The 72089-nt window shown below is 33.5% G+C and overlaps 1 protein-coding gene and 1 long non-coding RNA gene across 2 annotated transcripts; both read right to left on the bottom strand.

Annotated features, from left to right (window-relative positions):
- Window positions 1-1318: 1318 nt before the first annotated feature.
- LOC140449544 (uncharacterized) lies at window positions 1319-1742 on the bottom strand. Its single transcript, XR_011951823.1, has 2 exons — window positions 1527-1742; window positions 1319-1446 (listed from the first exon to the last, which is right to left on the bottom strand). It is a non-coding gene; the product is annotated as an uncharacterized lncRNA (long non-coding RNA).
- Window positions 1743-33181: 31439 nt separating this feature from the next.
- LOC140450734 (uncharacterized) lies at window positions 33182-44361 on the bottom strand. Its single transcript, XM_072544405.1, is given in 6 exon segments — window positions 33182-33453; window positions 33649-34446; window positions 34449-35076; window positions 35229-35473; window positions 38899-39016; window positions 44068-44361. Coding segments are annotated over 6 exon segments (2355 nt in total).
- Between the last annotated feature and the right edge of the window lie 27728 nt (window positions 44362-72089).

The following is a 72089-nucleotide window of genomic DNA, read 5'->3' as shown; positions in this document are numbered from 1 at the left end:
TGTACGAATATTAGATTCTACAAAGTGCGTTGGTCCGGTTGAAATTTCATGTTCATCAAGTTTTTGAACCTGAATAGGATCTAATAATTTTATCGGATAAGGGAGTGTCAAGTTATTAATGAAACCGTTTTTTGCTGTGTGTATGGATTCCGGTAATGTAAAATTTTGTAAGTCTACACGGGGTACTAGAATTTCACCGTCTAGGACGTTAACTGGAATTTTGTAATATAATGTCTCAAAATGAATAGTAATTCTGTAATTTGTTAAGGTCAATGTTTTAGTTTGATAATTAAGTATGGAGTTAAAACGTTCTAAATCATAGTTTCCAATTTATCCAATCATAGATTCGTGCGTCAATGAGATCATTAATCCCATATTAAGATAATAAAGGGGTTTTAATATTTTGGAAAAATTTTGTTGTACGATTCATAGAGGTTAATGTGAAAGGTTTTTTGTATATGTGGGATTGGTTAAAATATTTTACAGCTTTCGGAGAGATTACAGTATCTGATCCTCCAGAATATATAAGAACTTTAAGACGAGTCATAGGCGTAACAAAATAAGGTAGCCGGGGAGATGTTTGTAAATTATTCAGAATTATACAGGAGGTGGTTGTTCTTTGGGAGATACTAGGGGAAAATCCTGATAGTTTTGGTCGAAATATTCTTCCGTGACTTGTTCGGAATCGCAATTTTCACTGTTAACTTCGGAATTATGAATTTGATTTGCAGCAATATTGAAATGATTACCATTAGTGGTAACGCTCATGGGTTGGTGATTTCTTATGGAGGATGTTAGAACGCCACTCATAGGAGAAGGTGTGTTTTTAGTTCAGTTAAATTGTATTTTTGCTAGGAGAGTTTTGGGGTAGTTCTGATTTTTTCATTCCATATGTTTTTTGGGGTGTTTAATCCGAATCTGGGGTTTGCGGACAAAATTTCGTGACACAACATTAAAAAAAAAACAGAATAAACCGTTTTTTTTTTCTTTTTTCGGGTTTTTTGCTTAAAACTCGAAAACTATCAACTTTTGGTAAATGGTCTGTTTACAAAAATTAAAGTTCTTGAAATTTTCTACAAATACCAGTATTTAGTTTTTTTTTCAGACGAATCGTTCGGTTTCTAGTGCGAGTTGAAAATTGTAAATTTTTAGCAGTTTATGCAAAACCCACTTTTTACATTTCAATATTTAATTTGTATGGATGCTGTCATTTGATAAATGTCACCTGGTTTTCCACACAAGTAATTAAAAAGAAAAAAGGCAAAAATTATGCAAATTCAGTAGGTAGGTAGAACTCGTAACAATATAAAACTTAAAATCTCGTTACTTATGATCATATATTATTATGATTATAAATTATAATATGCAAAATTTATATGAGCCGTTGTCTTTTGGAAGGCCCTGGCTGAGGTTCTTCGATAACGATGAGTCCTGGTTCTGCTTGTTCTGGAAAATAAAAGTTTAAAGTTAAGTCATTTATCAAGAAGAGATGAGAATTGCAAAATAGATTGTGAGATTAAACATACCTTCCGCATCGTACTGAGGTTCTTCGATGGCATCGGGTCCTGGCTCAGGGTCTGATTGCTCCATCGTCAGTGTCGGGAGTCGTTCTCCTGGAAAATAAAAAGAGGAGAGACACATATCATATATCAAGGAGAGATGAATGACTACAAAATAACTTGTCAGATCCAATATACCTCTCTCTCTTTCTTCAGTTTCTTCTACGTCTATGTCAGAGCTGTCTTCTGGAGGCTCAACATTATTACACAGTCCTTCGCATGGTGCGCATATTGGGGAACAATGGAGTCCCGCCTTCCTGCATCCACAATTGCGTTGACATCCCTTTTTACATTTACATGAAATGTACCGGAGTATTGAGTTTGGTGCAGGGTTCAAAGTAGTTGGTACTGACACAAGACCACTACTAGTTTTTTGCCATCCCCACTCGCTTGGGTCTTTTTGTTGCTCGTTAGGTGTGGCTTGACCGGATAACCACTGCTGCACCTGATAGTAAACTCTCAGTGAATGTTCTCGTGCAGCAGCTTCAGTTGGGGGCAATGAGGAAATATTGGTCTTATTTTTGAATGATCAAGGTACGTATTGTTTATATTTTAAATCGTTTAGTTTTGTCTCTTTTTTTCTATATAGAGCCGTTAGAAACATGTTTCCTGCTGTGGCAATCTCATCTTGACTTGAATTAGGGTCTTTGAAAGCTTCAATTACCGATTGCAAAACTTTGTTCTTCTGCAACACTATAAGAAATTTCAGTTTCCCTTGATTAAACAATGCAGAAGTAGTATCACAACCACTCATCGCATGCAGGAATAAAATATGATCCAATAGGATTTTCTCAGGAGCCAGATGAGGGTTGTAGAGGCTTTGCGAAACCTTTCCTTTTCCTGGCTTCAAAAAAAAATACATTTTTTATATCAGGGCTACAAAGGCCAATCAAAATGACCAGTAGGTCGATATCTTTCCCAACCACTGTCACATGTTCATTTGACGGGGCCATCTCAAGAGCTGTTGTGATAATTAGGATATCAGCATCTTCCACTGCTTGGAATGAATTTTTGCATCATGAAGTTTCTCCATTAACATAGATATAAACCGGTTCTTGTTTTTTGGGTTTGCAAGAAAACTATCCTGCGACACAGTGGACACCATCATTTCTGTAAATGATATTGCAGCAGATTTTTTTTTGTGCTGTTCTCAATCGTTCTAAACGCTTGGTGCTACCACAAGCCTTGTCAGGGTAGCCATCAAAAACGACAATAGCACTTGATTTGTAGTTTGATTTGACATATGATACATAACTGCTGCATATGTCTGACCTTGGCGCCATTTTACCCGGTGTAACAAAAAACCCCCGTCGGTGACATATTTTGTATTGTTAAAGTCAGTCTGTTCACTAGGTGTAAAAGCCTTGTACAAACTGGATTTTGTTCCTTTCCTCATCCCATGCTCATCAAAAAGAGCAAGAAGATAGGGGCTAAGTTCGTAACGTAAAAATTCTTGCAGTTCTTTATCTGAATGTTTCGCGATGGTCATTCGTTGAAAAAGTGTGATGGGATTGATAACTACAGCCCTATCTTGTATTTGAATGGAGCTGTTCATGATCGCAAGAGGCAGCACTCTTTCGCTTCTTTTAAATTTTACAGCTTGAAAATCACAATTAACAATGCGCTGTATACCTTTCATGCCCACCTCCTTGGACAAAGGGCATGTAATCCTCTCATCTGCGACAATACCAGTACTTAAAGATATTAGTTCACTGGTCTCTGGAAAACTAGGATGCTCAAGGAACCAATTTAAAAACTTGTCTTCAATACAAATCTAAAAAGTGGGTTTTGCAGTCACACCGGTACAAATTGCCAATTTTCAACTTGCACTTGAGACCGAACGGTTCGTCTGTACCTTAACCAAAATAGTGACATTTGTACAGAGCTTTAAGTACTTTAATTTCTGTACAGACCATTTACTAAAAGTTAACAGTTTTCGAGTTTTAAGCAAAAAACCGGAAAAAAGCAAAAAAAAAACCGATTTCTTCTGGTTTTTTAAATGTTGCGTCACGAAATTTTGTCCGCAAACCTCAGATTCAGATTTAGCACCCCAAAACACATATGGAATGAAAAAATCAGAACTTCCCCAAAACTTTCCTAATAGTCTCACTTTACAGTACAAATTTACTGAATTATTTGTTGAGTTTGTGGGTTCCTATATTTATTTATTCTATGTTGTACATTTTGTCGAAAATTTGGGGGTTGGTTATTTCTAAATGAACTATTATTATACGATTAAGAAGCAAAATTAAAATTTGGTTGTGAAGTATTATTAAAATTTGTTTGATTATTTTGAAATGGTGGTCTCAAGTAATTTGACTGCATGGTCGAGAAGTTTTTGGGCCTATTATTATTATGATTATTACGTGGAAACTGGTTTGGATTATGTGGCCTCTGTTTGAGAAAAGGTGTTCTAGTTTGTTGGCTTTTTAAAAAGTTCATATATTGTTGTTGGTTTTTATGATTATCATAAGCAATACACTTTTGAAGTGCTGCTTCAAGTGATTCTGTTTCAAAATGGGACAAATATTCGCAGTACGGTTCATTTATACCGGAACAAAAAGTTTTTAAGGCAATGTTCTTAGAATATGGCGTTTTAAAATTTACAGTAGCAGGATTATCATTTAAATTAATATGTTGAAGCAGATCATTTAAATTGGTGGAAATCCTTTGATGATACTGATCATAGGATTCGTTATGTTTTAGAACTGTTGTCGATAACTGAGTTACCAAAATGTCTTCTGACCTATCTCCATATTTAGTTAGTAAAGCAGGACGAATATCTGTCCAGCTTAATTTATCAGAATAATTTAAAAAATTTATCTAAAAAAAAATAATCTCCTTTTATACGAGATACAATCTGAGTATTAAGAATAAATAACTGAGGTTCTGTAAGTTTTTGGGTACCTAGGAATGTTAACAAGTTATCTACAGATTTGATAAACGTAGAAAGATCTTCTTTAGACGAAAATTCTGGTAATTTGGAACACAGACTAGCAATATCGCTATTAGTGACAGGCATTTTGGAATTTTTCTTAGAAGATACGGATTTTTTATTACAAGAAATGGAATTTCTTAGATTAGAAGTTGACGAGTTATTAATAATATTTAAATTCAAATTGTCAAATAATAAATTTAAATTTTCAACACTGTTTTGAGAAATATTGTTAAAAGTGCTCATAAAAATTAAGGAAAGAAAGGAAAACACTTACATAAGAATGATCACAGTTGGTTTCCAATGCATAATTTGTTTCTTCTCTAAGGTTCGATTGGTCTCGTTAAACAACTAAAGTTGACCAGGAAACTGATGTATGTTTCTGTACGATGTTGATCCTGTTCGCAGCGCCAAATATGTCACAAGCACTTGAACTTCTCAAAAAAAATATATTATTTTAGTTACAATTTACAGAGATATTTACTACAACTAAATAAGAACTAATAAATAATTATCGTGGGCTTCTTCCTTCCTTCTTTATAACTTCTGATCTTCGGAATTTGCTGACTCTAGATAGTCGGGGAGCTTCTTTTACATTTCTATATATATATATATATATATATATATATATATATATATATATATTGTACCCTCTGGATGATCGATTGAAGGTTACACAAAGAACGGTACTAGGCTCGGGCTTCAGTCTGGTAGAGGTATCTTGGTCGGGGTTCTTGTTACAGCTCAAATATCTCGGATCAATTAAAGAAGTACTTACGACACAAAGACAAGAAGTTAGAAGAGAAGATAAGAGAAGAAAAGTTATTTGGGCACCACCCTATTTTTAGAGGAACAGGGAAACCTTAAGGCATAGAGAATACGATAATGAGAAAGATAAGATACAGTTAAGATACGCGAGAATAAAATAAACCGTGAGAGAAAAGGTATCTTGATCGTGCGGTACACACTCAATATTTCGACACAGATACACTAATTATACGATAAAACAAATAACATAAATCAGTAAAAATGCCTGAAAGAGATACACCATGCACAATAATATATATTCATATCATAACAATAAAAATAAAAAGCAAAAAGTTCGTCAACAAAATTATATTGAGGTATATAAAAAAAATACACTATAACAATCTTTACGGCACAGTTAGATGACACGAGATAAGTGATTGATTAATTTATAATCGAATAAAAACAAAAAATATCTTTTTTGGGAAAATAATTCTGCATAATGTAGTATTCTCAAGAATAGACGAAAGCAAGGGACATTATAATAGTCAATATTCGTCAAACAAATTATTATTATGCCTTGAGAACACTTAAACGTTTACCAAAAAATTTTTTTATTGAATGTGATCACCTCAAATCTATATATGAAATTTAACATAAATATACCCTACATTAATATAAAAGAAATGGTCCGTAATTTATACATATATTATATCGTAGGTTCAAACTCATAATAGTTCGTTCCGTTTAACCATAAACAGCAAGGTCACTAAACTAAACGTTATAAATCAAATTCTTACGGTTTAGGTATCAAAGTTGAGCTTTAGTCAATAAAATTTACTACTCACAATTAATATGCCACAGGTGGATACAGATAGTGGCGTTAGGCCTTCAATAAAGTCACTTGACACTTGGTCCTCGGCAACAGGTAGCTACAGCAACGAATTACGGTTTTCAATCCGTAATTCCTCGGTTTGATTTCGGCAGACGAGAAGATAAACAGCCAAACAGGAATAGCACAGGTAATAATCGGTAGTAGAGATGAATGATGAATAATGCACAATGAATAGTGAATATTAAATAATGGCTAATGGCTAATGGCTAATGGCTAATGGTTAATCGGCAAACAGAAGTGACCTCGTTCCTTCGAAGTGGAACACGTCTGTTGGACAAAAGAGAAAATATTTAATATAGGACTCACTGTGTAAAGATAAATAAGGGTGAATTGAAAATCCACTTACCGCCGATTGTCGAAGATAAGACCGCTTGCCACAGGAACCAACTTGGAAATGAATATCGGATTGTGAATTTAGAAGGGCTTAGACAAGCGAAGGTTGAAAATAGGGAGGGGATATTGGCTGAAGGATGCCACGCGAAATTGACATTAAATATCCGGGATATTGGGGTTCATTTTCGTAGCGTTTACCAATAGAAAGTAAAGTTTCTACGAAAAACAACTCTTCTGATTTTCTGAGAAGGTAGCTCGGAGATTTCACAATAGGTCCTTTTTCCTTTGTTATTAGGAAAGATTTTTATGTAGCAAAACAAGATAAAAAGAAGAAGAAATATTTGGCGAAGTTATTTCTTTGTTAAAAAAAGGCGTAACAAAACGAAGGTATGCAGGCATGGGCGGCGTGAAAATAGTTTATTAAAGGGAATAATTTAAAGAAATTATGAACATGCTTCACAGCCCTTTCCACGATGTAAACTGGGTGTACTGAGTTTGCATCGGAACTGTGAAACAAGGAAGCATGGGAGAACTATCGTAAAGACAAGTTGAGAAAAACAAGGAAAGTTTACGTTACTACGATAACACATACGTACAATATGACCAAGTAACATTATAACATAACATAAACGATACACTAAATAGTATCTATCTAACACAATAGACAAAACATAAAAGTAATTCTACAAGTTTTACAAAAGTTATAAAGGTATATGCTTAATAATTATAATTTTTACAAAAGGTATGAAAGTACAAGCTTAATGAATTTATTTAACCTATATAATATTTTTATACAACTATGTTAATATATACACTTATGTGTCAAAAGGTATAAGAGGGTATCCGCTCGATATTGTTACAGCAAAATAGGACACGTAAGGCAAACAAGGCAATATGGAGATCGTTAAACAATGAGCGAGAGAGTGAGTTCGTCGCGAGATTGTTAACGTGAGGCACCTTGGTTTAAATAACACTGTATCAATAGATAGTCCGAGTATTTTGCTTAGATATCATCACTAGAAAGATAGACTTAACCTAGTTTCAGTGGTGTAAGAAGATAGCTAAAAATCCATATAACGGTACTTATTGAAATATAAGCGGTAATAATAGACGATTAATATGCCAACGTTTTTCGTAACCCGGCATAAAGGTAATAAGACTAATGTTAAGTTTTGGTTAGGTAGGTAGGGAGATTGTAACTAACAAGGAGAATTGTAATGAGGATTTGCGTACTTAGTATCTCTTAATGATTATCAAAAGTCTATGCAGTATTAACAAGAGATTGAGATTTAATAGAGTTAAAAATTATATTTCAGTAATGTGGTTGCAAAAACCCGAGGTTTAGGAGCAGGGGGTACATATGGTACATAATTTTTCAGGTGCACATAGGGTATTTATTCTGGTATTGATGGGACTAACCTCTTAGGCACCAAAATTAACACTAAGAGAGTCATTTAATTGGCCTCATTCCGGTTGAAGAACGACTGAATTCTTACCACAGATGGTCAATAGAAACTAGGATCCAGATACTATTTTCGGCGAGTCAACTGGCGAACGTCCGCTAACATCAGTCCTAGCCTTCCTCAGTGCCTAGTATCTCTGGCAGATGCTGATCTCTATGACGAAAAGGGGTAGAGAAGATGTTATTTCTATGTTGGGTCTCACATCAAAAGTTAAACCAAGTAGGAAAGAGAGTACTACACGATTTGGGAATTCTAAACACGACAGAGATGTCACAGCCGGACAGTGTGTTTAGGGATTTAGGGGAAGTCTTGTTAGAAACACTGTATCAGTAAAGATAAGGTATAAGGCAATTGTACTTTTTAGAAGGTAAAGGCAAGAAAATCTTAGGTTTTCTTAAATAAGGTAGTCCTTAATTATTCCATTTGGAGTCAAGGTAGTTTTATTCAAGATACGATATGTTTCCAATTTTCTTTGGAAGGTAAGGTGTGTTTCTAACAGATAAGGTACCCTTCAATTTTCATTTGAAGGTAAGGTAAATCTTTTCCAATTTTTGTTGGAAGATAAGGTATATTTTCAACAGATAAGGTACCCTTCAATTTTCATTTGAAGGTAAGGTAAATTTTTCGTTGGAAGGTAAGGTATATTTCCAACAGGTAAGATATCCTTACATTTTTATTTGAAGATAAGGTAAAAATTTTTAAATAAAGGTAACACGATAAGATTTCTTCGCTTGTAAGGACTACAGCACAGCCTATATAACGATTATTTTATCAACGCAATGAGGTAAGGTGTGTTATAAGATAGGACGAAAAATTTAAGGTAAATCGCATGACGTCGAAAGTAAAAATAAAGACATAGATAAGTAGAAATCAAAGCAATTAAGACTAACCATGAATTATAGGGGTCTCAACAAACATCAATTTACATGGACAGGTAAGATACATCGGTAGAAAGACATGAGAGGTGTTTTCACGAATCTTGTTACAACAATGTATGTATGAGTGTCAGATAAGAAATAGTAGGAAATAGTAAAATAACCGTTTTTACTACAGACGTATTATAACATATATAGATATGGGAGGTAAAAGTTCCTAGTCAATAAAGTTAGATGTGGGCGTTAGACGACAGTTACAAAAGGTATAATATATATATTTCTAGCATGGTAAATAGTTATTCTTGCTCATTTTCTGAGACTTCGGAATCAAAAGAGTCACTATAACACGGCTTTAAATCTTTTATATGCCAGCGTCCAGCATTAGTACCATCTTCGTTTTTTATTTGATACACCAGACGAGAGAATTTTTTAGATATTGTACCCTTGACATACTTGGGAGCAAGCTTAGACATGAAACGTTTTGGAGCACTACTAAGAACAATATTTTTGCGCCACACGGTATCACCAACAGAAAATTGAACATCTCGTTTGCGGAGATTATAGTATTTGGCATTTCTTTCATAGGCTTTAGATAGGTGGGTTTGGACTTCCTTGAAGACAGTTGACAATCCAGTTATTTCAGAGGCATATTCGTCTCTGTTACCGGGAGAGAATTCGATATTTTGGAGCTGGTCATAGGGACGATTATAATAATCTCCTAATAAGGGAACGTTGCGGGCAAAATTCAGAAAAGCTGGGGAGTGTTGAGTAACTTCATGGCGGGCGGTATTAATAGCTTGTTGAATTTTAAAAATTTCTCTATCCCATTCGGAATGTTCGGTAATATAGCTGCGAATAGCGGTACAAATGGTACGATTACTTCTTTCTACGAAGTTGCATTGGGGGGAATAAACGGCAGTGAACCAGATTTTTTGAACTCTGTATTCACGACAAAGATTCTTAAGAATTTTGCTATTAAAATTAGAGGCATTGTCGCATATGATGTGTTGGGGAACACCGAAAGTTAAGAAAACATTATTTTCTAGGAAGTTAGCGACATTCTGAGCGGTAGCTTTGCGTAGGGGTTGTATTAACGTATATTTAGAGAACCAGTCAGTCACGACGAGTAACCAAGAGAAACCTTTTTTACTGCGCGTGAGGGGACCGATAAAATCAATAGCAATTATTTGCCACGGGAACTCGGCTTTCTTCTGATTTCCCATTAAACCCATTTGAGGAACATTTGGAGCTTTCTGTGCTCCACAGACTTGGCAAGAACGAACGTATTTGAGGACGTCTCTCCTCATCTTCGGCCAGTAAAATCTCTCTTTGACCCGGGATAAAGTTTTAAAATAGCCTAAATGGCTACAAGTAGGAGGTTCATGACAGGATTTGAGAACGTCGTGTTTCTGGGGAGAAGGTACTAAAATTTTCCATTCTATTTCGTTAGATTTAAAAGGTAGACAGGTAGGTACATACTTATAAACATATTCATTTTCTACTTTCCATTGGGGGAAGTTATCTGGATTAGCGATAATTTTTGACCGTAAGTTATCATACCAGGGCTCGATTCTATTTAGATCAACATCGAGAGAAGCTAATTCGGGACTTACAGGAGTTTCGTCCAGAGGGACTTGTTCGTGCATTCTACTGAGTGCATCCGGTACTTTATGGCAGGATCCCTTTCGGTGAACAAGAGTAAAGTTATGTTGTTTGAGGCGCATGGCCCAACGACAAAGACGACCAGAGGGATTTTTGAGGGTAGTCAACCAGAGAAGGGAATAGTGGTCAGTGATGACGGTGAACTTGGTTCCTTCAACGTACGGACGAAATTTTTCAATGGCGAAAAGGACGGCAAGGCACTCACGTTCTGTGACAGAGAAATTTCGCTCGGCTTTAGTCAGAGATCGACTAGCGTAACATATAACTTGTTCGCTATCATCTAATTTTTGCGTCAAAACAGCTCCAACTCCAGTATCACTGGCGTCGGCTTGAACGACGAAGGGTTTCGAAAAATCTGGTTGAACCAGTACGGGGGCAGATACTAAGGCTTGCTTGATTAAGATAAAAGACTTTTCAGCTTCAGGATTCCAAGTAATGGTTTGTTTCTTTTCTTTTCCTTTACCCTTTAGGAGATCGTTTATTGGAGAGACAAGGGTAGAGAAATTTTTAATAAAACGGCGGTACCAAGAGCAAAGTCCAATGAAGCGTTTAATTTCGGTAGTGTTTGTAGGTCTGGGATAGGTTATCATAGCAGATATTTTTTCGGGGTCCGACCGAAGAGAATTATCACCAACGATATAACCGAGAAACTTAAGGGAAGTTTTGAAGAACTCGCATTTATCTACGTTAATGGTGAGATTTGCGTCCTTTAGCTTTTCTTTAACTTTAGAAAGAAGAGAGATATGTTCTTCAAAGGTAGGGGAACATACTATTATATCGTCAAGATAACAAAAAATAAAGGGTTCGAATTCAGGTCCGAAAATTGCATCTACTAGACGTTGTTGTGTTTGTGCTGAATTACACAAACCGAAAGGCATAACGGTAAATTGGAATAACCCTCGACCTACTACGGCGAAAGCAGTTTTTTCACGAGATGATTTTTCCAAGGGGATTTGCCAGAAAGCTTTCTTAAGATCAATAGACGAGATAAATTTTGCACCTCGTAAAAGAGAGAGGATCCTATCGATATTTGGAAGCGGGTAGGTGTCATGTTTAGTGACATCGTTTAAAGTACGACCATCAAAACAAAAACGAAATTCGTCATTTTTCTTCCTAACCAACAAAACGGGTGAACACCAAGAACTACAACTGGGTACTATCACACCTAGCTGGAGCATTGAATTTAGTTCCTTATTTAAGATATTCGACATATATGGAGACATAGGGAAAGGACGTCGCTTGAATGGTTTTGAGTCGCCTGTATCTATTGTCATTTGAATTTTATTTGTGCGGCCTATACCTTCAGCGCTACTAACTTCGTTAAAGTTATTAATAATTTTGTTCGCTAAGGTACGGTCGGTTGGACTAAGAGATTCTAACGAACAAAGATGCGGGAAGATAGCTTCTGGATTGGCCATAGGAAAAGGATGATTTGGTTTGTCGGACTTAGTATTCCATTGGTTGGTATTAAAATCAATTGAGAGACAAAATTGTTCAGCAAAATTACTTCCAAGGATAAAAGAACACGGTAAAGAAGGCACTACAAGGCATTGAATTACTCTAAAGACATTATCGGCAAGAATAGGTAAATCTATGAGACCAGTTACTTTTTTATTGGAACCGTCTGCTAGAGAAACTGTCGAGTTAACGGATTTATTTATTGGAATTTTATTTTGATTAAGAAAAGCGAGACCTTGTTGTCCGGCACACGTAATGGAACAACCGGTATCCAATAGTACAGTAAAATCTTGATTGTAGATATTTACAGATATGTAGGGTCTTTTATCAGTCTTTTTAGAGATCACAAGGGGACAGACTTTATTATGAGAAGGAAGACGATAGAAGTTTCTAACTTCCGTAAGGTAATTTTTCCACTCATTTTCGGTCAAGCGGTAGGAGTTTCTATGCGAAAAGTCTCGGTTCTTATTCCATTGTTTTCGCTGACGGGAGTTAAAGGTACTTCGGTGAGATGTAGGAGAACGGTAATCTCGAGGTAAATTATTCTGAATTCTATTTGAAGAATAACTGGAGGATCGGGAGATATCGGACTTTTTGGGATGTCTGGGAATAGAATAGCCGATAGTATTTATTCCGTACGTTAGTTTTTTGGAGGATTACAATTTGTACATTGTGGGAAGGTAACTTGAGATTTTCCACATCGATAACAAAATATTTTCCTCGGACGACGACATTCACGGTGACTGTGTCCTTTGCCTTGGCAATTCCAACACGCAGTGGAAGAGTTTGGCTTAGAAGTTAAGGGAGGTACGTAATTCTTGCCTAAAGAACGGTTCGTGGGAAAGGTATTACTAGAAAAATTGTTTCTAGACTGAAAATGTCTCGGAGGGTTTCTCTGGGCATCCCTTTGGTTTTCTACGCTAGAAATAGAAGGAGAGTCACGTTTGAAAACTGAGGCAGCATTTATTTCGACGGTATTAATGAGAGAAGATAATTGGTCTACGGTATCCACCGTACTAGTGGCTATCATAGTAGAATATTCCGGTAGGAGATTTGAACGAATATAAGAGATTATGGTTTTTTCGGAGGGCTGTCTCGGTAATCTCTTTATTGGATCTGGGGTTAGACGTTGTAGTCTTAGGGAAAGATGCAATAAATGGGCCTTTGTTCTTTTGTAGACAGAATCACTAGGGTTTCCTTCAAATTCAGAAATAAGATTTTCGACTTCGGAAAAGATAGTTTCGATCTGGCTTGATTCATCTTCAAAGATAAGGGGATTTTCCGTTAGATCGATAATCGGAGTGGCTTTCTGAAGGGCTTTCTTAAGGATAGATTTTTTTTCGGAAAGAGTTCTATTTGACTTAATACCTCTGATTTTCAGTTCGTAATCGATCTGATTTACCTTGAGATAAGAGATAACAGAAGAATCCATTTTTAAACTCGTTTAGATAAAAAATAGTCGAGAGAAGAGAAGATACTTATATTTGAAGACTGCGTTGCGGTGCTATTTTTTACCATTTAGCTACCACATTGGACGATATTTTCTTGCTGTTAGCTACCACATTGGGCGCCATTCTTTTCTGTGTACCCTCTGGATGATCGATTGAAGGTTACACAAAGAACGGTACTAGGCTCGGGCTTCAGTCTGGTAGAGGTATCTTGGTCGGGGTTCTTGTTACAGCTCAAATATCTCGGATCAATTAAAGAAGTACTTACGACACAAAGACAAGAAGTTAGAAGAGAAGATAAGAGATAAGAGAAGAAAAGTTATTTGGGCACCACCCTATTTTTAGAGGAACAGGGAAACCTTAAGGCATAGAGAATACGATAATGAGAAAGATAAGATACAGTTAAGATACGCGAGAATAAAATAAACCGTGAGAGAAAAGGTATCTTGATCGTGCGGTACACACTCAATATTTCGACACAGATACACTAATTATACGATAAAACAAATAACATAAATCAGTAAAAATGCCTGAAAGAGATACACCATGCACAATAATATATATTCATATCATAACAATAAAAATAAAAAGCAAAAAGTTCGTCAACAAAATTATATTGAGGTATATAAAAAAAATACACTATAACAATCTTTACGGCACAGTTAGATGACACGAGATAAGTGATTGATTAATTTATAATCGAATAAAAACAAAAAATATCTTTTTTGGGAAAATAATTCTGCATAATGTAGTATTCTCAAGAATAGAAGAAAGCAAGGGACATTATAATAGTCAATATTCGTCAAACAAATTATTATTATGCCTTGAGAACACTTAAACGTTTACCAAAAAATTTTTTTATTGAATGTGATCACCTCAAATCTATATATGAAATTTAACATAAATATACCCTACATTAATATAAAAGAAATGGTCCGTAATTTATACATATATTATATCGTAGGTTCAAACTCATAATAGTTCGTTCCGTTTAACCATAAACAGCAAGGTCACTAAACTAAACGTTATAAATCAAATTCTTACGGTTTAGGTATCAAAGTTGAGCTTTAGTCAATAAAATTTACTACTCACAATTAATATGCCACAGGTGGATACAGATAGTGGCGTTAGGCCTTCAATAAAGTCACTTGACACTTGGTCCTCGGCAACAGGTAGCTACAGCAACGAATTACGGTTTTCAATCCGTAATTCCTCGGTTTGATTTCGGCAGACGAGAAGATAAACAGCCAAACAGGAATAGCACAGGTAATAATCGGTAGTAGAGATGAATGATGAATAATGCACAATGAATAGTGAATATTAAATAATGGCTAATGGCTAATGGCTAATGGCTAATGGTTAATCGGCAAACAGAAGTGACCTCGTTCCTTCGAAGTGGAACACGTCTGTTGGACAAAAGAGAAAATATTTAATATAGGACTCACTGTGTAAAGATAAATAAGGGTGAATTGAAAATCCACTTACCGCCGATTGTCGAAGATAAGACCGCTTGCCACAGGAACCAACTTGGAAATGAATATCGGATTGTGAATTTAGAAGGGCTTAGACAAGCGAAGGTTGAAAATAGGGAGGGGATATTGGCTGAAGGATGCCACGCGAAATTGACATTAAATATCCGGGATATTGGGGTTCATTTTCGTAGCGTTTACCAATAGAAAGTAAAGTTTCTACGAAAAACAACTCTTCTGATTTTCTGAGAAGGTAGCTCGGAGATTTCACAATAGGTCCTTTTTCCTTTGTTATTAGGAAAGATTTTTATGTAGCAAAACAAGATAAAAAGAAGAAGAAATATTTGGCGAAGTTATTTCTTTGTTAAAAAAAGGCGTAACAAAACGAAGGTATGCAGGCATGGGCGGCGTGAAAATAGTTTATTAAAGGGAATAATTTAAAGAAATTATGAACATGCTTCAATATATATATATATATATATATATATATATATATATATATATATATATATTATATGCTGACGAACAATAGCTGGTTGTGATATTCCAGCCAAATATAACGCAATCACACTATTACGTTTAAATTCCATTGCGAATAACTTTTGTTGTATGTATAAAACTTAAATGCAAATGCTTTTGACGGCTTATAAACATACTGAAGTGTTATCAGGCCAACTTTGACGTAGCTGTCATTATCGATTTGCCAGATATATCAATGTGAAGTTAATAATATAGTTTTGTGTCCTCTGGGCTATGCGAAATGTGTAAAAGATTAAATCTTCTAGCAAAAGCTGCTATCGCTTTGTTGAATTAAATGGCCAAATATATGGCCAATTAGGACATATGTGAGAAAATTATAATCTTAATACAATTCTATGCTACAGTAGAAGGGGCACTGAAGAGGAAACAATAGAATTCTACAGATACCTACAAAATATGCTGAAGGACGAAAGAAAAGTAGCCAAAAATATCCTAATCATCGGATATTGGAACACCAGAGTAGGCAGGGATGCTACTCAGGATGAAGGGTGCACGGGAAAGTATGGAGAGGCAATATAAAACAGAAACACATTTATGTATTTTAGACACGTAATACATATGTAAATACACATTTTTAGCGACGAAAAAAAATGCAAGTGTCCATACAGAAGAACATTGGGTAAAATTATTCGCTCCAAACCTTTTAAACCATTGATGTGCTGTGTTCACTCTTGATAGAATACTAAGGCCAAAAAACGGTTTCATTTCTTACAGGTTATATGGTACAAATTCCTCAATTTCAGTTTGCAAAGTATACATATTCGTGTATAGAACGGAAATTTTCAAATAAACTTTCGGGGAAGTATCTCAGAAAATATGTAACTGGATATACCTCAGAACAGTTTTCATTAAACACCCGGGTTATTGTTGTTATCAAGTGCTTCAGTCTATCGACCAATAGAGCACACTTCATGCGCATCGCTCCACCTACCTTAATTTTCCATTGGTCACTTGGATTGACATTTGTATATAAATATTTGCACGATTTAAAGTCAATTGACAGTCAATCTTTGACCTTGGCCTTTTCTAGAGCATAGAACGCTCTAAGGGACCTCCTGTCGGGGCTTGTACCATTTCTTCACCTGAGACTGTATAGCTGGTTTTTGTCTCTACAAATGGTTATTTTAACAATATTTTATTCATTTAAGTAATTTCTATCAATTACGGCTTGGTACAATTCACACAATATCCTGATCTACAAATGGATAAGTGTCTGGGGTACTTCACTAACTACACGTTACGCTCCTAAACAGAGCGTACAGGGCGAGAAGACGATGTTAGAAGTCTAACTCCCTTGGGACAACATTGTATTAGGTAATTATTGTGTTACATATTGAACATTCTGTAGCCTTTTTACATATTTTTTTAGAGTGATGAAGTTATCATAGTTACAATCGTTTTCGTTCTGTTCACCATTATCCTTCTTTTCTTCCTCACTATCCTCTTCCTCATCCTTCCTCCCCTTCGTTTTGGTTTTCTGCGATTTCATCTATCATATGGCTAATTCTCTGTCTTACTTGTATTTCTTCTTCGCAGTCACTGTCACTAGATCTTTCTAAGTCGGACAGCTTTTCTAGCTGTTTTAGCACCTCCTTCGCAGTTAAATATTTCATTGGAAGCATTTTACTCTGAAAATAAAATAACACTTAATCATTTTGGATACAATTATTGTGCCCATCGAATTTGAGGTACAGTTCTATATTTAAAAAAAGTCAAATTTCAATATTCACAGTTACTAAGAAGTAACACTACTTTTAACATTGCACTGAAATATAAACCGCGATTGACTTTTATTCAAACTGATATTTAAAAAAACAAGCATATATTGCTTTTGACGTTAATTTTCTTTTTGAATAAAACAATCCATACGCCATGTGGGTACAAAACGTAGAAGTATAATACTTATATAATGTAAACTTCTTTAAACTGGTTTAAGTTACACATTACTGTAGAATTATATATACATTTAAATTAATGGGTACAATTATATCCAACATGACTGAAAGAGTTAAAGAAAGTGGTCACATGGATGGAGGTTTCTTTGTGGCACGTAAATTTTTGTTATGTTCATAGGGAATTATAACTGCGGCACAAAGAAACATTCGTGCATGGTTTACAAAGAAAAATTATGATAGCAAATTAATAAAATTAAAAAAACATTTTACTTTCCATAAAAGCTGAAAAATATGGGTACCTGAATAAAGAATTATTACGAAACTTTACAAAATCCCTAGGGCTATTCAATGATAGCTATCATTTAAATCTTGAATGTCAAAAAAATCTCGCTTTCCACGTTGCATTGGAGCCTTTATGGGCATAATAATTTCGTCATCTCCGTAAAATATTAATCCTTTTTCAAAACTATTTCCGTTCTTTCCCAACACGTTCTTTCTTAAAAAACTAAACCTAAAGTATTTCGTAAACCTCAACAATTCTATTTTATGCTTCACATCCTGCAGACAGGGTAAAAAATAAATCCTGGTCTCTTCTCTCTTAGATTCTGGGTTCACAGTATAGCTATGCAACGTATTAACTACGGATTCTAAAGTTACGCAATTCCATTTGCCTTTCTGCTGGTATCAAGAGTGAATGGCTTCGTTTATATTTGTACTCAAATGGTTTATAAGATTTGGATTGAATAATTTTACCCAATTTTTGTCACATTTTCTCAACTATTGTGTATGGACAATGTAACCAACCAGTCTCTACATTCCCTTTTGTCGCTACAAATGTCTATTTGTCTTTTATATCTGGCTTCCATAAAGTGTTTTCTATTAGTTGTCTATTTTTTTCTACAAAAAGCTATCATTTTGGTTCCGTTTCTGTTTTCTAGCACTTCTCCGTATACCCCTTACCTTCATTATCATACCTGCCTACTCTGACGTTGTAATCTCCGATGATGAGGATATTTTTGGTCACTGTTCTTTCGTTGTTCAGTATATTCTCAAGGCATCTATAGAATTTTATATAATATATTATATATATATATATATATATATATATATATATATATATATATATATGTATATATTATAACCTTCAATTTAGGTTTATTAAGTTTCGGTTGTCCCAGATGTCAACCGTTGTAGCTCCGGTTCACTCAAGTGGAGACGGGAGTGAGTATATCTCAAATCTGGGATGTTAAAAATTTAAAATTTAATTGTCAGGCGCCAGTCAGATTTATCTGAGCCATAAAGTTTCTTTCCGTAACCTAAATCTGACAAAAGTAGGAAATAAAGAGACAACCTTAACTTACATTTGTTTATTTAAAAAAAAATGTGCGAAGAACCACACTTGGTTTCAACATGAAAAGTAAATGTCAAAAACATATGTTTACACGTCGGATAAAATTTAGACCGCAGTACTAATTTTAAAATTATAATCAAGTTACAAATTACAACCTTAATCCCCTTTACTATTCGAAACAACTTTTGTACTATTTCTCCCCCAGACTATTTAAAATTTTAAGTAATGTTATTAATTATTTAATCACATAAAAATAGTAAAAAATGAAAGTATACCTATGTATAACAATCTGCCATTTTAGCAGATGAATAAAACTTTACTTCAGGGAAATACCTCAAGTTATAGGCATTGGATCCAAGGCGAACAACAGATGGGTAAATTAAGTTACAACACTACAGCATAGCTGCTTTAAGTTTAAAAGTATGCCCAAATATTGTACATAGGCATTTACAAAATGTTTAATCAACTTTAAAGTGAAAAATTATTACTTAGTTAATAGATTTAAATGAAAATTTGCATCAAGAATTTTATTAATTAATATTTCAAAGCCGCAAAAGTTAAATGTAAGTTAAAAAGTCAGTTAAATAAAACTAAAAACTTATTAAGTCTCCTCCGCTTCCTTCTACCATCCTAACACTGGATGTGTAACTCCAAGGGAAAAGATACATGGAAAAGTGCTTTCATAAACTTCACCAAAATCATTTTTGAATAAAGCAAAATCAAACTGCTACAGACTTCTACATACGAACCCAAGCTGTACAGTCTCAAATCCATACAAAACCAGGAATTGGTGGTCTGGATTGTAAGATAAAACCCCAAATACTAAAGTTCCAGACGCAGAAATCTCCAGATACTGAAAACTGCCCTAAAAATACCATCAAGTATTAGTACATGAAGTGAACCTTCAGATCCCTTCCCAATACTTTCCAAAAACTAGTTAGAACTGATATTCTTAGGTACAAAAAAAATGATTAACTAAAAAGACACAAAGTTTCTGAACTGTGAAAATGAACAAAATATTATGTTACAGTGAAGCTGAATTACTGAAAATTACAGATCTAAACCTCCCTTACCCCTTTTCTGTAATAGAAAGTTAATATACAAAAATAAATAGATCTAGAAATGCTTTACAACAGAAATGTAAAATAATCTCATTTACCTCAATTTGAGAGCGTTTCCAAAATTAATCGACGTTTCAATAATATTCCAACAAGCTAAGCAGCCTGTATACTTCCTCCAAAATGCTGTGACCACAGGGTTAAAACTCCCTTAACAGGTTAAAAAGCATTATACATCACAAATACCAAATTTCCATCAAAATCTTGCGAAACTCCAAAAATACAACTATCAGAGGCTTCTTAAATAATAATAGACGAACTTCTTAATCTCCACAATCCGTGATGGTTTCAAATTACCATATATTAAATTAGAATTCGTCACTCACACCTGTTAATCATGCAGACATTTTAACGTCAAAATCAGAAGTGAGGAGTCCAAACGACGGACCCCGGAAACTGTCAAATCCTTGGGACACAATAGAACTACCAAAACACATCGACCATTGAAGTGATAGCCCCGAACGGCCGGATGACCTCAGAAATCAAATCACCAAATAGACTTTGAGTACAGTGTCTTTCACATGCTCTAACAATTCCTCATGCTAATCGGAGCGACAAAACTAAGTTGTCATTCGTACTCGTACGACGAGTAAAGAGCAAAACACACCACTCGCCATTCAACTGTTCCAACTATTCTGTACACTTGACAGAGCGACAAAACTAAGTTGTCATCCGTACTTATAAAACGAGTAGAAAGCAAAACATAACATCCTTGATGCCACCAACCACGGCATTAGAAACAATAGTTATGGTAGAAACATCTACCTAACCATGAAACACATAAGTTCCAACCTATCCCATAGTGACATCACAGAACACACCGCTCGTGAAACGACACAGCGGACTTCTCCTGAACTACAGTCTAATAGCCCAATACCTGAGATATACGAAAAATCAAAACAGAAGAAAGGAGAACTGATAACCAAACATATTTTATTATTTATTATGAATGATGAAACGACTTTAATCAATTACAAAAGTGATAGAAAATAGTGTTTAATCGTAATTCTACTGATGAGAATGGGTAAACTCGACATTCTCAGTCCTGTGTAATACCTTACAAGAAAAGTTCTATTGCAAACCACCAGATGTTAACAACCAAAATAAAAGATTACTACTTAGCAAAACAAGATAAATGAATGTTAAATACATTTCTACTAAACACTCTAAACAGGTATGAATCAAACAACTACATACAGTCTGTTCTAATTATTATTAATATGTTTTAGAGAATATTATCTCAAGGAATCAAACTTCCTAATAAATTATAGCATTTATCAAGCTGAAATATTTTAGAGGATTTCTCTAAGAGGTTTTATGCTTTCCATACAAACACCCTAACAAGTTATAGTACCAGTCAGACTGAAGCGGGCTGATTTTGGACTATCAAGAGACACACAGGTATGTACACACAATAGCCCCACGGTTACTTAAAACTAGAGTAAAAACCACATAGAGAACCCCAATTATACCCAAAATAAGAAACAAAAATAGCTAATAATAAATAACCTTTTTAGCAAAGTTTTCAACAAGTGGACGCTAACACAACAACTTTGTCATGATCGTCGATAGAAATATAGTTACAGCCAGTACCCTTAACCGAATGAGGTAGCAAAGTGGACAAAACCTTTGGGCTGACAGTTAAAGTGAAAATGAAAAAAAAAACTCTCAGAAAGACATTTCACTACCTATAAGGAACTATACAATATCTACACTTAGAAATTTCATATACTTTATTATGTAACAATGTTAAATAAATGACATAACAGGTACAAATTTACTTAATATATATCCAAATTACACTAACAATCCTAGGGTCAAAATAAATCTGTTACAATATATATATATATATATATATATATATATATATATATATATATATATATATATATATATATATATATATATATATATATATATATATATATATACTTATAGGAAATTCTTTCCTTCTCGAGTAGCGTTCACACCTGAAAAATATGATAACGTACTTATTTGTCTATTTGTCAAATTGATCTTCCCATGAGGTTTATTCTTGATTTCACTAATGCCCAATATTTATATTTGCATTTTTCCATCTCTTCACATACCTTTACCACTTTTTTTTTTGTTCCGTTGGAATTCCAGGTACCTCTTGTGAGTTGTTGTCTTAAAAGGATAGCAGGAGCTGAAGAAAAAGATCTTGAGTTTTTCGCTAAAAGTAACCTATTATTAAAGTAAAACTTACAATTGTACCCATAATTAAGGCTATACGTGCAATAATGGAATGACCCCAATATTAGTGTTAGAAAATAGACTTGAAGAAATAGTGAAAATGCAGTTAACCTGTTAAACAAGGTTATAGTGTACTTCCTAATTTTAACTATTTCTTCAAGTCTATTTTCTAACACTTACTAATATTGGGGTGAGTCCGTTATTGCACTTATAACCTTAAGGCGCGTCCACACTGGAGCAACATTTGGCAACTTGTAGCAATTTTATGTTGCAACAAGTTGCTAAATGTTTAATTTATTAAACTTTTGACATAAAACAAACTGTCCTCACTAGTGCAACAATGTTAATGAATGTTTGAACTTGTTGAATCACAAATTCAGTTGAGTACAACATTCTGTCCATACTGCTGTAGTTTTGTGACATGATGGAGGAAGACTTATTAACTGCTACCGCGTGCTTTCTAATTTTGTGTGGTGATTCACGAAAACGGAAGCGTAAATGTTGGGTCCGTCCAAGTTTGAAGAAAAGGGAAAAATATGGTGGAAAGGAAATATTATCGGATTTAGAGAAAGATGACGTTTTATTAGAACTTCGAACCGATGGGTGCTTCAAAAATTTTTTGCGCAAGTTACAGTACAATGACCGCTACCATCCAGTAAGTTCCACCACGTGGATTCCAACACGAGGCTACCGCTTGAACATTCTGGACTAAATTGCGACGTATTGAACAGCAAGATCAGCAATTAATAAATTATAAAAACACCATGTAAAAATCAATATTTTTCAGTCTGATTTAAATTATTATTGTTGTTACTAAAATCTTTGTAAGTCGAAATAAAAGTTTTAATTGTGAAGTTCAGTTTTTAAAAAAGTGTTTTTCCCAAGAACATTCATAATTGGCGCAGAGTCAGTACGGAAGTGGAAGAGTCTTTATAGATCCTCGTCACTTTTAAGTGTTTGTCCACTGTTCCAAGAACCAGCCCCAGGGAAACCGTCTGCAGAGTTCACCCGAGGGAATTAGAGAATTAGAATTTAGAAGAAGCCTTCAGGAGCAAAGGAATGCACATCGGCATCGTCTTTATCCTGTAAGCGATTTTATTATTACTTAGAATTAAGAAGATTAGATTTTGAAAGAATTTTTAATAAATCAGACTCCTCTGAGTCCCTAGATTGAATCAGAGCTAAATTAGAAGATAAATAAAACAAAGATTTGAATAGATTAACACAAAGATTAAAGTAATTTAAAAATATCTCCTCTAAGTCCTTAGATTGACTTTAGAGTCAGATTTAGACAAAATTGAATAGCTTAATAAATACTATATATTAATAAACATAGAGATTAATAGATAGAAAATAAGTAGATTAAGATTTATATATTTATATATTGATTATTGAAAATTACTATACCGATATTTGACTATTGACTATATATTATATTGAAAATTTTTAAAATATGGCAGTTCCACAATTTGACGTTAAAAATTTATGCATTCTTCCAAATTTTGACGGAAATCCAAATGAATTACATGAATTTATTAAAGTTTCTACAATACTTCTAAACCATTATTATGACAGACTTAATGCAGCTAATATACAAAACAAATTTTTGCTTCATGGTATTATCAGTAAATTAACAGGTAGAGCCAAGGAAGTTATATCTGTATATGGATGCGAAAGTTGGGACGAAATAAAAAACGCATTAATTCAAAATTTTGGAGACCAGAGAGACGAAAATTCGCTTACAAGGGATCTAGTAAATTTAAGACAAGGCTCAACAGAATCTATTATGCATTTTTACGAAAAAATCATGGGACTTTTAAGCTGTATTAATAATTACCTAGAATTACATACCATAAATGCCGATATTAAAAGGAGCAAACAAGAATTTTTCCGTCAACAAGCTCTTACAACATTCTTAGCAGGCCTACGAGAACCAATGGGCTCTGTTATCAGAGCAATGAGACCAGGAAGTTTAGCCACGGCAATACAGTACGTACAGGAAGAAAATAATGTTCGATATCTTCAAAAAAATCAAATAAGTCAACCTTCAACATCAGGAAGAAGCGAAAATTATCAAGAACGCCGACCTCAGAGACAGCAGATGCCTGTACAGATCCAAAAACCATTGTACCAACAGACAAATTTTGCACCTCCACGATGGCAGCAACCAACGAGACAATTCTATCCGCAGAATCAGTTTCAGCAACCACATCGGCAACAAAACTTCGATCAATTTAGACAAAATTCAAACCCTCCAGCATTCAGGACCCAGAACCAGTCAAATGTATGGGCACCCAAACCCGGACAGCCAAAACAGTCTAGACCAACACCTATGAGTGGAATATCAGAAACCACAACCAGAGGCCGTCAAAATTTTACACCAAATTACCGGGCGCAGTCAAAATTCACCGTAGAAGAACTTTACAATATACAATGCCACGGAGATGAGCAAGAAGAGAATGCCAACTACAATGATTACTACGAACCTGATTACGACAATTTTCTACAAGATACATATGAAAATCAACCAACCGAGTACGAAGAAAACGTAAATTTTCGAGAGGACCCACCAGAAGCAATCGGAACGTAATTGAACTTCATTCATTTCCCGACAAGAAGGAGCTACCCTACATCGAAATTTCTAAGCCTTCTTTACGACTTTTAATCGATACAGGATCTACAAAGTCATTTCTTAATCCAGAAATAGCTTCTTCATATTTTCCAAGTTACATAAAACATGAACCCTTTGTCGTCACATCAATTTTTCAAAACTATTCCCAAAAATATTGTGCCGAAATTCCTTCATTTTCAGAATTTAATTCTGACAGCAAAATGAAATTTTATCTCTTTAAGTTTCACAAAACTTTCGATGGTCTTATTGGCCTCGACAATCTAAAACTCTTCGAAGTCCAATTAAACTTCCCTAAATCGCTTCTAGTTACAAAAGATTCTACAATCCCCATTAAATATTACGAAACAAATAAAACACAATTTTATTCCATTCATTTAGAAGCAAATTCTATTAGCCAAGTGAAAATTCCTGTCAAAGAAGAAAAAGGAACCATCATTATTCCTACCCAAAAAGTACAAGGCGTCGTAGTACGAGAAGCCCTTACTAACGCCGAGAACCACCTCGCCTGGACCGAAATTGCCAACTTCACGTCAGAACCCATTCATCTTTCTCTTATGGAACCACTCGAAAGCAATAAAATAGACATTCAAGATTTCCATATATATTCCATGGAAACAACCTCCGGACCAGACTACAGACAAGATATCGACGACTTAATTAAAACCGAACATCTTAACGAAGAAGAAGAGGAACAAGTTCGCCACCTATGTCGAAAATTCTCCGATATATTTCACCAACCAGACACTCCTCTCAGCTTTACTAACGAAGTTAAACACCACATCAGAACCAAGGATGAAGAGCCTGTATATACGAAATCATACCGGTATCCGTATGTGCACAAGGAAGAAGTAAAGAAACAAATCTCTTCAATGTTAGAGCAAGGGATCATTCGACCAAGTCAATCGCCATGGTCCTCGCCTATTTGGGTCGTGGCAAAGAAACCAGATTCATCCGGTAAAATAAAGTGGAGAATAGTAGTAGATTATAGAAAGGTCAACGAGAAGACAATTGACGACCGATACAGAATTCCTCACATTAGCGATATTTTGGACAAATTGGGAAGATGTCAATATTTTACGACCCTCGACTTAGCAAGCGGATTTCATCAAATCGAGATGGCTGAAGAAGACATTCCCAAAACAGCATTTAATGTGGAAAATGGACACTATGAATATTTAAGAATGCCTTTTGGACTTAAGAACGCTCCGTCCACGTTCCAACGTATGATGGACAACGTATTGAAGGGACTTCAAGGAGAAATATGCCTTGTCTATATGGACGACGTAATAGTATATTCAACATCACTACAGGAACACATAGTAAATCTCACAAAAGTATTTCAACGACTAAGAGAAGCCCGACTAAAAATCCAAGTCGACAAATGCGAATTCTTAAAAAAACAAGTTAATTTTCTAGGACACGTAGTCACACAAGAAGGCATAAAACCGAATCCAGCGAAAATTGAAGCAATAGAAAAATACCCAATACCGAAAACAGCAAAAGAAATAAGAGGATTTCTTGGACTACTGGGATATTACAGAAAGTTTATTCGAGACTTCGCAAAAATCACGAAACCTCTAACAAGATGCCTGAAAAAAGATGCAAAGATCGAACATACACCCGAATTCGTAGAATGCTTTGAAACATGCAGGAAACTATTAATGAATGAGCCATTATTGCAATATCCAGATTTTTCCAAACCGTTTAACCTCATAACAGATGCCAGTAACTTCGCTATCGGTGCAGTACTTTCTCAAGGACCAGTTGGCAGTGATAAACCAATTGCCTTTGCTTCCAGGACACTAAATGAGACCGAAACCAAGTACTCCACAATAGAAAAGGAAATGTTAGCAATGGTGTGGGCAACTAAGTATTTTCGACCTTACCTATTTGGAAGAAAATTTAAAATACTTTCAGACCACCGTCCTTTGCAATATCTATTCTCCCTAAAGGAACCCAACTCCAAACTAGTACGTTGGAGATTAAAATTAGAAGAATTTGACTACGAAGTAATTTACAAAAAAGGCAAAGCTAATACAAATGCGGACGCACTCTCTCGAATCGAAATACACACAAAGGAAACTAAGGACATCGATTCACAAATTAAGGAAGTCTTTGATGATTTAGTAGACATGGAAGACGATGGATGGTCAACGACTAATAATCCAGATGCAGATCGAATAATCGACGAGATTGTAGAAGAAAAAGCAACAGAATTAATTCCAGAAAACATCCCAGAAGATACTGTTGAAAACGAAGATCAAAACATGGACGAAGACGGAAATGAAACAATACATACAGCAGTAGAAAACCCAATTCTTGGTATACCTATTTCGGAAAAACCACTCAACTTCTACAATAACCAAATTATAGTCAAAATCGTCAACTACAATCCACGACCTCCAGCAATTATACAAACCTTTCCGAATAAAAGACGTTATCATATCCAGCTGTCGAAAGATCAGTTAAAAGCTGATACCATAAAAATTTTTAAGGAACACCTCAACCCGAAAAAGAAATATGCAATTTTATTTGAAGCAGAAGAAGAAATTTTTGCAGAAATTTGCGAAATTATCAGGAAAACTTTTAAAAACAACGCATATGACTTAGTAAAGTGCAATCTTTTATTAGAAGATGTTAACCTAGAAGAACAACAAAAAGAGATTATAAAAAACTATCATGAAGGAAAAACGAACCATAGAGGAATAGCTGAAACAGAAAGTCAAATAAGGAAACGATATTACTGGCCTAATATGAAGAAGGACATAGAAGATATCATAAACTTTTGCGATATATGTCAAGAAAATAAATACGACAGACTTCCTCCCAAACCAAAATTTATGGTTACACCAACTCCCACTAAACCACTGGAAATAGTTCACATTGATTTATTCCAGGCTGATGGACAGAAGTTTCTAACCATAATAGACGCATTTTCGAAGTATGGGCAAGCCTACCCAATAAATGGAGGAAATGCAATCAATGTACTCAACGCCCTATTGATTTTTATAACACATCATGGACTCCCAACAATGATAGTAGCCGATAATGGTACGGAATTTAAAAATGGAGTAATACAAGAATTTGTAGACTCTCATAAAATCTCAATCCACTATACAACACCAGAGAATCCGCAATCCAACGGGATGATTGAGAGATTTCATTCTACGTTAATCGAACATCTTCGAATCCTAAGGAACACCAAAGCAAAGCTCTCGATTAAAGAACAAATGCTATACGCTATAATTGGGTACAATAATTCCATACATTCAGCAACGAAGTTAAGACCCATCGACATATTAAACGGACATATCGACGCAAAAGATCCCTTTGACGTTGACATACAGAAAGTAATACTGAACAATTATATCCAAAATCATAGAGAGATAACAAAGGAATTATACAAGGAAGTAAACCAGCAAATACAAGAGAATAAAAATAAAGTCATTGAAAATAGAAATAAATCGAGACAAGACCCTATTACGTATAAACCAAGTACAAAAATCTACACACGGAAAACAGTTACCAGAAATAAATTACTTCCGCGATATTCCGCAAAACATATAAAAAGAAATAACGAAGTGACTGTAAAAACATCAAAAACTACAGTTCACAAGAAAAACATAAAACACCAACCTAAATCAAAAACTAATTCTGAACCTTCCCCACAGGATCACCCTGGCGACGGGAGAGGAAGTGAAGATCAAGGACCTGAAAGACAACCCAGGAATAATTCCCATCAACCTGGGACAAGCAAAGATTCATACTAGTACACACGATTTTATACACCTTTTCAAACTACTACCAATAAAGGAAGAATTAGACAGAATTGAAACCCAGTACGTTGCAGTGACCACAGCAATTCAAAATGGACTTAGCCATCCGTATTTTAGCAGTTTACAAAATTTCGACCAAGCTCTTAGATATCAATTAAAATCAGCTCAAGAAAAATTCTCAACAATTTACCCCTATAGCAGAACAGAAAGAGGGTTAATTAATGGAATAGGAAGCATTATCAAAGCAATTTCTGGAAATCTAGATCAAGATGACGCAGAAAAATACAACAATGCTATAGAAACCTTACAGACGAATCAGGAAAATCTTATAAATCATCTTAATCGTCACATTAGCTTGAACAAGAAGATTATAAAAGAGTTCAACGAAACTATCACATTACTAACACATAACCAAGAAATAATAGCAGAAGAAGTAAATAATATCAGCACGAATCTCAATACATTCATTTTTGACTTCAATCATTATTTGCAAGCAAGGAATGTTCTGGACCAATTAAATTTGACCCTTCAAATTATACTTCAGTTACTTAATGACTTAGAAGAAGCCATTACCTTTTCTCGTGTAAACACTCTCCATAACAGTGTGATCAAGAAAGACGAAATAAAATGGATCATCAATAAAATGCTGGAACACCACAAGGCAGACCAACTTGTGTACATCGAAGAAGAGGACATCCTAAAGTACTACGACATCATCAAAGTAGATGCCTATTATTCAAACCGTACTATTATATTTATCCTTCATTTTCCTGTCCTACACCCTGATTCCTTTACTTATTATCATTTATTTCCTATACCTACCGCAAATTCTACTACAATCATTCCTCCGGAACCATATCTCCTCATAAACGAAAAAAACGAAAACGCCTTTCAATATTTGGAAGAACCATGTGCCCGAATCGACACAAGATATCTTTGCCAAGAGGAAACAATACTAGAAGCAACGAAAACTGATGATTGTATCAAACAAATCCTGCAGTTGAGCACCCAAGAAGCTTCTTGCCAATACACCCCCGTCCAAACTCGAGATGTCATCATTCAAAGATTATCAGACGCCCACTATATAGGAATATTCCCCGAATCAACCAAAATTACAACTCGATGTTCTACAACAAAAATTTTGGGCCTAAAAGGAACTTATCTCATCAATCTTCCGCCAAGATGCGAATTCAAAACCCCAATCCAGAGTTACATAAATTCAAGGACAACCATCCCAGAGCAACCGCTAATGCTTCCCAAAATAAGGACCATAGATATTCAAACAGCGATTAAATTCAAACCATTAAGGATAGATCACATCCCCTTAGACAAACTGCATGAACTCTCTAAGGAAGAGGAACATCTAGAGACAATTAACCCGAAATTATGGAACCATAGCCATAACCATTTTTGGATGACTCCTTTATATATCTTTATTACAATAATCTGCCTCTATATATGTTACAGGTATAAAACAAACAACAAAAAACCCAACTCTAGCGACGAAACTCCAGAAGAGGCCAACTCAACAGTTCTGTTCGTCCCTCACAAAACTTCTTCAGGGGATGGAGTAGTTACAGTACAATGACCGCTACCATCCAGTAAGTTCCACCACGTGGATTCCAACACGAGGCTACCGCTTGAACATTCTGGACTAAATTGCGACGTATTGAACAGCAAGATCAGCAATTAATAAATTATAAAAACACCATGTAAAAATCAATATTTTTCAGTCTGATTTAAATTATTATTGTTGTTACTAAAATCTTTGTAAGTCGAAATAAAAGTTTTAATTGTGAAGTTCAGTTTTTAAAAAAGTGTTTTTCCCAAGAACATTCATAATTCGCATGAGTAGTTCAGATATGTAATTTTTGCTGCAAAAAATTGCACCAGTGATAAGAAAAGCAGATACTAACTGTAGAAAGGCTATACCTCCACAAGAACGATTAACTGTAACATTGCGCTTTCTGGCAACTGGAGATTCCTACAGCAGCTTGATGTATTTATTTAAGATTTCGAAACAAAGGTACTATCTCAAAGATAGTACCAGAAGTATGTGCTGCGCTAGTAAATGCAATTAAAGACCAAGTTAAGGTAAGTAAACTTTATTGTACTTTTTTATTGATAACTTTAGAAGTTTTACATGTTACTTAATTGAAATGCCTCTGCGAGAATGTTTGAGGAACCAAAAGCAGTAGAGGAGTCTGAAGAGTTTTGTATGTATGTCTCCGCTGGTGATATAGCTGGTGTGCTGCAATACGATGAATGTGATTTTTGTCTCGTGGAAGGTTGCATTGATAAAATTGGTTCATATGTGTTAGTTGATTGTGGCATTCCATAATCATATTTACCCATACTTGCATCGAACAAAATATTACCTATAAGATGTTCTACAATATTTTGTGCGCAGGTGGTATTCAAATCCCTAATTTTACACGCCACATGTTCTCCAAATACATCGAATTTGTCTCGCTGTCGTTTATTTTGTATGTCTTGAATTATTTTATATGCCTCTTCTTTTCGAGCCTCATCATCGATTTTTCTTGTGTTTGTGTGACACGTCTAGTTTTATTAGGGTGTTTAAATTCATCAATATTTGTGCTGTTCGGATTTTCCACGGTTTTTTTACGAGGCTCTTGAGAGGATTCGTTAGATGCCGAAGGCTTCTCACAAGCAGCGTTAGATGTTGATGGGTTTTGAGAACCATCGTTATACAAGTCTTTCATGCCTTCGTTGCCATTTTCTGCATCTTGAAATTCTTGGGTCTCGTTTCCACCTTCATCACAATCTGTTACTTGTGAATCATCTAAATCCGTTTCGGAGGAAGAGTCATTAAGGTCATCCTGAAAAGAAAAATACATTGTATATAATGTAAACACTACAAAGTAGGAAAACGCCTAATATTACAGTGATCTACATTTTTAGCATAAGTAATGATATCTTTGTATTTCAGATGCCTAAAACTGCTCAAGAATGGGAAACAATTACTAATGGTTTCGGTGTTCTTTGGAATTTTCCAAAATGTGTAGGCGTCATGGATGGCAAGCACATTGCAATACAAGCACCAAAAAACAGTGGAAGTGATTTCTTCAATTACAAAACGTTTTTTAGCATTGTTCTGTTCGGCGTAATGGATGCTAATTACCGATTTTTGTATTTTCATGTAGGCTCCCAAGGGAGAATATCTGATGGAGGAGTTTTCGAAAATACATAACTATTAACTCGCTGCAAACTCAACCTTCCAGAATATAGCTCTTTACCAGGACGTGAGAAATTAGTCCCTCACGTATTTTTAGGGGATGATGCCTTCCCATTATCACCAAATTTACTGAAACCCTACCCTGGGGCGCAGGACAAAGGGTCTCCCAAAAGGATATTTAATTACCGTCTCAGTAGAGCGAGAAGAATATCAGAAAATGTTTTTGGAATGTTATCTTCGATTTTTAGAATATTTAGAAAACCCTTACTTTTAGAACCAGAAACTGCAGAAGTTGTTGTTATGGCTTGCATTTACTTGCATAATTTTTTAAGGAATAGTTCAAGATCTAAAAATTCCTACAATCCCCCAGGTACATATGACGGTGAAGATAAAGATACAGGACGTGATTTAGAAGGATCGTGGAGAAGAGAAACTCAGAGTAATACATTTACTTCATACAAGAAAGTTGCACGAAATGCATCAACTGAAGCAAAAGATATTAGGCAAGAGTTTGCAGATTTTTTCGTTACACCTTTGGGGATGGTGCCGTGGCAGAATAATTATTGAATTATAATTCATGTATAAATTGAAATTGCCTATTTATTTGTTTGAATAATTAATAACAGAAAAGTTAATATCTAAAAACATTGTGTGTTTACTTACCACGTTCTCAGCTTCACTTTCCTTGCATGGGCGGACTTTGTTTTTGTCTCGAAGAAATACTAATGCATCGTAGGCAAACCACTTGGAATGAAACTGAGCACCTGCCCAGATTTTTTCATGCTGCGATATTTTTTTTGCTCTCTATAAAACTGAGCCACCAAATTACGGATTTTTCTTTTTGCCTCTTCCTGAGATGAGCACCCTATAGCTGAACAAACTGCATTCCATGCATCATTTTTTGATTCTCTGCATTTATATTTAACATTTTTAGGATTCCAAATACATGGATGTTGTCTATAATTGTCAATTAAATTTAAACAATTCTCCGAAGTCCACTTAAACGCCATCACTAAATATAGACGCGGCGGTCTGTCTACTGTCTAGTCACTCAATTTGAAACAGGTCTCAACTCGCAACAATCCGTCCACATCGAAGCAATGTTGACAAATGTTTCACTTTGTTTCATATTATCCTTTGATCTTTACCGCTAGAAACGGATTTATACAACATACTACAACTTGTGTTGAATCGCAACACCAACTTTATGCAACGCAACACAACATATTCCAACAAATATAAACATTTTATGTTGTAACAAGTTTTTGTTGTATTATGTTGGAAAATGTTGCTCCAGTGTGGACGCGTCTTTAGGTACAATTGAAGACCTTGGGACCAGAAGGGGACATGCCACAAAAGATTATTTTGGAGAAAACGTCATTTTCAACTTATTTTCAAATCCTGAAATCCAAATTTTACATTGTTCTCGGAAGTAAGGTCCACAATCGTTTGGAAATATGTTATTAAATACACAATAAGAGTAACAAAAATTTTTATTGAACTGTTTTTGAGTTTTTGAACATTTTTTGAAAAAATATGAGGCTTATCCCCTTTTGAACAAAAAAATATATTCTAAAAAATGAACATAAAATGCAACAATGAAATAATATATTCAGTTGTCAATATTTTCAATATCCGAAAAGTCGTCGAAATGTTCAATATATTCCAGTGATTCATTATCAGTACCTGGTAGAATCTGTTGGCAGGCACCAATTTCTTCATAAAATTTTAGGAAAGCTGGTGGAATAAACTGTAACAGCTGGGAAATATTTTCAATTTTTTTTCTATTTAGTGGAATAGGTTCACTGTATTTTGATTTCAAATCCCTGGAAAGTAAAATTGACTTCCTCATACCTTTCTTTCCAATATTAACTGCCTTATAGTCTTCATTTATAAGATGTTTTATATACATTATGTTAGGTTGTTCAGATGAAAACTTGAGGCTTGATATTTTGGAAAAGTTAACTTTTTCCTTGTCATCTGTATGGCTTTTTTTCGTAATTTCGCTTTGGAGTTCTTTAAAAGAAAAAAAGTCGGATTATTTCAATACAATTACCTCGAAGCAGTTTTTTCTTTTACATTTTCTCACTGCTTCGTACCAATCGTCTGGAGTATACACTTGTTTTAATCGATGACGCTTATACTTTTCAATTACTGCAAAGTCACGGTCACATGGTAATCTCGTATGCCCTACTACCAAGTATTTGTGCTCAATAGAAGTGAAAATGCCTTCTATAGTAAGTTGTTGCCATAAACAAATTAGTGACCAATTTTTGTTTTGGCCGCTGCAGTTATCTGTATACACTATAAGTTTATTAGCAGTGGGTCTATTAGTTCGAAAATGTTTATATAAAATGCTGGCAATTTCATCGCTACCTCGCTTGGCAATGTTTTCTGGCCACATGTACATGAAGGCCTTTCCACTAATACAGTCATGGATGCCGAGGTTATAAACCCATGCCTTTCTCAAATAGAACGCTGCTCCCACTGTTAAATTTGGCACTGGCATTGCCTGTTGTAGGTCAAAGCTGCTAACCATTGCATTTCCCGTGGCTTTAGCCTCTTCTGTGTCCTTTTTCATTAGATCCTGCATGGCCTGGGCACGTCTTTGATGTAACTCCAAATCAATTTTCAGTGTCTTTGCAATTTCTATGTCAGCTTCATTACTAATTTTCACATTCATTGAATCACATACTTTACAAGTATAGCTCTTAGGTAACTTAAAGCCTATATTAAATTCTGAGCAGAATATGCGCCTATATTTGTCTTGGGTTACTACCACAAAATTATTTTGGCGGCACCACTCAAGATAATAATCATGATATAAACTGGAAATTGAAATATCGGAATCTAGGTAGACTTTTGTTGGGTTTTTTGTCTGCTGTAATGGCTTGTGTATTTTGGTATCAAATTAATATGCTGTCTAACATACTCACAGTGTTCTTCTGGTATTTTCTTGTTGTTGTTGTCATGCTTACCTCTTTCATCTGACTTTGGAGTAGACGCACCTTCTTTATTTTGGTGAACCAGTCTTTCAATACGTTTTTTTGAAATGCCGTGTATGGCAAGAAACTCTTTCTTACAAATTTCAATTTCATCTCCATTTACTTTGACTCTATATTTAACTGATACATTTCTGGACGAATGAATTCCTTTTGTTTTCTTTGGGTAACTTCTCTTCTTTGGAATTACTGTCATAGTTGAGAAGAGGTAAATATTTTGCTTGTCATAATTATCCAGGTTCCAAAAGGCATTAAATATATCATTTTCCTTACCTGCCAAAAGCTGTCTACACTGTTTTGTGCAACCGCAAGGCGCACCTAATTTTTTTGGTTCTATTTTCTTCCCTTTTGTATTTATATATTCGTGACCTAGATTTCTTTTAGTCTTGCGCTTAATTTTTTTATGCCGTTGGGTATTCTTGTGTCTCCATCTAGAAGGCGCCTTCTTTTCTGGAGTTGGCAAGACACCTCGAGAAGTCTGTGGGGTAAAAACCTCTTCATTCTCCTACAATAAAATAGGTATTTTACTAAAAAGAGATAAGCCACAAAAAACCTTTAGAACAGGATAAGCCACAAAAAACCTTTAGAAAAATCCTAATGTTTTTAGGTTCGAAAAATGTAACATAAGGGGACAAGCCACATATTTAATAAACTTACCATTTTTAAGTTGATATTTTCCGAATCGCTGCTATTTCCGGACACTGTATAGTCTTTGTCATCTTCGCTTTTATTTAAAAATGGATCTTGGTCACTGTGATCAGAATCAAACTCAGAAAAGTCTATTTTCCGTTTACATGCACGGGAATGTTCCGCCGCCATGTTGATTGCTACTGTGGCTTGTCTCGTTATGTTGAAAAATAAAGTAATGGTGACACAACGGGACTTAACTACAGCGGCGCCATCTATAAGAAAAAAGCTGAAATTTTCTCTTCGGGACATTAATACGGTCTTAAAGTGGGCGATTTCTACTTTAACTCAATTTTGATGAAATTGTGGCTTGCCCCCTTCTGGTCCCAAGGTCTTCAATTGTAACGTGTATATTAACCCATTAACGCCCAAATTTTCTTTTTTTTTTGCATTTTTAACGTAATTTTTTGTTTCGTAATATATTTTGAGGTACAAAATGATGTCCTATCAAAATTTTTGTTTTTTGTGTTCAAATTTTTGGAAAAACAACTGTCCTCATTTGAGGACGCTGGGCTCAACTACTATAAAATTAAAGACAAAATTTAGTTTAACAAAATAAGTTTATTTAGGTGTTTTTCAAATTATTTTCATATTATACACTATGGAGATAAAAAATGTTTATATAAATCCTATATTTTTTTATGAAATTGTTCAAAACAAATTGATACGCAAAGCGTTGCATTACATTTTTGGCAATATGTTCGTGGTTTTGACGTACAGTCTCGATTTTGACATCTTCGTTGTTTTTCCCGTTTTGCTATAATGTGATTTTTACTATCATATCTAATGTCTTCACAGATATTGCTTCTTGATGTACTTGGAAGACTAAGTGGTCGACCTTTGCTTATTCTTACGCCATGACCACGTTTTAGATACGAAGTAGCTATTTGTCTCCTGTAGTCTTTGATGGATATATTGTTTTCTCCTTTATGTATCATATTATACAGCACGCACCCATTTACTATAGCCATATCTATCATTCGTGTAAAAAGACACCAATACCATTTTTTTCCTCTGACAGGTATATGGTGTTTTTCTAATAGCCAGTCATGGTGATCCACGCCACCCATATGTTTGTTATAATTGGAAAAAGCGGATGGTTGGCTCACTTGTACTTTATTTTTTTCCTTCTTACTCCATCGTTGAACCTGATTGGTGGGAAAAACCGTATCATAGTTAGTTCCAACAGAAACACAATTACTGTCGTTCCATTTGCATATTAGTATTTTGTTGTTTTTGTCAAAGCACCAGTCATACGCGCCTGAGGTTCTTTTTGTAGGTCGTTTGATTGTTTAGTAGGACACTTTGCAGTTCGGTTTTCTCTAATAGTTCCCGTAGCGCGATACCCCTTTTCTTTTAATTGGCAAAGGAGACTGTAACTTGTAAAAAAGTTATCAAAATATACAATATGTCTCTGTGGGTTTTCTACGATACTCAGCATGTTAGAAACAACTCTTGTACCTAAAGGCTCAGTTGATTCCTCTCCCGAAGCTGTTCCACAATAAAGAGCAAAATTGTAACAATAACCATTATCGCCACACAGCGCCCACAGTTTAAAACCAAATCGAATTGGTTTGGCCCTAATGAATTGTTTTAGTGAATTATGGCCGTAATACTTCACTATCATTTCATCTACTGATAGATGTTGGTGAAACACTCCCCATTGTTGGAACCGCGCATTTAGAAGATTTAGCAAAGGTCTAATTTTGAATGACTTATCATGTTTGTTATTGTCAGCTTCGGAATTATTTGCAAAATGGATTAGATGCTTTATTTCTAAATATGCATTACGACTTAATGCATTTTCAAGTCTTCTTGTTCAGACCAGTAGTCCCTCTCGCTGGGTAATTGGTGGTATCCAGTAAAAATTAGAAATCCAATAAAAATTTTAATTTCTTCAGCTGTTATTGAGTAACCATGCTTATTTTTTTGCTCTGTAGCATAGCGTTGTGTTTCTGTTATGATATGGTTGTAAACAACTTCATGAAAAAACATTTCAAAAATTTGTAGTGGAGTGTATTGACGTACCTGCCTCTTTACATTTTCATATACTTCTTTAGCACCTTCATTTTCAATGTGTTCATATTGTGGATCCGATTTACTCCAGTTAGGTACAAACGGTTTTTTGGATTCATATTTTTTCCTTTTGGTTATTGGTACAAGTGGGAAGTCATCTTCATCATCAAGATTTTGATCATCTTCTTCCTCAGTAGATATTCTATACCAAAGCTGGTGCAAATTGTGGTGGGAAAAACCGGTTAAACCGGTTATTTGACCTTTAACACTTGATCTTTAACCCTCGATCTTTAACCCTTAACCTCTTTGACTATTGATCTTTGACCCTTGACCTTTATTAACACTTAATCTTTTACCCTTGATCTTTTACCCTTGTCCTTTAACCCTTAATCTTTGACCTTTAACTTTTAACACTTATCTTTTACCTTGATCTTTAACCCTTGACCTCTAACCTTTAAACCTAACATTATTCCGATTTGTAACCAGTTTTGGTGGGAGAAACCAATTATATCAGTTATTCCAGTTTACAATTTTCCTGGTTATACCCAATTATTTCGGATTTTAAAGTATCCTTTGCCACCTACACCTTAATTATTACAAGTAAAACTTATAAACTATATTATACAGTATTATGGTTATATTACTAAAATTAGCAGGATCTTTGTTGTAATAATTGCATAATGTGAGGACAATTTATGTGTACCTTATATAAATTATAATTTTTTTAAACTTTAGTATTAGTTATTTAAACATATCCTACTCCACATTGTACAACCTGAGAACGAAGTATGTATATTTAAATACTTAATATTATAAATCTAATAACACCTTTTCAAATTTAATAACAGTTATTCCGGTTTGTGACAATGTTCCACCTTGTATAATCTGAAATTGATTTATGCTTAAATTAAATATTAAACAGTAAAATCTTTTAACTAAATACCTTTTGAATTAAAAGCCGCCTCTGAATAAAGCAAGTATGGTAACATAATCAGAACTATTCACTCTTCAGGCAAAGTATATTAACATATTTGTTTTACGCTTCCACATTTTTTAATTACCAGTAGGTATATATAAACACATACGATTTATTTAATTAGTATGGTTTTAATAATGTTTGAAATTATTTTCTTATAGTTAACTATTTTAAATGTAAAATTGTGACTTATTTTCCATTTAAATAGTTAACTAATATGATTTTAACCACTAAAACCAATTTGCATAATTACTACTTAATTAATAAATAAAAAAAGATATAGAAAGAAATTTTATTTTTTAGAAACTTAACTAATGCACATTATTACTAATCTTAAACATATTACTAATTACTAAAGTACTAAATACTAAACATAAATTACTAAATTACTAAAATACACTATTTTTTAAAAGAACTGAAAATTTTACTCATGTCTGCTTTAATGTTTTTAATTAATATTTCGGAATTTGTTTTTTTTTTATTTTATTTTCTTTTGCTTCCATTTCAATTTTTTTTCTATTTGTAAAATTTGATCGTGCTCCAGTTGGCAACTTCTAAGTTTGTCTTTTAATATACTAAAAGACTGGAACTGCCCATATATAATTGTGTAGTGTTCCTCTAAACTTTTAGAAAATCTATCAATTTTACTGGCAGTCCAGTCTTCCGATGAAGATGAACAAGAAGTTGAAGCTGCTGCTGGAGGCTGCAATATATCTATTGTGTTTAACAGATCGTTAAGCATATCATCATCTAAGATGAGATCAATCTAAGACAAAAAAGTATATTAGAATAATAATTTATTAAAAAAACATAGAATGTTTCCAAACAATTTAAAGTTTTGAATAGAATTTAAACAAAATAATTAGTTAGAAAATAACATCGAAAGATTGTTTAAAACAATTTATTATGGCGCCTAAATACTAACATATATATTTTAGGTAAGATAAAAAGTAACATTACAACAATAAATCCAAAATATAGAAAACAGAATGTTTAAACAATTTAGGTTTTAAACATATTTTAAGCGAGTTAAAAATAATATCAAAACAATAAATACAAAATAAAAAAAATACTTACAGATTTTTGTTGTTGTTGGGTTTCCAGCGGTTTTAATTCCGGCACAGATTTATCCAATTTTGGTTTTTTTACAATAACATTTTGATGAATTTTTAAATTTTTAGACATTTTGTTGTGTGGTTTGTTTAAGTAAATTGTATTGAAAGACTGATAGTGTAAAGGCACCTCTCCTCCAATATATACAACCAATCAAAGAGAAAAAATTGCAAAGTACCAAGGTCTAGTAACTTTTAACAAGAATAAAAATTAAATTGAATACACTTTCAGAAAACATTGACTGCAAATAAGAATTCAGAAGACATGCAATCCAAAATTAATGCAACTGTTTTATTTTAAAGCAATATTTACACCCAAAAGTATATATATTTATCAAAAAATTGAATTTTTAAGTTTCTAGTCAATGACCACTAGTCATCCTTTGTTAAAATCGCGATAGATTTGTATTCGCGTAACTGGTCCTGATGAAAATAAATTTAGTTTAAAGCGTTATTTTTCAAAGCATAGAAGGGCATTTTAAAAATATATATATAAATTGTAATTAAGAAAAAAATTCGCTTTCCATTGACACCTAATACCATATATGTCTTACATAAAATTGAATTTATTAGTGTTAGGTCAATGACTATCAGAAACACATTTTACGTTCAAGGCAATTAGGGTGATTTAAATCGAAAATTGTATATATATATATATATATATATATATATATATATATATATATATATATAATATATTAATATCAAATTTTAAAAAAATTAAAAAATTCTTAGGAATTTACTGATACAAATAATAATAGTTTTTAAAATATACAAAGTAATTAAAATTAAATTTATAGATAAGTTAATCAAATTAATATCTTATAGAGTAATGTAAATGGAATATATATATAATAGTTTTTAACATATACAAGACAATTAAAATTGAAGGTACCTCTAAGTTATTCAAATTATTATCTTACAAAGTGATCCAAATAAAAGATTTGTATATAAAACTTTTAGGAATGTAAAACAATACTTTTTAAAATATACAAGACAATCCCAATTAAAGTTTTTATAAGTTCTTCTTCTTTTATGTATATATTACTCTATCTGTTACTCATTGATGTTGTTCCCCTTACATCTCGGTCATATATCTGCTCTAGCTATGTCCCATACAGTCTTACCATCGATTTTTCTAAGGGTTTTTATCTTTGCTGTTTCTAACATCCTTTTTGTCCTCTATATCTTAGGTCATGCTCTGCCGCATATGTTATTATTGGTCTAATGACTGTTTTGTAAATCGTACATTTCGTATCTTTCCGAATATTTTTATTTCTCCATATTGTTTCGTTCAGGCAACCTGAGGCTGTGTTTGCTCTATTTACTTGTGCTTCTACTTCCGTAGCTAGATAAATGTCTATTCTTACAAGTTATTAAAAATTATATCTTAAATAGGGTGATTCATATTGAAAATGTGTAATTAGAAAGATAAGAGAATTTATACAAAAGCAAATAAAAGAAATATTAGCATAAATGTTAAATGGTGGAGGGTTGAAAGGTCAAAATCAAATTATTATCTTACAGAGTGATCCAAATAAAAGATGTGTATATAAAACTTTTAGAAATGTAGAACAATACTTTTTTAAAATATACAAGACAATCCCAATTGAAGTTTTTTATAAGTTCTTCTTTCATGTATATATTACTCTATCTGTTACCAGTGTACCTTCCGTAAGTCGTTTTCGTGGTCTTTTCACTTCCTATTGGGAAACCGTCTCTCGCCGTCTTTACTACTCTATTTATTGTCATTCGGCTTACATGATCGTCTCATTCTACTTCTCCATTTCTTACTCACTCCGTGATGTTATTCCCCTTACATTTTTGTCATATATCTGTTCTAGCTCTGTCTCATAGCGTTTTACCATCGATTTTTCTGAGGGTTTTTATCTCTGCTGTTTCAAGCATTCTTTTTGTCCTCTCTGTGTCAGGACATGCTCTGCCGCATATGACATTATTGGTCTAATGACTGTTTCGTAAATCGTATCTTTCGTATCTTTCCCAGTATTTTTATTTCTTCATATTGTTGCCCTGTCAGGCAACCTGGGGCTCTGTTTGCTCTATTCACTTATGCTTCAACTTCCGTAGGCAGATGGATGTCTATTTTTATACGTTATTGAAAATTATATTTTAAATAGGGTGATTCATATTGAAAATGTGTAATTAGAAAGATAAGAAAATTTATACAAAAGCAAATATCTTAGCATAAATGTTGAATGGTGGGGGAAACCGGTTCCAATCAAGACCGGTGAGAGTCAAAGGCAATGTCGAGGTCAAGGTCAAGTTCAAGACCAATGTCAAGGTTAAGGTCAATGTCGAGGTCAAGAGCGTGTTAAGGTCAATATCAAGGTTAGGGTCGAAGTCAAGGTCAAAAATCAGTCGAAGGTTAATGTCGAGTTTGAGGTCAAGGTCAATGACCAGACCAAATGTTTAAAACATTTTTTTAGATTTAAGTTTAAAACATTTACTTCACACCATATTTAAGAACACCACCATTTGAGAACGATTAGACAAATAATGTTTGATCCGATTTGAGATATTATCGCTAATGCCATAGCCACAAAGTTTGGCAATCAAGATCTCATGATTGACTTTATCGAAAGCTTTTGAGAAATAAGCATAGATTGAATCGACCTGAGAACCAGACTCCAATCAGTTAATGATAAAATTTGTATAATACACGAGATTTGTAACTGTGGATTTACCTTGGCTAAAACCATGTTGTTCACCAATTATTGTTTTTACAATCAAAACTTAATATTTTATTTACAAACAAATCTAATAGTTTTGGTAACTGTGACTGTATACAAACTGCACGGTAATTTTCAGCATTATCTTTCTGACCAGACTTGAAAATTGGTGTTAAAAAACTAGATTTCCAGAAATCAGCAAATATCTCTGATGTTAGTGATAGGTTAAATAAATGGTGTATTGGATTTGCCAAAGTGTATACACATTTTTTTTTAAATACAATGGAACTTCGTCAGGTCCCTTGGTAAGTTTCCACGGGCTACTCAGAATTTCATCAATTATTTCCTTAATGTCAACAACATAATTGCTTAAATTCGCAGATTTCTCAAATTTAAAAATAGGAATTTGATTAACTACAACATCATTGTAGACAGTTGAAAAATATATCGCAAAAATATCAACGATTTCTTGACTATTTTCCCCAGTATAGTCTCCATACTTAATAACTGTTGGTAACATATGTGAGTTTCTTTTACTATTTATAAATTTTCAGAATGACCTAGGGTTTTCAGATATATTGTTTTCAGTTTCCTGAACATGTCGTGTATAGTGAATTCGTAAGTTCTTTACACTGAGTTCTAATACTTGAAAATATATTATAATCTTCTTCCCTACCTGTCTGTTTGAATGTTTTATGAGCAGTTTTCTTTTTTAATATTAGCGATTTTAGATCACAGTTATACCAATTAGGATATGTGACTCGTTGATATGAGACTCGTTGATATTTTTGTTGATGAAAATTAATTTCCAATCAATCTCAACCAAAAGATAATTTATGCTAAAGTAATCACCATTTCTGAAATCTACAAAGTATTCTTCATAATTTAAAGTTGATGAGTTAACATTAACAAACAATCAGAAAGAAACTGGAGTATGATGGACACTTTTGTCAAACAAGGGATCTGATGGTTCCGACACAATTATATTAGATAAACTAGAAAAAACCAAGTCAAGAAAAGTATTTCTGCTATTAGGTATCACATTAATTTTAGATAAATTACAATAACTGGCAGTATTACATAAATCATTAGCAGGAGAATTGGGAATACATTGAACTCTTATTCCAAATTCATCATTTATCTATTTAATATTGGGTAAGTTATAATCACCGCTTATAATCATATCACTATCTGGAAAGTTTTCAAAAATAAATTCAACACTACTACAATGATCAATGTAACACTGCTGTTCAGACGCAGGAAGGATGTATACAGAACCCAAAATAAGCATTTGATTGTGACGCTTAAGAGACACAAAAACTTGTTCAATATTATTTTGTGGTATAACAACTTCACACACTTGTAAATATTTAGATGTAGCTATCAGAACACCTCCTCCACGTTGCTTATGACTTGTTAGATGATTTCTATCGGCTCTAAAAATGCTGTAATTGGAAATTCCCAACTCAGCATTATTAAAGTCAGAATTAAGCCAGATTTCAACTAGGTATAATTATATTATAATCAGAACAAGCAACCGCCTGTTGTAAGTCGTTAAACTTGGTACGTAAGCCTCATATATTCTGAAAATAAATGTTCAATAAAGTTTTTTTAGGATTCTTTTTGAAAAATTTTGATTACTAGAATTGATAGTTAACTTTTTCTTTACTTTTAGTTAACTGTTTTAAATAGCAAGAACAGTTTATATCAAAATCGTGATGATTAACATCAATATCATTTATTTTCATAATATCCTTAGCGTACGTACAGTTAGAACATTTAAAATTAGTTGTATTATTACATTCATCCTTTTTATGTTTACCCCCACAGAGAGGACAAACGTAATTTTTTGATTCACATTTGTCCGAAAAGTGGCCAAATCTCCAACATCGGAAACACCTAATTACACTTATAAATTCGAAAAAATGATAACTGTTCCATCCAATATGAACTTTTTGATTGTTAGAAATTAAATAATTAAATTGCTTAGGAGAAAGTTCAATTTTTACATTTACATTATTTCCTCTACTTCTGTTGTGAATAATTTTAATATCAGTTTGAATCGAATCATCCGGTAAATTTTGAGTTAGAAATTTATTAATAAATTCACCATTATCATTCAAGTCATCAGGATTAACATCAATGATTTTAATTTTAGGTTTATTCAATTTGCCAACTTTTATTTCATACTCTGCACCAAAATGCCGTTCTACATTACTTTTTAAAATTTCCAACGATTTCTTATCTTGACAGTGAATCATAACACGACCATTTGCTCCTTCCTTTACTTCAGCTAAAGAAACAGCCATATCAGCTGGACAAAGTTTTTGTGTAAGTACACTTTTTGTAACCGAACTATTTTGGTTCGGGTTTTGTGGTTTTATAATTAAGGGTCGGTTTTTTAATTTTCACAACATCAGCCCAAGATTTTCCGTCAGATTTTGAAAGTGAAGATGAATTTGATGATTCCAATAAATCAATTAACTTACTTGCTTTTTCAATTAGGTCATTATTTCTATCCACTTTTTTGTTGATAATATCATTAAACTTCGGTAGACAGTCATCACAAAACCATTTACAGTTATCACAATCTTGTTTAATCTTCAAAAGTTGTTCCTTTACTTTAACATAATGAAGGTGGATAATATTTATTACAAAAATCACAAACTATAAATTTTGTATTCACTATAAAATTGTCAGAACAAGCAACACACGTCGTACCGCTAGCAGACATTTCAACCGAATTCATGAGTTATTTGCCCGCCCGTTAAGTCTTCCAATCTAAATCGCTTTGTTCGATTCATATGTGAAAAATCCATTTCTAAAATAAAAAAAAAGAAAACAAAAATAAGTTCACTATTTTTTTTTTCATTGAACCGGCAAGCGTTCTTCAAAGAACGCTTGACTTTGTCAAACATTTTTTATAACTGTTTTTTTTTTCCTGTAATCAAACTAATAATGCATTTCTAAAATAAAAAAACAAAGCAAAGTTCACTATTTTTTTTCTTTGATTACAACTGTTTTTTTTCTGTAATCAAACTAATAATCCATAGGAGCTCTAGGTTTAAAAAAATACAAAATATATCTGTAAACAGTTATATTTATAAAAAAAGGAATTTAAACACTTTGGTTTGTGTGGTAACGAAACAATACAGATACCTAAGTTACGTTTTTTGCACATCGTGCGTGTTGAACTTTTGCAAAATCTTCCAGCATATTTCTTCTTTTGTCATTTGGAATTGTATCCGGTAGGTGCTCCATCCTATCATATCTAATTTCATCGTGCCCGGAAGATGACGAATATTTCTTTAAATAAACTTGCACGATATCCCTTCGAAAGTCTATTTGGGACATCTGAGAGTTATTTGATTTTCGATACAAACATCACGCGTTATTGACTGAAACATCAAGAACCATGTAAACAATGTCCAGTACCATTTTCTGTTTCTAATTTGAATCCTGTACTGTCCAACATTTTGATCCATTCGATCAGTACCACCCATTTTTTGTTAAACTGTTTGTTCGGACTGTTAGGCCGTTGTCTTCTGAGATTAGTTCTCGACGTTTCGCCAACACTAGTTGGCATCTTCTGGAGATATTACCGCTTCGCTTGTAACCTGAAACTGACACCGCGTTGTACCATTGTTGTGTTTGTCTTGTTTGCTTTTGGGTGTTTTCTTGGGATTGGTTGGCTGTGCTGTCCTGTTTTAGGCTTTTGCCTCTTCAGGACGTGTTTTTCTTGTGTTGGGTGTGGCTGGCACTGGATTTTGATGATGTATCTACTGGTGTTGTCCTCGACGCATCAAGGAATTTGGATATCGGTTAAAATACTTGAGAATTCCAAGGTTGGCCAAATCCAAATTTCTAATTGATTCGATGCAGGGAAATTCCACTTTCGCTACGTAAAACAAAGGATTTGTTTTACATAAAAGCAGGTGGATTTTCTCTCATCGGTCAGTCGAGCTTGCCTCTTCTACTGTAGACCTAGTCGGTGCTATTATTGTTCCTACTAAGTTATTGTTTTATTTCTGATTTTTTTATATACCATTTTATTTTAGCATTATTGTATATTCAGACCTTTTCAGGTTAGAATAATATATTGATCTATATTTGTTTTGATTGTTTATTTTTCTTGTATTTTGTGTCTAAGTTGTTCTTCCGTAAGTTAAGAACACTTAGAAATATTTATCTTGCTTTTTCTATTTTATATTTTGATTTGTACTTTGTCTAAGTAGTTCTTTCCGGTAAGTCAAAGAACTCTTAGAAATATTTCTCTGAATATTTGACTTGTTATTTTAATTGTGCGTTTAAGTCGTTCTTTTCCGGTAAGTCAAAAGAACACTTAGAAATATTTTCATAATCATTGTTGCATTATTATTTCCGATATTTTATCTAAGATATTTTCTTCCTTAAGTTAAGAAAATACTTAATACATTTGTCTCTTTCATTTTCTATTTTATGCTAAGTTGTTTCTTCCGTAAGTCAAGAAACACTTAGCAATATTTCCACATCTTTTCTGTATTTGATTTTTCGTATTTGTAAGTCGCTTCTTCCGTAAGTCAAGAAACACTTATAAGTATTTGTATTCTTATTTTTCCATATTTGATTCTCTTGTTTGTTTTCACTCTAAGTTGTTTCTTCCGTAAGTCAAGAAACACTTAGAAATATTTCCATACCTTGTTTCATATTTACATATTTCATTTATCTGTATTTCTGTCCTAAGTTGTTTCTTCCGTAAGACAAGAAACACTTAGGAATATTTCTGCACTTTTCTATTCTTTTATCTTGTGTATTTTACTTTTCATTCTAAGTTGTTTCTTCCGTAAGTCAAGAAACACTTAGAAACATTTTCTTTGCATTGTACTTTTATACCATTTTATTTTTCTTGTTTACTAAGTTATTCCTTCCGTAAGTCAAGGAATACTTAGACTATTTTACCTGTTCTGTTTTCTATTTTTGATCTGTTATTTTGTAACTGCTCCTTGGAACTGTTACCTATAACAGATACTTGTCACGGTAACCGTTATTTTATACCAGTAGAAGTATTAAACCATTTTATCAGTGACAAGCAAAGATGGTCAACACCCGATCTAATCCCGAGGACAGGAAGAAGTCCGCAGAGCCGGCGATGGGTCCTACAGGCCCAAATGCCCCCTCTCTGCAACAGTGTGCGGTGTGTTTGTATGTTGGAGGTTGCTGCTCTCATCTAGTTAGATAATCTAATGTTACAACCGAGGGTTACCCAATTTACTAATATTAATAATAAAAATAATAATCATAATTCATTTTATTATAACTTTATATTGTTCTGTAGCTAACTTCTTGTGGCATTAAATACTATTTAAACGTCTCAATGGGAATAGCCACAATATATTTATTAAAAAAAGAAACTTTACAAAATGTTTAGACAACGATTTCTGAATTAGAAGTCGAAACGCCAATAAAGTTTGTTTTTTTAATAAATATATTGTGGTTATTCCCATCAATAAATTTAATTGTCAACCACTTTGCACATCTGATTGATAGACCTTATTGTTGGTGAGCAACGACTTATAGAAGAGGTGATACTGGGAAGGAATAATGCCTTTATTGTACAGCTCTTCTAAATCCTTATATTTTTCCTCTTTTCTTGGCCCTTGTCCTTCATATGCCGTTGTTAAGTTTGGCAAGGAAAATTTTCATTTTCCTTGTTTTATTTAAAAAACATGTTTATTATCGTCTTTTTTGTACTGCTTAGCCAATTTATACTACTACCGTCGATGTCCACTTTGTTGTTTTTTATTAGAATTGTGGCAAAAGCTTTGAAGTAATAAAATTCTTTCTGTCCACTCTCGTGTACAGTGAATTTCGATTTCTTTGACGGCATTCTTACAGTGGAGTACCACACGGTGGGATCAAATATGTCCACATTTTTTTATGCTTTCTCAATATGACAATGGACCGAGACATACTCGATCATCGAATGGTCAGGTTCAAAAAGCAATGGTAAATTTTTGGAATCTCTAATGTCTGAACAGAGTAAAGCAACATAGCAGATACATTTACGTTGTGGTTTTGGCCACCACATGTGTCACTTATTCTTAATCGTCACCAAAAAAATATATCCTCACATTGTTCATATCCTGATACATTAGGTTCACTGGTACAAACATGGGAGGCACTATCAGAATATGTCACTTGTGATGAGAGCGGTAAATTATGATTATGTGTTGTATTATCTCGTACCGATTTGTTAAGAGCTAACAAAACTAACTTCTTCCCTTTTGCATGCATTATTGCGTAATATTAAAATTATAAAACAGTATTATAACGATTATTATAACAATCTCTACAACAACTAACTTAAAACTGCTTTACGTATTTACGTCTTCACAGTTGTAACAGAACTGGAGATGCAACGGACCACCCTGCTAAATACAATAAACAAATTATCAACTTATTCACGTGTTTCACAACTGTAACAGAACTGCAAATACAACGGACCATGGACTAAGTTAAACCATAAAATTTACAATTTATTAAATATTACAAGTCCTTTTAAATTTTAATGAAAGCAATTATTAATAATTATCAAAAAAAATTGTCTGTCTTTACTTTAAAATTTAAAATGTTAATTGTTACCTTAATTTCACTTGTTTCACTTAACTTAAAAAAAAAAAACTTTCTACTTTCTCTGGGATTGGAGTTGCAAAGGACAAAACTCTCAACTCGAATAAAAAAAAAAACATTTCCATAAGCAGGAACGAACAATCAAAAACAGGAACTTGGTGGAGGAAATCAAGCTGACGACGGGGACATCCTATATACTCATTTTACAAAATTTCTTCAATGCCGGTGCACAAATCTTATAGTGATTACTCTGTTTTAAACTGCCATATTACAAAGAGTATTATCACTTAACCGGTCTTAAAACATAATACAAAAAAATTGAATCGACTCGCGATTCAAAATGGCCCAAACATCTATCTTCTCTGAGACCTATTGCTTGACTCCCATATGCCTTACATTCTACAAATTTCAACGCAAAATAAATTTCCCTTTACGTCTCACAGCTAGTTTTTGCCTACAAACTTAAAACAAACAATCTACCCTTTTTTGACCTCGTTCTTAGCAACGAACCGACAAAAAAACTTCTTGATTATTTACTTTTAAATTGGTTAACTGGAAATTTTTTACCTCACAATACATACAGAGAATAGGGGAATATTAATGTAAACAAAGACAAAAAAAAATATTCTCAGTTAATACGTCTTAGAAAAACCGTATACCTGACTTGCAATATTATATTAGGGGACTCGAATGTAAACAAATGACAAAAACAACTGAATACCAAAACTTGATATTTAGAATCTCAACTTAAAATGCCATAATATATTGATCGTTTTTACATTCCCTTTTAAAAGACAAAAACAGATTTTATGGCAATCTTTATGCGTACTGACGAGATAAACGAACAGGGTCGTATTATAAAATTTAAAACGCTACAGGCTAATTACCCCTTAATTTTTCCTTCTTTATTTCCTTGCTATGTTTACATTACACAGTCGATATTGGGAAATAACGTTCTCTAACGGGTCTACTGTTCTTAATTTTTGCGATGTTGATGGTAAATCTTGTAAATTATCTTGCATTTTTTGTCTCTTGCTCTACGGAACAGCTTGATTTGACAAAGAACTACTTATTTGGTCATCACTATCTTATTCAAAATTTTTATCACGAACACTGTCATCACTCTCCTCGTCTGGAAAAAAATCTTCCACTAGGATTTTCAAATGCTTTTGCTCCATTTCATATGACATATTAAAAACTGATCATACACACTTCAACCTCGGCTACCGACAACCAGCTAATAACTAACACGAAATGCATTTGTCTAGCGAATGTAACGTATAAAATAAACAAGTTACGACAGGTTTATTCTTGCCTTATACGAGAAGCAAGTGTGGATCACATGGCTCCAAGAATCCAAAAGTTATTTGTGACCACGAGATGCACACGTGCTTCTCACATAATTCTAAAAAAACAATAAAAATGTAAGATTTTGTATTTAAACTAAAGTATAACTATTTAAAATGCATAAACTAATACTGTAAATGTATTTAATAGTTTTGTCCAAATAACTTTTTTTTTTAATATACATTGTGGCGTTTTTGGGTAAACATGTTAAATTATGTTTATATATATATATATATATATATATATATATATATATATATATATATATATATATATATAAAGTACACTCGTAAGTGAATGGGATGTTTTCGGTCAATTTGGAGATAAAAAGACAAGAGTTGTGCTACTTTAAGCTTCTATTTTTGTAGTTCCCACATCGGAAGCGTTTTGAATAGCCCCACTATATATTTCTGTATTTAAAAGATACCCATCCTAGGTTGTCAGTTCATAAAACTTAATGCCGTAACGGGCCTTTTTATTTTTGTGGTAAACTTGGCAATAAGCATGTCTAAGAATGCTTGAATCGTTTCTGTATGTTTTGCGGTTCTCGAAGAACAATTTAAAGTTCTCAATATTTTTTCAAACCTTTTCCCTGACATAATGTAACTAAAAATTGGATAAAAGTACAATACATCTCCATATGAAAACAACCTGCGCATGTTTGAAGTTGAAATTTGACCCTGCAATAAACACAGTGCCAAAAATTTCTTCATTTCGTCGATAGTCACAGGTCTAAAACTACTATCTCGAGCATTCCTAGTTTTGGGCCTATTCGATCTTGTTAAATCTTCTCCATAATTGTTGGTACATTCCACCAAATAGTTCATTATGTCATCGGTAAAGAGGTATTCAAAAACATCCTTTGGACTATCTTCTGCATTCAAATTAATCTTTAGACGTTAAGTGGATTCATCAAAATTGAAATCTGGTATATCTGCAGTTATAAACTCCCATTCTGTATCTATGTCCTCTGAAGAATCAGAATTTTGATTCTGCTGTGCTTGTAGGGGTATACTGTCTTGAGATTTCTGAATAATTTTCTGGGAATCCTGGTCCAACGCGTCGGGCTTTTCTGCTTCACTTTCCTCTGGCAGATTATATTGCTGGGAATTCTGAAGAGTATTATTAGATGTCTCTACATTGGAGAGCTCGAGGAGTTCGTTTAAATCAGAGTCTTCACTTTCATGTGACTACAAGGCAGACGACTCACTGGGTACATAGTTTTCATCTGAGCTGAACTCTCCCTTATAAGCAGCATAGGAATCCTCTCCATCCGACGTAATATCGTCATACAGCTCAAGCAACCGCTGCTGTTCTCTCTTATACGGGTCACGGTCCGCCATCTGAAAGCAAAATAATATATTTTAAATTATACATCCTACTATAATAACATAAAATATTAGGCACAGAATTATCACACTAAATAAATTTATTTTTTACTTACATTTTACGAGTGAAATTCGTATTCACCAAACCACGTGTTTTACTATCTGCGGCACAGTACACCACACATATAACCGGTGACGCTGTACAGCTTCGCGCGTGACTTGGACCGGTTAGATTTTAAATGGGTGGGGTGAAATCGAGAGGTGGAATTTACCAGACGGGTAACAGATTGGAAGGTATAGATAGGTATTTTACGACAGTGGGTTACGTGTTACCATGTATTTATATTATAATTATAACGCGATACAGCGTTCTGCCACGATATTAGATTTTGTTAAGGACGCTTCACAGCGTTCTGTCACAACACAATTTTAAAAAGAGACGCTGCACAGCGTCTCTGTCCATCAAGGTGTTAATGTCATTCTTATCTTTAACCTTAGAACATATAGATCTTGAAGTTAATGAGGTTTTAAAGGCTATTTTTAAGTTGGTCATATCTTTGAACAATCTTGCCAGTCTGGGTGTTATGTCTTTAACGTATTTTAAAGAAGTATATAAGCAATTGGCATTCGGTTCTCCGCTTGTGACAGTAATATGCAATTCATCATTTTGGCGTACTATGTTAGGAGTCAAACTGAATAATATATTGGTGACTAGTTGTTTTGGGTACGAATTTTCGATAAAAAGGTTAGAAAGGATTCTCAGGTTCTTCTGATGGAAAAAAGGATCACTTATAGCTGTAATTCTAGCCTTTATTTGCTTCAGCAAATTGATTTTTATTGAGTGACGATGATATGACCAAAAGTTAAGAAAACGTTCAGAATTATGAGGTTGTCTATGCTTTTCGATTATCAGGGAGTTGGTTATATATATATATATATATATATATATATATATATATATATATATATATATATATATATATATATATCATTGTGATATTTAAAGTCTTGGTGCGCCAAGCAATAATTAGCTAATTAATTTTTTTGGTTAATTAAAATTATTTAAATGATATGATTATGACTCTATCACAATTTTTAATTCTTTTATCTCAGGGTTAAATTCGTGCTTCAATATCTATGCTATTACATGTGAAAGGTAAGGTCCAAAGAATACCGGAATAATAAAAAACACATATGATCTAACACTATATATTGAAATAAAAATAATGAAATAATTCACACTCAAAAGTTTTCAATAAACAAATCCCATATAATGATTTTCAAAATTTTGTTCTACGTACGTGAACAATCAAAATTAATGGTACAAACAATATTAATTGAAATCTCAAAATCCCAAACTATTCTAACTCTCCTAATCAAAATATTTATATCCTTTCTACATTAAGTGTAAAAATTGTGTTATCAATAAAAGAAAAAACTGCAGAAAACAAAAATATCTCTCTCTGATGATGAGTGGTCCAAATCCTTGTTCCTTGTAGACTATATTGTCTCCTCTCAACCGCTCCCTATGTAATCAGCAATCTTACAACAAATTGTTGCAAGTATATCGTCCTTAATGATCTCCTTCAAAAGCAAAAATCATTCAAATTATGATAGCCTTTCTCCTCTCGATAAACTGAATCTCTCGTTGGCCCGAGTGAAAAATGACTCTTGGAATATCTTCTCTTTACGATAAACTGAATCTCTCGTTGGCCTGAACAGTGACTCTTGGAATATAAGTAGAGAAATATGACTTACAATATTTGCTGCTTCAGCTTCTGTCAGATACACTAACTCCACAAAAACTCACTAACATTCAACACTACTGCTTGCTACTTCTCGGGAACCGCCAGAGAACAATCACTCTTTGTCTTACAGACTTTAAAAACCAACTGATTATCTTTTCTCTCTCCTAAATCTAGCTAAACTTTCATTCCTACATACCTATCCCACCTTTTTCAATCTCCGCCAATCAAAACTCGTCACAATTCCCCCATTTTTTCATTTCGATAACAAACAAATTTTTACCTATAATTATAAAATTTCCTAAAACTTATTTACAAATAATATTTTTCTATAATTCTTAAAAACTAACAAAAACCTCTTTCTAAAATCTCTTCTATTGTCTCTAATCACTGCATTAATGTATTTGGAAAACCCGGTTCAATTGTCTTTGGATTTCACTTAAAATTATGCGGGTCACTCAAGTATAACAAAGAAATAATTTATGCATAGCTTACATTTTGTTTAATACAGGTAATCCAAGAATTTAAAAACTTTCCTTCTTCGAAATGTTTGTTGGTTATTATCCTACTTATCTGAATTATTTTAATGTTTTTGCACTTTGAAATATTTTAATCAACCCAATATTTTTCTCGATTTTACATATCATAACAAATCCCCGCCATTTGATCTGCCGAAAACTCTTTGTTAAATTTTAAAAATGACAAAAGTTTTCCAGGGTCAAATTATTTCACTATGTTATTAAAATCTATTCATGATATTGATAGATGTCGTGAATGTTAAAAATACCCCGTATATTTCCTGTCTCTATGTGCGCTAATTCATAACTATTTACCCCATTTTCCGTATTGACCCTATATGGACCTTCAAATATCGGCATCAATTTAGCACAAATACCATTTTGTAAATTCGACACCCTCAGTGCCTTCACTAAGACTTTATCTCCTTTCTGGAATTTGGTCGGCCTTCTTCTTCGGGTTCTCTCTTGTCTTTGGAGATATTTCTCTCCACTTCGTCTCAATCTTCTTTGAACCAACTCGATCACTTCTTCGTATTGTCTGGGGGCGGTGTCTTCCCACGGTCTTGTAGGCATTGTTCCTTTCATTATATATAGAGGCGTCTCTTTGGTAACCGTATTTGGAGCACAATTCAAATAGGTCTCGATCTCAAACACTTTTCTGTCCCAATGTCGATGATGTTCTTCCGCGGCAATTCGTAGAAATTTTGTGACTTCTTGTATAAAACGCTCCGATGGGTTGCTCTGTGGATGACGGATGCTTATAAATTTTGTATCGATGCCCCTCTCTCTTAATTCCCTTTTAAAACGTTCGTTCCTAAAATATGTCGCATTGTCCAATAAAATATTGTCTGGTCTTCCCACCGTTTCTATAAAATTGTCTATCTTCCTAAGTATTTCAATTCCTTTTGTGGTTCTGCATGCGTACAATTTAACATATTTTGAGAAAAGATCCACCATAACTAATATGTGTTTATTCCTTTGAGTTGTTGGTATCAAATCGCTCAACATATCAATATACGACGTTTTTTGTGACGTTTTCATTTTTAAAGTTCCTACTTTTACACTTTTGGCATGTCACACAATTTCGAGTCACCTCTTTGGCTATTGTATAGTCCTGTCGACAAATGTAGTTCTCCCTGAACATAAGCCACACCTTTCTACTTCCAATATGTCCGTTGTCACAGTGTAACTTTAAAAAAACTTCTTTTGCCATTTGCTCAGTGATTACATAGAGTTCTTTACCATCGACCCTCTTAAAATATAGGTTATTTTCTTGTTCAGCCCTTTGCTTTTCTCTTTCATTCAATTCTTCCTGATTTTTCCTGATTTTGGCCAAAGAAAATAAGCCTGCTTCTAAATATTGTCCGTTCCTTTGATATATTTAAATTCAAAATCATATTCTTGGAGTAAAAGAATGCCCCTATGAATTCTATTATTTACCAACCTATTTTTCATTATGTGTACCAACGCTGCATGGTCCGTTTCAATAGTGAATCTTGCCCCAAGTAGGTAAAAACGTAATTTGTTTACACAAAATAACACACTGGCAAACTCTAATTCAGTAACGCTGTATTTTCTCTCATACGTTTTGGTTACACGGGAAACAAAACATATTGGCACCTCTATATCGTCTTGTATCTGTGATAACACCCCTGCAAATTTTTTTATGGAAGCATCGGTCCTGAGAATGAAAGGTTGCTCATATCTTGGGTGGTGCACTCTTACAGCTGTGGAAAACGCTCCTTTTAAATTTTTGAAAGCGATTTCTTGTTCAGTTCCCCATTTCCATCTGACATTTTTCTTAAGTAATGCTATTAGCGGTATTTCTTTTGTACTGAGGTCTGGTATCAGCTTTTTGAAATAGTTTACCATTCCTAAAAATCCCCGCAAAGTTTTTAAATTGGTTGGCCTAGGGTAGTTGTTTATGACTTCGATTCTATCTTCTGCAAGACTAATCCCTTTTGTGTCTAATTTGAATCCTAAATACAATACCTCTTTTTGGAAAAACTGACACTTTTGAATATTTAATTTTAATCCGGCTTGATCAAGTTCTTCGAGAACGGTATGAATATGTCGTAGATGGCTTGTTATATCCGGTGAGAAAATTAATAAATCATCTATGTAATGTACAACAAATTCTCCATGCCTATTTAAAATTGTGTGTAATGCGCGAACCAAAGCAGCGCATGCACTTTGTAGTCCAAATGGTATTACCCTAAATCGGTACACCACTCCGTCGATAGAAAAAGCGGTATAATTTCGACACTTTTCTGTCAAAGGTATTAACCAAAAACTGTGTTTCAAATCGATTTTGGAGAAAATGTGTGATCCTGTGATTCGTCCAAAAATGGCTTCTATGTTCAAAGGCGCTTCGTATTGCGCGATTGTGTGCGAATTAATGTTTCTTGCATCTAAACATAATCGCAAATCACCATTTGATTTTTTTACGCATACTATCGGGTTGATATATGGAGAGTCACATCTTTCGATCACCTTGTCTTTGATCATATTTTCAATTTCCTGTCCGACGCTTTGCCTGTATTTATACGGGATTGGATATGTTTTCGATTTAAAATTTTCTAAGTTTTTAACTTTAAAAGAATGTTCATAATTTTTAGCCACTCGGCTTTCTTCATTAATAAGATCTCCATAATTTTCTAAAATCTTCTCTATTTCCTTCTCCATGTTTTCTCCACATAATATTTTTCTTTCATCCTCAGTTTGTTTACATGTGTTCACTGTCCGTATTACTTCTTCACAAAATTCTGGATTCTCGTCCATAATTGCCATTTCTTCTCTGTCCTCTTCCGTTATTTCTTCTTCTATTTTTTCTTTATCTTTAATTTCTATCTGGTATTCCGAGCACCATGTTTCGGCTCCTTCCATTTTTCTGCTTATAACTTCCTTTTTTTCCTGCTTTCTTTTCGAACTCTTCTTCTTTTTTTTTATTCTCTTTTCCTCTTCGGATTGATTTTTTTCTTGAGCTTTCGATTTATCCTCTACCGTCATATTGATTTCTTTATGTTTTTCTTGTCCATTTATCCTTTCAAAAAATTTTCTCCTATCTGTTTCCTTTTCTTCTTCTATGTTGTCTGGTTCTGCTCTGATTTCCAGTTGATTTTCCGAAAAATTGATGGTGATATGTTTTTCACTCAATTCATCAATTCCCGCTATCATATCATGATTTAGATCTTCGATCACCACACATTGCATAATATAGAATTGGTCTCCCACTCTGATCCGTACTCCTAAACCTTCGTTTACTGTCGTCAATTTTTTATTATTTGCACCCACTAAAGCAACCCTCGGAATCTTATACACAAATCTGTCCATATTTAATTCTTTTACTAGTTTTTTTATTGATTAACGAAATTTCCGATCCTTCTTCTAAAATTGTTTTATCTTCTCTGTTATCCTCCTTCCTTTCCTGCATTTTGCTTTAACTCCTTGTGGTCGACATGTTGTTTCTTTTCGTTACTGTTTTTGTCCCCGCCAAATGTGAAATTTTACAACACTCTATATGTTTCAGAACACGACAATATTTCTCCCCAAATGTATTAAATTTTCACGACAAATATCAAATATGCAATCAGTAAAATTCAAATAATTCAAAATAAATATCGAATGTATGATTGGTAAAGAAAATAAAATCAAATAATTCAATAGCAGTAAATATCCACTAACTACGATCAATCAATAAATCAATTTTATATTCCCTGGAAAAATTGTCAAAATACTTTCAAATTCAAATTCCCTCAATGTTATATGTTTCTATCTCTGGATCACCTGTACTTATTCCAGATCTCTTTCCCTTCCTTCAAATGTAAAGCTGCGATATTTTCAAGCCCCACGTTGGGCGCCAGTTATTGTGATATTTAAAGTCTTGGTGCGCCAAGCAATAATTAGCTAATTAATTTTTTTGGTTAATTAAAATTATTTAAATGATATGATTATGACTCTATCACAATTTTTAATTCTTTTATCTCAGGGTTAAATTCGTGCTTCAATATCTATGCTATTACATGTGAAAGGTAAGGTCCAAAGAATACCGGAATAATAAAAAACACATATGATCTAACACTATATATTGAAATAAAAATAATGAAATAATTCACACTCAAAAGTTTTCAATAAACAAATCCCATATAATGATTCTCAAAATTTTGTTCTACGTACGTGAACAATCAAAATTAATGGTACAAACAATATTAATTGAAATCTCAAAATCCCAAACTATTCTAACTCTCCTAATCAAAATATTTATATCCTTTCTACATTAAGTGTAAAAATTGTGTTATCAATAAAAGAAAAAACTGCAGAAAACAAAAATATCTCTCTCTGATGATGAGTGGTCCAAATCCTTGTTCCTTGTAGACTATATTGTCTCCTCTCAACCGCTCCCTATGTAATCAGCAATCTTACAACAAATTGTTGCAAGTATATCGTCCTTAATGATCTCCTTCAAAAGCAAAAATCATTCAAATTATGATAGCCTTTCTCCTCTCGATAAACTGAATCTCTCGTTGGCCCGAGTGAAAAATGACTCTTGGAATATCTTCTCTTTACGATAAACTGAATCTCTCGTTGGCCTGAACAGTGACTCTTGGAATATAAGTAGAGAAATATGACTTACAATATTTGCTGCTTCAGCTTCTGTCAGATACACTAACTCCACAAAAACTCACTAACATTCAACACTACTGCTTGCTACTTCTCGGGAACCGCCAGAGAACAATCACTCTTTGTCTTACAGACTTGGAAAACCAACTGATTATCTTTTCTCTCTCCTAAATCTAGCTAAACTTTCATTCCTACATACCTATCCCACCTTTTTTAATCTCCGCCAATCAAAACTCGTCACAATTCCCCCATTTTTTCATTTCGATAACAAACAAATTTTTACCTATAATTATAAAATTTCCTAAAACTTATTTACAAATAATATTTTTCTATAATTCTTAAAAACTAACAAAAACCTCTTTCTAAAATCTCTTCTATTGTCTCTAATCACTGCATTAATGTATTTGGAAAACCCGGTTCAATTGTCTTTGGATTTCACTTAAAATTATGCGGGTCACTCAAGTATAACAAAGAAATAATTTATGCATAGCTTACATTTTGTTTAATACAGGTAATCCAAGAATTTAAAAACTTTCCTTCTTCGAAATGTTTGTTGGTTATTATCCTACTTATCTGAATTATTTTAATGTTTTTGCACTTTGAAATATTTTAATCAACCCAATATTTTTCTCGATTTTACATATAACAATATATATATATATATATATATATATATATATATATATATATATATATATATATATATATATATATATATATATATATATATGTTTGTTTTGAGGTTTCCGCGGGAGCTATATGTGCTGTCACTTTACAACGCGGAGTCAAACCCGGAAACATAGTGACAGCATATATATATATATATATATATATATATATATATATATATATATATATATATATATATATATATATATCCTCTCCCCCTCGCAAAACAGGGTTAACTTCCGTGTTCTAGAGAATTCTTTACTTTTCTATCGAGCATTTTATTGACATTTAGGCTTTTCAGATCAGAATATAAACTTATATGTAACTATATATAAACTAAACATTTCAAATTAACAAATAACCCCACTTTATATTCGTAATTATTATTTAAATATCTGTATGTATATCTATACAATATTAAAATTATAAAAAAAAAACTTTTTACACTTAATTACTTAATACACGCTAATTTCTTAAAAATGCCCTCACATAAATAATTTTTATAATATTCCCTAGTATATAACTTATAAATTAATTTTTTAAACACTATTTTTCTTTCTCCTAGATTCATATCATTTCAATATATTGTTATGATATGTAAAATCGAGAAAAATATTGGGTTGATTAAAATATTTCAAAGTTCAAAAACATTAAAATAATTCAGATAAGTAGGATAATAACCAACAAACATTTCGAAGAAGGAAAGTTATTAAATTCTTGGATTACCTGTACTAAACAAAATGTAAGCTATGCATGAATTATTTCTTTGTTATACTTGAGTGACCCGCATAATTTTAAGTGAAATCCAAAGACAATTGAACCGGGTTTTCCAAATACATTAATGCAGTGATTAAAGGCAATACAAGAGATTTTAGAAAGAGGTTTTTGTTAGTTTTTAAGAATTATAGAAAAATATTATTTGTAAATAAGTTTTAGGAAATTTTATAATTATAGGTAAAAATTTGTTTGTTATCGAAATGAAAAAATGGGGGAATTGTGACGAGTTTTGATTGGCGGAGATTGAAAAGGTGAGATAGGTATGAAGGAATGAAAGTTTAGCGAGATTGAGGAGAGAGAAAAGATAATCAGTTGGTTTTCCAGGTCTGTAAGACGAACAGTGATTGTAGTGATTGTTCTCTGGCGGTTCCCGAGAAGTAGCAAGCAGTAGTGTTGAATGTTAGTGAGTTTTTGTGGAGTTAGTGTATCTGACAGAAGCTGAAGCAGTAAAATATTGTAAGTCATATTTTTCTACTTATATTCCAAGAGTCACTGTTCAGGCCAACGAGAGATTCAGTTTATCGTAAAGAGAAGATATTCCAAGAGTCATTTTTCACTCGGGCCAACGAGAGATTCAGTTTATCGAGAGGAGAAAGGCTATCATAATTTGAATGATTTGTGCTTTTGAAGGAGATCATTAAGGACGATATACTTGCAACAATCTGTTGTAAGATTGCTGATTACATAGGGAGCGGTTGAGAGGAGATAATATAGTCTACAAGGAACAAGGATTTGGACCACTCATCATCAGAGAGAGATATTTTTGTTTTCTGCAGTTTTTTCTTTTATTGATAACACAATTTTTACACTTAATTTAGAAAGGATATAAATATTTTGATTAGGAGAGTTAGAATAGTTTGGGATTTTGAGATTTCAATTAATATTGTTTGTACCATTAATTTTGATTGTTCACGTACGTAGAACAAAATTTTGAGAATCATTATATGAGATTTGTTTATTGAAAACTTTTGAGTGTGAATTATTTCATTATTTTTATTTCAATATATAGTGTTAGATCATATGTGTTTTTTATTATTCCGGTATTCTTTGGACCTTACCTTTCACATGTAATAGCATAGACATTGAAGCACGAATTTAACCCTGAGATAAAAGAATTAAAAATTGTGATAGAGTCATAATCATATCATTTAAATAATTTTAATTAATCAAAAAATTAATTAGCTAATTATTGCTTGGCGCACCAAGACGTTAAATATCACAATAATATATATATATATATATATATATATATATATATATATATATATATATATATATATATATATATATATATATATATATATATATATATATATATATATATATATATATATATATATATATATATATATTCTAATCAACTCACTTTTTAATTTTATTTAATATGCATTTTATAGAGCTGCCTTTTTCGCTTGATACTGATGCAACTCATTAGCACGTTTTTCTGCTGCCATTAACCTATTTTTTTCATCATCCGGAAGTTCTCCTTTTTTTCTTTCATTTTCAATTTTTAGTTCAGTTAATACATCTTTATTACACTTTCATTACTTTTGGACGTCTTCTACTGTGCAAAGGAGTCTGAGGAGTCTGATTTAAAATGTTGGATGGCCCAGGTTTAATAGTAGCTTCCGATTCTTCCTTAATAATAACATCGATATCTGAAACCACCATTTCTTCTATTTCGATGTCTTCCATATCGGAAACCACAGTTTGTACTGTTACACTGTCATTGATGTCAGGAATAGCATCGCAATCATTTACATTTGCTATTCCTACAGCAGCACGTCCAATTAAATTTGCTATTAGATCTAGCAGGGGATCTTCTTTTATATCTGTGGTTCCACCACCTGTTTTGGCTATATTTATTCTTAATTTTCTATATATGTTAGTATGTCTGTTTCTATATAGAACAAAAAAGACTAAAGTGGTATGGACATGTAAGAAGAGCTAGCGACAGCAGATGGATAAAAAGAATAACCGAATGGAGCCCCATAGGAAGGAGGAAAAGAGGACGACCCCGAAAATCCTGGAGGAACGAAGTAGACGACGCCATGAGTAAGAGAGGACTAAACGATGGAGAATGGAACAACAGAGAGAGATGGAAACGGTTGAGCGAGGGAAGGCAGTGAATACTGTAGAATCCCTAAATATATATATATTCTTAATTTTGCCTTATACACTTTACACTCTGACTTCATTCTGTTCCACATTTTTTAAGACTGCTGATTGACCTAAAATATTTTGAGAGATATGAATGAAAACTGTGTATATTATATAATGGCATATTCCCTACCTCTTAATTGACCCGCTGCTATTAAATTTTGCAGTTACCACCTCCCAAGCATAATCTTTCGTTTTATTAGTAGCACCATCTGTTTTTTTTTATTAAGCAGTACTGGATGCTGTTTAATAAATTCAACTAGTTTAAACTTTTCGTCATACGTGAAATTTACAGCCCTTTTCTTATCCTCCATTTCACTATACGTATATAAATAATTTACAAAACTAAACAAACCTAATTTACAAATAACTAACTACTAATTAAACTAACTATAACACAACAAAACTGAATAAAACCAACTTGGAAAACAAACAATTCAATAACAAATAAAAAAGTAAGGTTATAACTTCTTATTCTTCTTTTTTATTTATCAATAATAGTTCAAACGTACCTAAGTAATACCTACGAAAGAATTTCCTAGATAGGCAGTTTTTTTAGTTGTGAAACGCTAGTGTTCCTAAGTATTGATTTAGGAAGTTCTTTTCGATAAGAATTACTTTCGAAGGCAACTGTTTAGGTATCGTTGGTGAAATCGGGCATTATTGTTTGTTTTATGTAGTCTGAAAGGTCTTAAATACATAAAACAGAAGTCTGGCAACGCCTAATTGTATCAATATTTTTTTAATACTAACTATTTTCAACTACATTAAAACGTAAAAATTGACATTACATTTTTTTACATAATGTTTACTTTATCAAGTGTTCAAAATATGCTCCACTTGTGAGTTTACAGTACCCTAATCGATGCGTCTACCACATTTCTCCATGATTGTCTAGAAATTATTCTTGATTCTTGCCTTGCTAGTTTAGTTTTGTAAACTGAATTTTTCAAGTATCCCCAATAAAAATAATCTTTAGGATTGAAATCAGGTGAACTTGGAGGCGATAATTCTACCTCGTCCACCAATTCATCCTCCGGGAAATGTCTTATTTAAATACGCCGAACATTTACACCAAAATGGTATGGAGCTTGAGCTCCATCTTGTTGAAACCATATCTGATTAAAATTGGCCCCAAACAAGTTTCTCAGTGTAGGTACAATTTCATTTCTAAATAAAATTTCGTAACTATCTGACGTTAAATATCCTTCGATAAAAAACGGCCCAATTAACTAAGTACCTACTATACCTGACCATACATTTAATTTTTGTGGTCTTTGAGTATGGTTTACACGCATCCAGTGTGGATTTACGTCACTCCAGTACCTTAAATTGTATTGATTTACACTTACACATAGTGTAAAGGTGGCTTCATCGGAAAAACATATTCTGTTAACGAAATTTTCATCATTTTCAATTTTATCCATCATTACCTCAGTAAACTCTAATCTACGATCGAAGTCATCTTCACTTAATTCTTGCAATAAGTTAGTTTTGTATGGTTTAAAGTTATTCTTACGTAATACACGTAAGACTAAAGAACGACCTACATCATGTACTTGTGCAATTCTGCGTAGGGATGTATGTGGATCCTCAACAAAACTTTGCATTATATCTAAAGTTTTGTTGTCATTCGGTTTAGGAAAGTATCAATGAACAAGTTGGCTACTTTACAATAAGATCTTTTTCTGTTACCGTACCCTCTCATCGTTAGAATAGTAATTCGATCTTTTTCGATAAGAGCCATTTTAAAGAAGCAATTTATCTTGCAGAATTTTTCGAAACACAACTACTGTCAGTTTTAGTTAATAATATATAAATGGTGAAAATGTCAAAATCACAGCATTCTACATTTAAATATTTAAATTTATTAAAATCTACATCTTTTGCATTGTTTTATGTATTTAAGACCTTTCACACTACATAAAATCATAAGTGTTACATATGGTTGAACTCGTATTGAATGGGAGATTCCAATAATTACTGAATATACAGGGTGATGAATTTGAAAAATCAAAGTTACTAATAATATATACTTGTTGTTCATTTGAATAATCAGTGTTACCACTTCTAGCTCTAATACAAGCTTCAATCCGACATGGAATACTTCTAATCAAATCGTCTACTTGTTCTTGAGGTAAGTCTGCCCATTCTTCTACAGCGGCTTGAATGAGCTGATCCGCATTACCTGGATTATCCAGGTAATGCGGATCCAGATTCCACACATGCTCAATGGGATTGATATCAGTTGAGCGGGCAGGCCAGATCAGAACAGTGACATCTTTAGTTTCCAGAAAGTCTGTGGCAACTCTACTGGTGTGTGGAGGGGCCTTGTCGTGCATGAAAATGAAAATATTTCCCACTGCACCTCGCCACAGCCTAACTAGGGGTTCTAGTACCAAATAAAGTTTTTGGATTTCATTTTTAACTATCATAGTCTAATATATTATCAGGATGTGAAAATTTGGAGTACACAGTGGATTTAATAAAACACACGGTACTGTTAAGTACAGTAAATTTTTTAGTAAAATAATTTGATCAATAAAATATCTATTTACAATGCCATTTCTGACTACAATCCCATTGGGTTCATCAATATTGTTTTCTATGCACATAGTGTGCAATGTAGCACAAACTTTTATCAGACTGCATACAAACTGTGGTTCGTATCTTGAACTTCTCTCTTTCAACAGACAACAAAATCGGACTTTCAACAGCCAAATACACCGCTCAACACAATTCCTGGCACGCATGTGTGCTTGATTAAAATGTGCATGGAGTGTCCCATCCACCACATTCCTGAAAGGAGTGATTAATATTGAGCTCAGAGGATACCCTGAATCTCCTATGAGCCACCCAGACTCTCTATTCACATGGATTCTCTCCAAATAATCTTTAACTTAGAATCTACTCAAAATACATGAATATGACTGGAGCCTCCAAAATTTGCAAATATATTTAATATTCTAAGATTACTGTCGCAAATAATCTGTGAATTAATGGAGTGGAATCCTATAAAATAAAAAGTATGCATGAAAGTATACATTTATATAATTAAAATGTATGAAATTACATTTACTGTTTATAAAATTTAGCTCATCCTGACGAGGCTTTAATACGGACATGTGTGTGCCATCGAATGCGCCTATGGTACCAGGGAACCCAAATTTATTCATGAAATCCATTTTTATTTGGTTTCTCATAGCAGGATTATTTGGAAATTTAATATATTGGGGAACAACATTTTGCTCCAATAACTCTGTCACTTCATGGATTATGAAATTAACTTTGGATTGACCAAGTCCAAAATTCAATTTCTCACCCACACCTGTTTGATAAGAGCCAGTTGCATAAAATCTTAATGGGAATAAAACTTTTCTCTCTATATTAACGCCTCTTCTTGCACTAGGCGCTTGTATGTACGGCCGTAATTGTTCTATTAAATTTCGTACCATGTTTTTATTAAGTTTAAATAATTCTATAAGTCTGAATTCCGGTAACTGGAATGGTTAGCTTTCCGTTCTAACATATTGCCGATGCAAAATAAGCCTATTTTCATCTCTGGTTCTTAGCCTTCTTTGTAAAATAAACATTTGGCAACATCTACAAAAACATACAATAATTATCAACATAATATAACGCTGTATTTAGAATAGAAAAATAAATACATACTTTGATTTCTTCAATTTAAAAATAATCGAAATCGGTTATTCACGATTTTACATAGACGTTATATATGATTAAGGTTATTATTTATAACATAACCGGTGACATACCATATAAATCATTCTATTTGTTCGAATTATTATCTCATCGTGTGCATTTGCCGTGCGTGTCCTAGTGTCGTCTGCTGTGCGGTGTCTTCTCAACCAGGTGTTCACATAGGGTTCCACATTCCACTCGTTTATACTTGGTCCGTGTTGTTTTATAATCATAAGGCTTGAAACATGTCTGGTTAAGAGTCTAATTAGCAACAAACATATTTAGTGATGTTGTCGCTAACCATCTTCAATATTTATAAACTTAACACAATCTTAAAACAATTAACAACAAAATCTCTAATTCTAAAAATAGAAATTGTTCAATTTTTTTTTGCCTAATAAGACGTGTTTCCACCCCTGCTACGGATGACAGCTTGGCATCGACGATTCATACTTAAAATAAACGGTCCTCTGATTCATCGATCGAAAGTATTCTGATCCAGTTTATTTCAAATTTGGACAAGACGTTGTTCCAGTTCCTCTGCAGAGTGTTTGGTTGATTAGGGAAATTCCGTAGACGTCTACCAAGCAAGTCCCAAACATTCTCTATAGGATTCAGATCGGCACTATTCGCTGGCCATTCCGTAACGTCGATTCCAACTTCCTCTAGATAATTTTGCACTATATTTGCAACGTGCGGTCGTGCATTATCGTGCATTAGAACAAAATTTTCGTCAATTTAAGGAGCAAATGGCACAACGTGGTCTTGAAGAACGTCAACGATACATCGGTGAGCGTTGATGGTACCGTTATTCAACACCACCAAGTCTGTACTACCGTTAAAGAAACGCCACCCCAGACCATAACCGACCCCCCATCGAATAACGTCGTTCCTCGCATGTTATACTGTGCACACCGTTCCTTCTGACAGTCAGTGTACCGGTCGGTACACGCAAATACGCCTATTACAATTGTAAAGACAGAATCTGCTCTCATCTGTAAACATAACTCTATTCCAATCAGCCTCCAACCAGTGGATATAATTTCGAGCAAATTCTAAACGAGCTCTGCGCTGAGCTACGGTCAAGGCTGGCCCTCTGACAGGGCCAGGGCAAATTTCTCGATTCGCATTGCATTTTGATTAAAACAATAGCAAAATGTTACCACTAAACAGCAATAGTTCACACAACCACTGAAAAATGACACTAACCTCTTATGGACATTAACAAATTTACAGCACCTTTGTTTTGTGTTCCTTAGAAACCGGTTGAAACAAAAAAACAATACAAGTAACCTGATTCCAAATACATGGTATATTCCATACAAAATGAGTACAATTAAATTTAAAATACCAATGAATCGCTTTTTTTGTTTTTGTAAATAGTGCATTAATATCTTGGAGTAGTGTAGTAAACATTCTTCTAGTCAAATTGTTTATTAAACTTTTTATCAGTTGTTTGTGGTTGATGGTCGCAATTTTTGAAATGTTTGTAATGGGGACATTGTTGAAATTACTGTCCTTCTCAGCAATGTAAGCCTCAAGGCTCTTGGTTCCAGGCTTTTCTTTCAGTGTTTCAAGAAATCCAATGCTTCTTCTGATCAATTTATCAGCATAAACAACAGTAGTTTCTTTGTTTTGCAAAGCCTTTGAAAACATCGAAAGTTCCGCCAAAATATCATACATAATGGCTAAATTTAACAGAAACTGTAACGATGAAAATTGCTTTGATAGGCCACTGTACATAGATCTTTCAGTAGAACTTCTGTTCTTGTCTGTCTTAGCCTTTTTAAAGTGGTTGTAAATAGCGGAGTAACCATACCACACAGCCGAAACTGCACGATAAGAACTAGAGGTGGCGGTTTTTGACAAAACACCGGTTTTCGGTTATACCGGTTTTTTGAAAAACCGGTTTTCGGTTTTTTTAATTCAATAGGTTACAAAGTTACATTTACAATGCACTTTACTTTGCGATACTTCATTCGACTCTATATCAATTTGATCAAAATTAGTACTATCGAAAGAACATCAATATCAATATAAATAAAACACAATATTTATAAAACTTAAATTATTCTATTATTATATTTATTCATTATTTTGTTATTATATATTTATTGATTATTATTAAATATATTATAGCGCAAGATTAATATATACATATTGCAATAATATACAATAAAAGTATAATATAAGTAGAATAAAGTAATATTTTAAGTAAAAAAGTATAGGTTAGGTTACAAATAGGTTATATTATATGAAATGGATTTAGCATTATGTTGGCCAGTATTTTTCATGAAGCCTATTAAGAAAAACTCGTTCATATATATCTTGGTCGGTTAAGCGGCTTCTCTCATCTGACACAATATCATTCAATGATGACACCAGTCTTTCTGATGCCACCGAACTTTCGACCAACGACATGTATTTTTTAGCTATAAAAGCCAAGCCTGCCATACAGGTTCTATTCTGCTCCCAGAATGAAAACGGATCACTTAATCTCGGCAGCAAAGGCTGCTGCAGATATAGAGTCAGTTCAGTTGGAAAAGAACTTTGAATCCGTGTGTCCCGAGAACTTGAACTGGAACCACTGTTCACCAACTTCAGATCGTGTGAAAACCAAAGAGGGTTTTATTTTAAACTCACTTTGGCTTCTTCATTCTGGAAGGAGCAGGAAGGAGAACGTTTTCCGATTTCGGTAAGGTACTTCCTAACTTCCGAGCATAAATTGGATGTGACTGTCTCCGCTATAGACGGATTCAGATATAGTTTTTTGAACCTCGGGCCCGTGATTGTAGCATGGCAAAGCAGAGGGTTTCATAAAAGCTTAGTGCCCCTATCTTGAAGGCTAGTTATAAGCTTTTGGCATAATTTTTGGGCTGTACTAAGGTTTGGCTTGAGGTTTTTTAAAGATCTTTCGATAATAGACACAAGGGGGATAACAAGTCTAGCAGTAATGTACTGGGAACCCAAGATCTCCTTTGTGGCCTCATCGAAAGGCGATAAAATGGTTACAATTTCAGTGAATAGATTTATATCTTAACCAGAAATCCTCCTTGGTGCTTTTTTAATCGATGGATCTGCCAATATTGTAGCTATATATGGGGACATTAGTGTTAATCTTTTAAGCATATGGTAGACAGAATTCCATCTGGTTGGCACAGATTGTACCAAAAGCTTCACTTCACCCTCTGACTTCCCTCCCGTTCCTGCTCCATCCTTAATCTTTTCATGAAGAGATTGCTGTGCCTAGCGAAAGTGACTATGACTTTTATTTCGTTTAATAAATTTTTTAATGCTATACTGTTTATATCTTCTAGGCCATCTGTGACAACTAAATTTAATATGTGTGCAAAACAATGTAAATTTTTGCCCTCTCCAAGTAACTTCTTCACTGCAGCCATGTTCGCCCCACCATCCTTGCAGGCGCCAACAACCCTAGCCAAAGGGATACCAAATTCATCGAGGACCTCATTCATGGTTTGGCAGATATAATCCCCGGTATGCCGTTCTCTCGTATAGACGTCGCACATCATTGTCTCAAGGCTGTTATGTTCTTGAGGATCTGTTCGTGAATATAAAATAATTGCAATAAAAATTGTACTTTTGATTCTATTGACTATTGACTTATCTTCTAGCCTACCTAAATCAGTTAGTGTTAAAAAAATATTGTTTACTCAAAAGGTCTTTTTTATCCGCATTTTAATTCGGTGTACCATCTTCCTCTATATTGCAAGCTTCAGAAAATAAGCTTTCATTATGTCCCAGGATGTATGACCTTAACCTATATTTAAACTCTAGAGGAGTTGAATGATCTTGAAGCTCTCCTTTAGACCTTATAACCCCAAATAAATTTTCCAGTACATCTTGATTAAGAAGATAGGTTAAGAAATAACTGATATTATATGTTAAGAAAAGTTAAGTTAAGAAATTATTTGTTATCAGAATGTCTTTCTGAAAGGGTAGTAAAAATTCATTTCCTATAATTCGAAGATCTGTAACATTTTTGGATATGGAATCCAAAATATTGTTCTGGACCTCAGGAGATAACCCATATGCTTTTTTCCTATCACGAGAATCTTCTGTAGGTACTCGAACATTGAGACAATCAAACTAGTCATTCACCTGAAACAAAAAAATCATTGTTGTTATAAAGTAAAGGAAACATCTATTAACAAAATATTCCTTACATTTTTAAAGAAATCAGCAAATTACATCCAGGCCTCCTTATCAAATTTTCCAATCACTCCACATCTTGATATTGCTTTAGAAGCTGTATGGGAAAACATCTTTGTTGCTAGTTTCACCTTCTGCCTTTGAGCACCTCTTACATTCAATGAGTCCAAAGATATTTTGTGTGCAATATTGAGATCTGTTGTACTTGTTAAATTGATAACTTTTTCAATTACCATTATCAATTCAATTATTTCTTTGTTAACTTCAATATTATTTACTATGAAACCTTGGTCAACAAAATGATTGCTTAGTAGTTTTATGAGATGTGGCACATCAGCAAAAATGTATATATATTTTTTAGTTGACTTACCAAAGCTAATAACTTCGAAGATTATTTCTTTTGTCATTTTACAATCATAATTATAAAATATTGGTTGCTTCCAATTCCCAAATAATCCTGTTAATACTGCTACCTGTACATAACTGTATGGCTTAATAGTTTCATCATTAGCTTTGTCATACATGTATTCCTTTCGTACTTTCATCACATCAAATGATAAGACGCAAAGTTCTTGTATATCAGTCAATTCTGTTTTTTCAACTGTAACGTTTAAAACGTTACATTTTTGTTCTTATTAATTTCAAAGTACTTTCCACTATTTTCTGCGCATACTATTTGATTTTTATTGATAATAAGTTCTTTTTCCTTTGTTTGTATTCCTATATTTTATTTCAATATTTTCCTATTACAAATAAATCTGCTGATTAATTTCTTAAGTCCCCTCGTAGTTCTACCTTCGCTTACTTTATCGTACAAGAAATAGAAACCCCACTCCTAAATAATTTACTTCTATCAATCCGACCCGATTTAATTTCTTTTTAAAATGAACCAGCAAACGAGAAGGTATTATTAAAAATATAAGTCCTCGTGGTCAGAAACTTCCAACGGTCTGGGTAAGTTAATAGTTTGCTCTTTTTACAACAACATATTTTCATACTTTAATCAAGAACACTTTTAGTTTTTCGTATAATTTTGTGAACGCAAGTACTTAAAAACTGCTTACAATTTTTATTTTCTTTTTACCTTTGCTGTAATAATAATAATTCAATATAAATCGTATTTATCGCACAACTTTGTCTTTTTCATTTTTCATTTAATAATTTATCTATTGATTACAATTATTAATTTGTGAGTTTTGGCAACATCAGAGAATTCTGGATCGGTATACAGGTCTCGGAGAGAAGAGCTTTCCGCTTGCCAGAATTCTTCTGTTGTTGGACAAAACTCGTGCCATGACGAGTTTTATAGCGGCTTTTGTTTTTCTAGCCACCTTGGTTTTTATTCAAGAGAATCCACCTTGGTTTTTATTCAAGAGAATCCACCTTGGTTTTTATTCAAGAGAATCCACCTTGGTTTTTATTCAAGAGAATCCACCTTGGTTTTTATTCAAGAGAATCCACCTTGAAGAATACGAAAATGAAATTGTTTTTTTTGGAATAAGAAATCCATCTCGATTTTGAAAGTCCGCATGGCTTTGGATTGGAGAGGGATCTACATGGTTTCGGCTTAGCGGCATGGTTTTTGCAGACATTGTATGGTCCGAGTTGAGAAGGAAACAGCAGGAGGATTTCTCATAGAGTAGCGCTAAGTTTCTTTATTTCTTGAGATTTTGTATATAGATGCTTAATTCCCTGTTGTTAGAACCTCAATTTAATTGTTATTACATTTTGAATTATTAAAATAAAAATAAATAGATAGTGTTAAAGAAATTATTTTATTAATAATTCCCGATTTCTCAAATTAAGTTAGTTTATGCCGAACATCACCCCTGAGGGGTTTCAATGTGCAATGGGTGAGCTAGCCGTTACACAACAATCATGAAAACCTAAAAAAGTATATTATTTATTGCAATGTTTAGTATATACAATCTTGCAAACTGCTACCATAAAATTAACAATCTTATCTTACTTGTTTTATTATTCCAGGTTCTAGTTTCACCTTAGTGCACCATCTTCTTAATGTTAATATGGCAGGTAAAGAATAACCTTTTTTTAAAAGAAGTCTATATCCTGGATCCCTAGCAGAATAGATAAAATTTCCCTTGCGATATCCTCAACTGTCCATGTTGATCTTTTTTGTGGATTTTTTAGTTTTTTACCTGGTTAGGAGTGAAAAATTTATGGGACAATTGGTTTTTGTTTTTAAGATATTCAATTTATTGTCTTAACTGGAGTATGGTTTTATCCCTGATATCAGGCTCTGTCATAATCTGTCATGGATGGTCCGGTTTATGTCCTGGTCACGGTGTACCTCGTAGGTATGGTTCCCCAGGACCCTCAGGATGGTATGTGGCCCTGTCCATGTGGCTCCAAAATTTCCTTTTACGTG

This window comes from Diabrotica undecimpunctata, chromosome 9, assembly GCF_040954645.1.
Source record: "Diabrotica undecimpunctata isolate CICGRU chromosome 9, icDiaUnde3, whole genome shotgun sequence".
Classification (NCBI taxonomy): Eukaryota; Metazoa; Arthropoda; class Insecta; order Coleoptera; family Chrysomelidae; genus Diabrotica; species Diabrotica undecimpunctata.
This window is presented reverse-complemented; position numbering and strand designations above follow the sequence as displayed.